The sequence below is a fragment of the Heptranchias perlo genome, chromosome 30 (assembly GCF_035084215.1).
Source record: "Heptranchias perlo isolate sHepPer1 chromosome 30, sHepPer1.hap1, whole genome shotgun sequence".
NCBI classification, from domain to species: Eukaryota; Metazoa; Chordata; class Chondrichthyes; order Hexanchiformes; family Hexanchidae; genus Heptranchias; species Heptranchias perlo.
Window position 1 is genome coordinate 20,923,676 of NC_090354.1, and position 72,089 is coordinate 20,995,764.

General features: G+C 42.8%; 2 long non-coding RNA genes across 2 annotated transcripts in view; both read left to right on the forward strand.

The window, feature by feature from the left end:
- The first annotated feature begins 2,333 nt into the window (after window positions 1-2,333).
- On the forward strand, window positions 2,334-58,233 carry LOC137300162 (uncharacterized). Its single transcript, XR_010958038.1, has 2 exons — window positions 2,334-2,465; window positions 57,753-58,233. It is a non-coding gene; the product is annotated as an uncharacterized lncRNA (long non-coding RNA).
- A 4,525-nt stretch (window positions 58,234-62,758) lies between these two features.
- LOC137300163 (uncharacterized) overlaps window positions 62,759-72,089 on the forward strand; it is a 13,372-nt gene continuing 4,041 nt past the window's right edge. The window contains exons 1-3 of the long non-coding RNA XR_010958039.1: window positions 62,759-62,806; window positions 66,324-66,421; window positions 66,540-66,683. This is a non-coding gene — a long non-coding RNA (uncharacterized lncRNA). The remainder of the gene's footprint in view (window positions 62,807-66,323; window positions 66,422-66,539; window positions 66,684-72,089) is intronic.

The following is a 72,089-nucleotide window of genomic DNA, read 5'->3' on the forward strand; positions in this document are numbered from 1 at the left end:
TGTCTGTTTTGTGCAATAATGCCCGCTCCTGGGTATCCCTATGAGGACCCACCACTGATGCCACCCATTGTGCCACTGCAGAGTAGGTGCAGGTGTATTTGCAGGGCTCTTCCGCGCAGACGACTGAGAGACATTGGCGATGTACCCGGCTGCACCCTGGAAGGATGCGGAGGAGAAGTTGTGGAGGGCAGTGGTGACTTTGGCAGCGACAGGGAAGCAGTTGGTGCTGGGGCCAGCCAGGAGCAGCTCGGCATGAAAGAGGCTGCAGATGTCCACGACTACATGTCGAGTGAATCTGCGCCTCCGTGTGCACTGCTGCTCGGAGAGGTCCGGGGAGCTGCGCCTCGGTCTGTGGACCCTGTGGCGAGGGTAGTGCCCTCTGTGACGCGTCTCTCTCTGTGGTAGCCCTCCCTCCTGCTGTACAGGTGGATGTGTCACAGCACTCTGTTGTGGAGCTCCACGTGTCTGAGGTGGACGGCGTGGATGGCGAGGCTGGTGATGCTGTTCGCCCTCCGAGGGGGTCATGACTGCAGCTACGGCGGCCCCCATCCGCAAGATGTACATCTGAGGGGGTCCGCAATGTAGGTACATGTCTCCGGACCCCGGCGTAAGTGTGCAGGTTGGTGACTTCGACCATCAGGAGGAGGGTGGTGGAGGCCAAACTTTGTCCCAAGTGACAGAGCGGCCTCCTGCAATGGCTGAGGGTCTCCCCCTACCCCACCTGTCAAATGGACCTTTGCAGCTGCCACAGGCTGACGGCTGCAACACGTCCATTTCAACTGGGACTGTTACCCCCAGTGTGTGAAACAGTCCCATGTTTATCCAAAATCACACACAGTCTCTTAATCAAGTCAGTTAATGACCTGAACTACCAAAGTAAATACACTCAAGTGGCATCCCGTTGGCTTTAATTGCCTGTGGGATTCCCACCAGCGGGGGCTGCGCACGCACCCCCGCACGTCAGCGCGGAACCCGGACGTGGGCGGGATCGAGGCGCGATCCGGTCCCGCTCCGGGATTTCGGGATTTTCGGGGGCCCCCCGCCGAGAACGCACCCGGTAGCGGGTGCTAAAATCGGGCCCATAGAGTACAAAAGCAAGGAATTTATGCAATACTTTTATAAATCACTGGTTAGGCCCCAGCTGGAGTATTAAGACCAATTCTGGGCACCACACTTTAGGAAGGATATCAAGGCCTCAGAGAGGGTGCAGAGGAGATTTGCTAGAATGGTACCAGTGATATGGGACTTCAGTTGTGTGGAGAAACTAGAGAAGCTGAAATTGCTCTCCTTAGAGCAGAGAAGGTTAAGGGGAAATTTAATTGAGGTATTCAAAATCATGAAGGGTTTTGAATAAGGAGAATAAGGAGAAGTGAATAAGGAGAAACTGTTTCCAGTGGCAGAAGGGTCAGTAGCCAGGAGGCACAGATTTAAGGTAATTGGCAAAAGAACCAGAGGTGAGATGAGGAGAATTTTTTTTATGCAGCGAGTTGTTATGATTTTGAATACACTGCCTGAAAGGGTGGTGGAAGCAGATTCAATAATAACTTTCAAAAGAGAATTGGATAAATATTTGAAAGGGAAACAAATGCAGGGCAATGGGGAAAGAGCAGGGGAATGGGACTAATTGGATAGCTCTTTCAAAGAGCCAGCACAGGCACAATGGACCGAATGGCCTCCTTCTGTGCTGTATCATTCTATGATTCTATGTGTGAATCCTGTGGAATGTATTTTTCTGTTTTCTCCCTGCGGCCAGCATCCCTGTACGATTAGCTACTAGCCATTTTGGAATTGGCAAGAAAAGGACAACAATACGCCCTTCAGAAATTGGAGACTTTAAAACACATTTTTGTGAATAAAATTGGGACCTATGTTGAAGGCACAAATTATACAAAAAGACAATAGCCAATTTAAAATCCCTAAAATCCCTAAAACTGCATTAAGACTAGTCATATCAAATTTAGCCTCTAGAGTATTAGGCTGTGGCTCTTTTATTAGGATGTACCTATGAACTACCTAAGGCACAGCTTGATAGGGTCTGTTCCATTAGGGAATGAACACAATGAGAGAAAGAACCTGACAATCTCTTCAGATGACCTAAAGTAGTCTTCGAGGTTACTGTGCAACATACAACATTCCGAACTTAATGCATTCTTTGGGATCTTATCAATGAGAAAATCAAGTGAGTTGGTGGTTGTCTGCAGACATTGGCTCTTATCCTTTACTTATCATTGTACTCACTTCCTGTAAATGATTTCCAAGAGATTAAGTTAACATGCAAAGCTGCAATTTACTTTTGCCAGCCAATCTACGCTATCAGCTCAGCTTCGTGACTTCAAAATGAATAAATCATTCATCTCCACTTGGTGTCTTGAGTCTAAATAGTTTGATTATCCTGCTGTAACTGACTGAGAATCCAGCCCTCCCACCGACGGGGAAGCAGAATACCCTTTTAAGGGGTTTTGAAGGTTTGATTTTTTTTCCTCCTTATTATGCCTAGCTGCAGGCTCTGGGCTTAGAGATTTTAGAAATCGTCATGTTTTCCGTGGGCAGCTGTTAGCAATTCGCTCGCATTAGTATCTTGTGTTTACTCTCGGTCAGATCTCACTTAGATAACTGCCCAATATCTGGCAATGTGATGTACAGGTGGTGGAACTTGTTGTAGCAGTGAGCTGCGCAATACAGTAGAAAATGGAAATCGATAGATTTTTGCTAGGAAGGGTGTTTAGGGATATGGAGCAAAGATGGGTAAATGGAGTTAAGATACAGATCAGTCACAATCTAATTGAATAGCAGAACAGGCTTGAGGGGTTGAATGGCCTACTCCTGTTCCTTTCTGTGTTCCTAGAAGACCACAGATTTGTTCCCATCACATGGGGGGTATTTCACCATTTTTCAATATAGGTGTATTTTAGTAGATTTCAACAGCCATAGTCGACAGTTAAAATAGTGGCAGGGTGTGATTTCCCTGTGGCCAGTTATGTGAAATAAGATTTTATTAATGGGAATGACAGGAGAACGGCCGGTTATGATATGCCTATAAAAACACTCCTTTCACATTTCCAAAGCAGCTGAGTTGCCACTTAAGCAGTAGGGCCAATAAAGCTCGGTAATCCAGCTGTGGAATTCTTAGCACTTGTGTGTGGCAGCTCCAAGAAAATGGAGGAGATTATGGTTTACTTACAAGGCCAGATAATTCCAGCTTAGGCTGCCACAATGTATTATTGGAGGAATAGTTCGGCTTTTTTCTCCAAGGAATTTAGGTTAAACGGAATGAAAGTTAACAAACAACTTCAGAAGCAGACACTTCAAATTACTTCTACATCTTTGAAGTCAGAAGCTACAAGTGACACAAAAGCTCCACCTACACCAAACAAGGCAATCAACATAGGTAGGACCAGAGCCGGGGATGCATACTCCCAGTGCCAGGAGTTCATACGTCCACTGGGTCTCAAAGGAATCAATCGTAGGGTCGGTGGCGGGACACCTAGTGAGACCAGGTATACCAACCCGCTAAGTAGCAGTACTTGGCCCCACCTCTAGGGCAGATTGTGGCCTGGACCACCCAAGAATATTAAATTAATTAAACGTGGCCCCCTTGCACAGAGGGTGCTGGCAGCAGTTACCTGTTCTTTCCGAGGTTGCTCCAACAACCCCCCTTCCTGGCTGGCACATTTTTGTTGCAATTTGCAGTCTCTTCGGTGGGTGGGCAGCCTAGATGTGCCCCTGGAGGTGTGGGCACCCATCATTCGCCTGCAAATCAAGAGACCGATCTCTGATCCCACAAATTTAGCGGGGTCAATGGAGGAGGCCCTGGGCAGGAGCATCCCGGCATTTACTCCAGGGTACCACATTCCCTTATCTTCCCCCTCCACTGCCCATGGATTTTTGTCCCCAATATATTTTTGTCAACATGTTTTTAAAAATAAGTTCTCATGCACTTCTACATTTTATTTGTCTTAATTATCTGTATTGTTTATTTAATTTTCCAGGTATACGCAATAATTATAAATTATCAGACAGAATTGTTATTCAAAGAGGATAAGTATTTACTGATATAATTTTTATGAACAATATAATTTAACAAAGATACAAAATGCAACCATGCATACTCACTAGTTTGTATCTTTTTAAATTTAGAAAATAAAAACAATCTATTGAAATTATTGGTAGAATATATCTCAATTCTATTTTTCTACAAAGTTACGATAATGCCCCGGCTGCAGTTGCCCTGTAATAGAAATATTAATGCTAAGTGGAAGGAGAGGGACTGAACTACACCTGATGCTGACTCCATGCCACCAATAGAGAGACATTAATTTGCAAAGGGCAATGATTCGCACACAGCAAAGGACAATTAACCTCTGGCACAATGGACCTTTTGCAGTGATAGTGCTGGCGAGCTCCATTATTTGCATGGGGATCAACTCTACGACGTGACACACTCAGACTCTTTTTGGGATTGTGTTTCATTATTTTGTACCATCGGCATCATGTTTTTTTTTTATTCGTTCATGGGATGTGGGCGTCGCTGGCGAGGCGGGCATTTATTGCCCATCCCTAATTGCCCTTGAGAATGTGGTGGTGAGCATATATCATAGAACAGTGAAAATGTGATATCAGTCACCCTCAGGCACCTGAAAGTAGGAGTGTGCGGGTGAACTTCCACTGGGGTTCTCCGAATCGGCAGCCGTAACTTCAAGGGAAGAGCTATAGAACCCTGGGAAAAAATAGGAATTGTTCTTCTGGAGTTTCCCAGACTCTTCTGTCAAAGTTACAGCAGATGATCAGGAGAACTCCCACAGAAATTCAGCCCCTAGCTGTGTGCAAAAAGGCGGTCACTGGGCTCCATACAGTGGATTTCACTTAATAATTTATTGATTAACTGTCTGCCAACAATGGCTACACATTGCAGTTATTAATATTGATAGGGAAGAGCTTCACTGCAGCAATGAACTTTAAGTAGCCAACTGGCTTTTCTCATCCTTACTTTTCTTATAGTTCCTCACCTACCCCACTATACATCTAAAAACAAAACTCACCACATCGCAAACACAGAAAAATAATCACAAGTTTACACATAAATTTGGCTTCAAAACTCCCCACCTTTTACAAACAACATTTTGCACCCTACTGGGCTTCTGAACAGTCTGGACTCTGAGTACACGCTTAGCTATTTGCTTCACAATCATAGAATCATAGTAAGGTTACAGCACGGAAGGAGGCCATTTGGCCCGTCAAGTCCGCGCCGACTCTATGCAAGAGCAATCCAGCTAGTCCCACTCCCCCGCCCTATCCCCGTAGCCCTGCAAATTTTTTACTTTCAACTACTTATCCAGCTCCCTTTTGAATCCCACCCAGTTAACTCCCCATAAGCAAAACGTGCATCCATCTCTAAAGTAAGAAAGCTACAATTCCCAGGAGCCACTGTGAGGTGCTGGCAAAGGAAGTCATGCTTTTCTTTGTATAACAGTGTGTGCTCTTGAGGTCCAGCCTCTCTCCTACTTTTTGTGCTGCACCATCAGTCCCACCCTATTCCCTCCCACTATCTGTGCTCCATTATTGGCCCCAGCCCACTCCCTGAGCTCTTTCAGACACCCAGCCTATGCTGTACCCGGCCAATGTGATACTGTCTGTGTTGCCCTTCTGCCCTTCCGATGAATTTCTACCCCATTATTTTACAGATTTGCCAGTCCCAGGATCCGTAACAAGAGGGATTGTGGGACCACGGGAACTTTTTAGTGGCGCCCAGATCAAAAATGAATTGGTCCTGCCCGCCTGAGCTTGAGCTCCACTTATACGATTAATGAGGGGCTGAGCTTAAGTAGAACCATTTATAAGAATTCAAAAATCTCTAAAGAGGTATCAGAGTTTAGGTTAATGGTTCTATACATTTTAATGCACATGTATACTATTTTATATCTGAATTCCACATTTTGTGGTAAGTTATTTAAATATTTTAGATTGATGAAAATTACACAGTTCTTCACCTATTCTTCTAATTCCTTTAAGGGATATTGGGTGCTAAATTGGGCCGTGTAGCACCCGTTGTTTCGGCACTATGCGGCCTCTCGAACATCCAAGATGGCGTCTTGGCTGTGTATGCACATTTCCAGCGTGATGTGCGCCGGACGCCATCTTGGTATAGGAATTAGCGCTTGCTTAAATACCGAACGCTGGCTGCATGCAAAGTAAGGAGTAAAATGGATGCAATCAGTGTACAACGCTGATTTAAAGTGATAGATGCCATTTTGGCACTTAATGCTCAACACAACGCACAGTCTTAACCACAACCATCTGAACGTGTCTTAGAGTGCTTGGAGGACCCTGCCAGCGTTATTTAAAGGGACCATGCAGGATTTACAGGTTAGTGGCTGGATTATTGCTTCTGGCTGCCGAGACATTTGTAACTGTTTTTGGAGGTCTCCTATACTTGAATACTAGGATGCAGGGACATAGCCTAACATTTAGAGTCAGGACATGCAGGAGTGAAGTTAGGAAAGGCTGCTACCTGCAAAGGGTGGTAGAAGTTTGGAACGCTCTTCTGCAAACAGCAGTTGATGCTAGCTCAATTTGAATTCTAAATCTGAGATTGATAGATTTTTGTGAACCAAGGGTATTAAGGGATATGGCGCTAAGGTGGGTATGTGGAGTTAGGTCACAGGTCCGCCATGATCTCATTGAATGGTGGAACAGGCTCGAAGGATTAAATGTCACTGCCACTTGCTGCCTCCTGATATGCGCCACCTTTTCCTGCAAGAAAGCGAGACATGTGTCTGGGTGATGTGCCTGACATGGTTGAATAGTTGCCAGTGTGTGTGTCCTGTGAGTTGTGGGTGGACGGCTTGCAACAGTGGTAATGTGTGAGGGTGAGAGGGAGCATCTGATTGGCAGAATTGAGTACTGATGGAAAGAGTTTGTTGGTATGTGGGTGATGGGGGGTGCAGTGCAGTGGATGCGGCTAATGGTGCAGTTGGTAGGAGACGCCACTTGACAGTTGACCTCATTCACCTTGGCCACTCGTGTCAAAACATTGAACCTCTTCCTGCACTGTATCTATGTTCATGATGCTGTGTGCCTGGCATTGACTTCGTCCGCCACTGCCTCCCACTGCCTTTTGGGCCTATGTTTGGAGGGCCATCTTGCCATCCCCCCACAGATATAGGATGTCCCTCCTTCTGTCCACCTCTTGCACCAAGGCCTCTAGTGCATCATCAGAGAACCTTGCTGCACATATTCTCGAAGACCTGGTACAAATTCAGATCGGCAGAAATGGTGAGGTCTGGCATGCAGATTGGAGGATGTGGGATTTAGTAGTGCACAACTTTTATTCAATGTTTTAACATAAATCATCAGTGTGTAAACATAGGGACGGGACCTGCATCTGTGTTTTATATGTGTGATATATGATCTCCGTTCAGACTCCGTGCAGACAGCAGACTGTTATTTTAGCAAATAGCACGTACCAGCTACCTTTAAGAGATTTTAAGAGACATTCTCCCTTTAAGAGATTGGGGCTTCCCCTACTGGTGGAAAGTGCGAATTGCATTGATTCGACATGCAAGGCCTGGATTTCAATGCAGCTTGACAAAGTTCTCGTCCTGCCTGTGCAGGGGGCACTGGACACAGGTTAATTGCGGATCATGCTACCTACGCCCAATAATAGGCCCTATCGAATTTTTTCCCCCTCTGTTACCCTGATGATAATCATGGTTGGGTTATAAGATACTGGGTCCCAATTCAATTTGTGAAGTGACCAATCTACCAAATAATCTGAGCAAAATCAGTAAATGTTGAAAACATTTTCAATTTCCCCCCAGATCAGGGATATCGCACATGGGTGATTCTGCTCCTGGTTGAGTCACATTTTCCTATCTTTCCCCCAAGATAAATTGCACATCCAATATAGATTAATGCATACCCGGCCTCGATTATTGTTGGTAAGCCAGGTTTTTAGAAATAAACTTTTAAACAAAGCTTCTTTTTTTAGTAAAAGCTGCTTAGTAGGCTCATGCCAGCTTCTCTGCTCATTTTATTTAACGGGACAAATAATTAATTGCTTGTACTTGTCAAGGCAAGACATTAATCAAAGTCTTAGTTTTAATCACTAAGGATAATCCACCCATAGGAAAATATTTTGGAGCCAAAGTGCTATGGTTATATGTTCATTTTGCTAATGTTGCTAATGTTGTTCTATGTTCCTTTTTAAATATAGGAATAAGTCCAGGGAACTATAGACCAGTTAGCTTAACATTGGTGATAGGAATGATAATTAAATCTTTACTCAAAGATATCTAGTAAAGGAAAATACAATAAAGAATAGTCAGCATGGATTTCAGAATGGAAAGACATGCTTGACCAACCTTTTTGAATTCTTTGAAGAAGTAATAGAAAGAGTAGATGAGGATAATGCAGTAGATGTAATATATTTGGATTTTCAAAAGGCCTTCGATAAGATACCGCATTATAGACTCATGACTAAGGTCAGGAAGCAGAATGGATAGCCAGCTGGCTACAAAACAGAAAACAGAGAGTAGGGATTAAGGGTAGCTACTCAGACTGGCAAAAGTTGGGAAGTGGTGTTCCACAGGGATCGGTGCTGGGACCACTGTTGTTCACAATTTACATTAACAATTTGGACTCAGGAATCGGAAATACAATTTCAAAATTTGCAAACGACACCAAATTGGGGGGTGTAGTTAATACAAAGGAAGAATGTGTCAAAATGCAAATGAACATTAATAAACTTGCAGAATGGACGTGTAACTGGCAAATGAATTTCAATATAGATATGCATGATGTGGTGCATTTTGGTAATAAAAATAAGGAGGCCACACAGTGCTTGGATAATAAGAGTCTAAATGGGTTAGAGAGGCATAGAGGTCTGGGGGTACACATTCACAAATCACTAAAAGTAGCGACATAGGTTAATAAGGCCATAAAGAGGCAAACCAAGAAGTGGGATTCATTTCTAGAGGGATAGAATTGAAAAGCAGAGAAGTTATGTTAAACTTGTATAGAACCTTGGTTAGGCCACACTTGGAGTACTGTGCACAGTTCTGGTCTCCATGTTATAAAAAGGATATGGAGGCACTGGAGAAGGTGCAAAAAAGATTCACAAGGATAATACCAGAACTGAGAGGAAATATTTAACAGGAAAGGCTGTTAGAAAAGAGAAGGCTGAGGGGTGGCCTGATAAAGGTCTTTAAGATAATGAAAGGGTTTGATCGGGTAGATGTAGGGAAAATGTTTCCACTTGTGGGGAGTCCAAAACTAGAGGCCATAAATATAAGATATTCACTAAATAAATCCAATAGGGAATTCTGGAGAAACTTCTTTATTCAAAGAATGGTAAGAATGTGGAACGCGTTACCACAAGGAATAGTTAAGGCAAATAGCATAGATGCATTTAAAGGAAATCTAGATAAGCACACAAAGGAGAAAGGAATAGAAGGATATGCTGATCGGGTTAGATGAAGTAGGGAGGGAGGAGGCTCGTGTGGAGCATAAACGCCAGCATAGACCAGTTGGGCCGAATATCCTGTTTCTGTGCTGTAGACTCGATGAAACTCGATGTAAAGCACAGTTACCAACATAAGAAGGGGTGATTTGGCCCATCTAGCTTGTTCCTTCTATGCACCGTGCAAAATCTACTCCCTGATGGATTCTCTTCAACCTAATTAATCTTCTGAAGGAACTTTCTACAAGCTATTTCTTTGCCCCCAAAAGTAATTCAAACAAACTCCAAATACCTATACGGCCTTACCTCTTACATTTTACATTTCAGCTAAGTTTACTTCCTTGCTATGGCATTCACATAGTGCCAGCAGATGAGGAACTATCATGTGCTACCCAGTATTCAATTACTCTGACCCGTACTTTTGATCATCAATTTTGTTCCTAATTATGTACTGAGGTTTATTTGCGGGCTTCAAACTACTTCTATAGCAGTTTTGTGAAGAAATACATCAGTATACCATGGTATGGGTTGGGATCAATTTTTGCCTCATATAATTTATGCTGACACTTCAGTGCAGTACTGAGGAGGTGCTGCATTGTCGGAGATGCTGGGGTAGATTTTCAACTTGCCATCTGGAAGTAAAGCTGACATTGTAGAGCAGCTGCCCATTATAAAAACTGCCCAAGTTTCATTTCCATTGACTTCAGTCAGGCAGTTTCTATAATGGCCGGCCCATTGGCAGCGCCAGTTCTTCGCCCGGGCAGTAAGTTGAAAATCTACAGCACCGGCTCTATGATAAGACCTTAGAGCCTGTTTAGGTGGGCATAAAAGATCCATGGCACTATTCAAAGGAGTTCAAGGGTGTTCTCCTCGTGTGCTGGCGAAAACATATCCTTCAGCCAACACCATCAAAACAGGTTAGCTGATCGTTTATCTCTCTGTGGGAGCTTGCTGTGGGCAAATTCACTGCCATGTTTGACTGCAAAACAACAGTGACTGCAGTTCAAAAGTAATTAATTGGCTGTGAAGGGATTTGGGATTTCCTAAGGACATAGTTTGGGATGTCTTAAGGACATAGAAGGCACTATATAAACACAAGTTCTCTCTTCTTTCTTTCTTACAGACGTACAAAGAAAGAAAAAAACTTGCATTTATGTAGCATTTTTTATGACCTCAGGTCGTCCCAAAGCACGTCACAGTCAATGAATTACTTTTCAAGTGTTGTCACTGTTGAAATGTAAGGAAATACGGTATCAAATTTGCGCATAGCAAGGTCCCACAAACAGCAATAAGATAAATGACCAGATAATCTGTTTTAGTGATGTTGGTTGATTTAGACTTCTTGGAGCCAAAAAATAACCTTTCCAATGACAGTCGGCAATCTTAAATGTTTGTAGTAATGAAATTTGAATGTTTTTTTATTTTGTTTGAAGCTTTTTGAATTGAATCTGTTCTGTATCCTCTTTACTCACAGAATCCCATAAAGAGTACCATGTGGAATCTTAATGAGTATACAAGTATGGGCTGTGTTGTTTCATCGCAAAGATACTTTATTAATCATCCAATGTTTTATGCATACCACACAATTGAAAACGTATGGAACTGTGCACAGGCTATAAATGATATTGTCACCCTGGACAAGTGGCATAGCTGTAAATTCCTTGCTTGCAAGCCAGAAACTCCCGTGTAAACAAATAAGTTGTCTGCTGATCCAATATGGCAGAGATTGAAATCAATGGAAATGAAAATGGACCAGTTTATATAATGGGCGGCTGATCCTCAATAGCACTTTTATACCCAGGTGGCAAGTTAAAAATTTACCCCTATTAGGTCCTAGCTGGATTTCCTGTAATACTCCAAAAACACGGGTAGCACTCGGAGAACAGAGCATTCTTGAAAATATTATAAAAATCCATTGTTATTTAGTCAACACTAAATGCTACACAGACAGTTTCCATTTTAAATGTGGACTTAGGAATGGGGCAAGTGGACACTAGCAGCAGACAAAAGGTTAATTTAAAGGAGGGTATTCCTGGAATGACTGTATCATTATTCAAGTAAGAAGGAGAGGTCTGTATAAAAAAATGTAAAGATATGTTATATGAACAAGAGCTCTTTGATACCTATAAACTCTGCTGTAGAAATGTTGGTGGTGAAGAAACAATTTCAGTTAGCTTGGTACTTGCCTGAGTTTTGGGTTAATAATTTCTAGTATAAAAAAAAATCACCCTCTAGCCTGATGCATCAGATTTTTTTGTTTAAATGTACTAGAATTTGTATTAATTTGTTCCGAACATATCCCAGGAATTTCCCTGGCGGTCCTCCCAATCTGTTTCAGTAACTTCGGCAGAAGATCGGCGCAAATCCCGTTTATGCGTTATATCCAGGATTTCTGTCGGCCTTCCGCCAAAGTTACCGTGGCTGATTGAGAGAACCTCCCAGGAAATTCCCAGCGATTATATCTTATTCATCTAAACGTATGGAAATAATTCTGAGATTATTTAATATCTGCAACTTTTAATATGCTGAGAAAATTATTACTTTGTATGATTCTTCTTGTCCAATTTTTGTAGTGTGACCAACTTAATGAAAATAGTAATAGATTTTAAATCACTGACTCCTGTGCCTAATTAAGAGTGAGTGAGTGAGAGAGAGAAAGAGAGTGACCATTAAGAAAGGAAGGTCATGAATGCTGAAACACTACACAGAATATCAACTGGAACTGGAAAGTCAAAGTGACCAATTGCCCTTGTGACACGTACAATGGTCAGATAACTTCACTCGCCCTAAAACTATTTGCTCCATGATTTATAAGTTCTCTCGGGTTTATCTCAATCCGTGGCACCTTATACTGGCCTATGCTGACTACTGTTGCCCTTGAATTTCTCCTTCTTCTGTAGTTTCTTGCTACTGGTCTATAATAAAATGTTCACCATTTGCCCCCATCTAATACAGTGGTTTCTTGCAATGGGCATGTTCTTTTCCGCCATGGTTTCACACTAAAGCTGCACACTTGACAGCATAACTGGTAGGAAAAATAGAGGACAAGAGCGACCAGTAAGGGATTAGTAGTTAGAAACCGTCGAGAGTGATTGGTGAGGTCAAAAATAATCAGCAAGACCTTGAAAGTCAGAATCCATGGGACAAGCGTAGGGCAGAAGCTGTCTGTTTAGGACTGGTTACTAGGAAAAAAAACGAGATAAACCTGACAGTCTTCACATCGATCACAGAGCAAATGGCTTGAAATCCATTAAAATGATATGAACTTCATTCACATGGTAGGCACACATTTATACTGGGAGCAATCAAACACGTTACGAACATCACTTCCTGCTTCTACAGAAATTGTGCTGTTTGGAAATGGATTGTCGCAAATTCTTTAATACTTTTAACTAAATAATAACAGATTTTATGTTATACTTTCAAATTGGGGCTAGATTTCCTTTGTGCATTGAATAGAACAAAATTGTAAACCCAGTCTTTATAAATGGGCTGTGACTTCATTATATGTAACACAGAGGAACGCTCATGTTTTAAAGGTTGTTCTCTCGTATTCTGATATTAAACTGTGATCAAATGTGATAATGGGTTTCTTATGTACCACCATATACTGGTTGTGACCAATTGCTACAGTTAATAGATTCTGTTGTTCTTAGCTATTACTATAGTCATTCACATCTCTATCCCCATCAGAGGGATGATGATGCTCCTTTAGCTTGTTAAGTTTAAATTGCAATTTAAATAATTAATCAGGTTGGCTACTTACCGATGACCAATGTGATAATTCATTTCTAAACTTCCCATTTAAATTTCAGATCTAAATTACATCCTATGTTTCCTTTCAACTGAGTCAGTGCTTTGCAGTCTGCAGCCTCCATTACCTGTTGGGGAGTCACACTGCATCTGGCCAGTTTCTCTAGGTCTGGCTTCCTTTCTCAGGAATTTTATACAGATCCGTTTCCTATTGCAAGCACCCAGTGCTTGCATCAAGGACTCCCAGATCAGATGTACAACGTCTGATGTAGAGTGAAGCTCTTTCCACTCTGCCCGAACACCAACTTCAGAAGAACATGCCTGACTCCGGCGGGGTGGGGGGTGGGGGGCGATTTTTTACTTCTGCCTGAAATGGATCCGCACCTTCTGCCTAAAGCTGGAGTCCTGCGGATAACGCTGCTGCAGCTTGCTGGGGAACATTGGGAAATCAGCCAGTTGTCACCCTGAGCTGACCTGCAGATCAGGTGAGTCGACTGGGGGAAGGGGAACAGAAGTGCCAATCCTGGTCAAACACAGGCCACCCATGGTCCGCAGTATTTTATGGAGGACTTCTGCTGCTCCTAGTGTCACAAAAATTCTCCGAAAGAAATTTTTTGGGCCTTTTCTTGAACAGCTACCAGTGGTCCCTTTAAGATTAAGCTGCTCAACGACTGGTGAAATGGGCGGAGTGTGCACAGCATCATTTGTACCTGAACATTGCAAATAGGGGCCTACAACACTGATTTGCATATTTAAGCAGCATCCTATTGGTAATAGGTAGGCGTGCTGCTTCGTCCATTTACAGGCCCACCTGAAAATTGCATCAGGTGGGCCTTGGGCATCCACTGGGCTGCTGAGGTGCCCCCCACCACCCCAAGGTGAGCCCCTCGACTTTCAAGCAAGAATTTGTGCGCATTGATATTCATCACTTGCCACTGCACCCAATTTGGTATTGTCTGCAAATTTGGACATTTTGGACATAATTACTTCCTCTAAATCATTTATAGAAACTATAGACAACAATCGCCCCAACACTGTATCTTGTGGCGCTCCATTGGTAACTGTCTGCCAACCAGATACCTGCTCATGCACTACCATTTTAATCCATTCCCATATATCCCATGGGCTTTGACATTATGCAGTAGCCTGTTAAACCTATTTTGTGGGACAGTGTCAAATGCTTTCTTGAAATCCAGGTAGATCACATCCACTGTCTCTCTGCTATCTACTAGATCTGTCACCTCCTCAAAGAAATCCAATAAATTAGGCAAGCCTCCCACTTCGAAAACCATCCTGGCTGTCTCGGATTAGCTCATATCCCTCAACATGCTTTCTTATATTATCCTTCATAATATTTTCAAAACACATGATGGTAGTTTTGAAAGGGAGGAAGACAGTACCTGAGCAGAGGGAACAGCTACAATGGCAGCTAGTATGGGGGCCAGGAAGGGAAGTTGGATGAACAGCAGTTTAGTGGGAATGGGGTCAAGGGAGTAGGAGGTGGGTCTAATGGACAAGATAAGCTTGGAGATGTCATTAAAGGAGATAGAAGAGCAACTAGAGAAAGGCACGGGTTCAGGGCTAGGACAAGGGGGAGCCAGGTTTGTCTGGGTGGGCAAGAATACCTGTTTACAATGTGGAGTATAGCAATGACCCACTGTTTCATGTAATCTTCATAGCACACCACACATTAGATTGTCTGAACCGTAGCACCTGAGGCATTGGCACCACAGAACAAAGATGCTAACACCTGAAAATGTTCAAAGAAACTTTTAATGTATCTGACACATTGGAAATTAAAGTGTCTTTACCAGCAGCTGCTTGGGATGTGTTAGGGAAGCAAAGATTACAGGAGTTTTCTCGCATTCAACAACATTATCTATTAGTTTAATAGACGCCCTCTGGAATGTTTACCCAGACAGCTGAATAAATGGGTATCACAAGTACTGTACAAACACTCTGATTTCTAAAATGAAAATCAGACAGAAGATAATCAAGTTATCCCAGAGGGAGCACAGGACCGTAGTCCCACAGGGCATCATTTATCAACCTGTGCTGAAAGGATAGAATTAGTGCCCGTGCTTGGGGCTTTTCATAGTCCTGGCAATGAAGTATATCTCTGGTCGTTGTCCTTGCTCCTGCTGCTTATCTCAGGGGTAATGTTCAATGTTGGGATGTTGTGATTAAAACAGGTCAGTTTTGAGGTATGGATTCCAGAGAGTGCTGGGGGCTGTTCTTCTTTCCTTCATATTTAACCCTGAAGGTTATTAACTGTGATATGCCTGTTAAAATCAGGCTTTTTCTTTCATCACAGTACAAGATTTATTTTTGCTTTCCTTTCCTCTCTCCTTCCCTTCCCTTCCCCTCTTCCCCCCTCCACCCCAAACTCCAGAAACATTGGTGCTCCCCTATCTCCTGATTGCTAAGATTTTGACCTTTTAGTTTGAAGAGTTTTGGAAATGACTTTATTTTCAGTGGAGTTTGTCACTCTGTTTCTCGTCTGATTTAAATTGTGTTAGTATTTAACAGATTGTGACAAGGTTTAGTTATTAGGACTGTGAGCAGATCTTGCGTAAGGACTGAATGCGATGGGGCCCTTTCTCAATCTGCTGGAGGTAATAAAATGATATATTGACGAGTAACATTTTATAACATTAGTAGCTGGCAGCAGCTGGACTTTAGACTGCAACTGAGAGGAAGTGGGGCTGAGTGGAGAGGCAGCAGATACCAAGGGGGAGTGGGCCCATCAGCATGACGCCTGAGGAATAAGGTATTGGCGTGTTAGCACGGGAGCAGTGAGGATCCAGTAAGAGTGAGCAGGAGAGCCTTCTTTGTCAGAACAGCAAGGTGTGAAATGCTGGGGCAGGAGGGCGGGGGGCGGCAGAGAGAAGAGTGGAGGGCCAATAGTCAGATCACAAAGTAAAAAATTGAATGTGAGAGTCAGTTAATGGAGTGCAGTGCAGAAAGCAATCAGGTGAGGGAAGAATCGGTTTCCTCTCACCTGACAATTGGGAATGGAAAAAGTTGGGATCTGGTTTGGTTCGGAGCAATGGCTGTTGTAGGTTCTTTTTCTTTGTGTCGCTTGTTTTTTATTCCCATGTGTTTGATTGCTTCCACCTTTGTTTCTCATTGGTTTTAAATCCTTCTACTATGAAGGTGTGACCAACATAACTGACTTCTTATATTTTGAACATTATTCATATTCAACTGTACATTGTGTTCCCTCACTCATTGTGGAGCTCTGTTCAGCCTTTTGTCATGTTTCTGTTTGCTCTTTCCCCAAATTAGGATATCATTGACAATGATTCTGCCCCTTCAATGTTATCTAGCCAACTGTGACATTGGAAAATTTCTGATCCCAGAGGGTATATCTGCCAAAAGGAGGATTAAATGTGCACAACCTTTAGGAGTCTTCATCCAACTATCTTGCCAGTAGCATCCCCAAGCATGCCAAAGATTTTGGTGTTTAATAATGGGACATTATTTCCTCTATGGTTTGTGTTGGTTAATGTACTCTTTTTCTGTGGCTTTATTTAAACCTTCAATACCAAGGCATAGTCTCACTCATCACTGTTTGGCTTGACTACTCTCACCTTACTCCTGACCCACTGGCTTGGTTCTTCAACTGTCCCCATTCTATCTAGCTCATCACAAACTTTATCACAAAGTATGAGTGCCACTTTCCTTCATGGTCATATGATTAGTTCAGCATCTGGCTTTTGTTGTGCGCTCCGCTTTCCTGCTAGGCATCTTAAGCCTTAAATACGTCAGTATACTTCCCTGCTACCTTTTGCCATTCATTGTTAGTGACTACTTCAATTCTAACTGTTGTCATGCTCATAGTTCAAGGACTGGCTGTACTTGTTACAGAATTTGAAATTCTTGACTTTGGTATTTGTCTTTATATTCATACACCATGTTATAATCCTAATGGTTTGATGTATTGGCCAGAGTACATTACCAATTGTGCACCAGTCTTTTTCAATTTTGTATTTAGCTTCCTGTGGCACGACATTACACTGAGCTTCCACGTCTAGTTTAAAACAAATAGTTTTGTCATTTATCTTGAGACTGTTCAACGTCATCTCCTTTCTGAATCACATCCATAAAAACATGTATTCCTACTCTCAGACTGCTCTTCCACTCCATGAACTTTCTTTTTATTATTTACCTGTCTGAAGAGAATGGTTTTGCTTTGACTTTGAAAACCTTAGCAAAATGGTTGCATTGTTTTATACCTCGTCCATTTTTGGTCACTCGCTGGACACTTTTTCCTCATATGGTCTTGCACAATAGTTACAATCCACGATGTGTTGTTGAACTGCTTGATCAGATTTTTTATTTCATGTGTGGTGATGTCTTTGGTCCACTCATGCTATTTATGGCAAAGGTCTATTTATGGCATATGGCCATAGGTCTTGTCACCATGTTTTACTGGCCTGTGTTGCTCTGCAAGTATCAATTGCTTTCTGTGGATTGAGATTTTCTCTGTTAGCAACCCGGCTCTGACTTGATCTTCTATTACATGAACTACAATTCTGTCTCTAATGAGGTTGTCTATGAACGATCCATACACAGGTCTTGACTTTTGTTTATAAATCTATTACACATTGATCAATGTTTTCTGCTTCATTTTAAAACCTGGTACCACATGTCTTTTGCATATAATATTCTTCTGAGGTGTGGTTTATTCCTCAAATTTGTCCAATAATATCTATTTATCCTTTCCATCAGCATATGTAAATGGATTCTACACCCTCATCTATCGCATAGAGTAGAATACTTACCTCTGAAGTCTTTTGTTGTTGCATACAAATCCAAGCACTCTTTCCCTTTTCACCATGCTTCCATGACATTTCCTTCTAGTGTCAAACGATCTGTGAGCTTTACACCTTCTATTTCTATTCCAGTTCCAACACCATGTGAAGCTTGTAGCCCATTTGAATCAATAGGTATTTAGGTAGATAGATAAGATAGATGCTTTCTATTTTTTCTCAACCACATAGTTCAAAAAATAATCAAATAAAGTTGGGAATTCAGTTGGCCAATTTACCCATGCATCAGTGGCATCAAGAGGTCTCCAAATGCCACTCCCTTATGCATTCAAGTGCCAGGCAATGACCATCTCCAACAAGAGAGAGTCTAACCACCTCCCCTTGACATTCAATGGCATTACCATTGCCGATTCCCCCACCATCAACATCCTGGGGGTCACCATTGATCAGAAACTTAACTGGACCAGTCACATAAATACTGTGGCTACAAGAGCAGATCAGAGGCTGGGTGTTCTACGCCAAGTGACTCACCTCCTGACTCCCCAAAGCCTTTCCACCATCTACAAGGCACAAGTCAGGAGTGTGATGGAATACTCTCCACTTGCCTGGATGAGTGCAGCTCCAACAACACTCAAGAAGCTTGACACCATCCAGGACAAAGCAGCCCGCTTGACTGGCGCCCCATCCATCACCCTAAACATTCACTCCCTTCACCACCGGTGCACTGTGGCTGCGATGTGTACCATCCACAGGATGCACTGCAGCAACTCGCCAAGGCTTCTTCGACAGCACCTTCCAAACCCACGACCTCTACCACCTAGAAGGACAAGGGCAGCAGGCACATGGGAACAAAACCACATGCACATTCCCCTCCAAGTCACACACCATCCCGACTTGGAAATATATCACCGTTCCTTCATTGTCACTGAGTCAAAATCCTGGAACTCCCTACCTAACAGCACTGTGGGAGAACCTTCACCACACGGACTGCAGCGGTTCAAGAAGGCGGCTCACCACCACCTTCTCAAGGGCAATTAGGGATGGGCATTAAATGCTGGCCTTGACAGCGACGCCCACATCCGATGAACGAATAAAAAAAAAGCTCCAACTATATTGTGGCCCCTGGGAATTGTAGTCTTGTCAGGAATCAGTTGGCTGATTGACACATGGGGCAGGTTCTGGGAGGCCTCCAAATATCAGGATTCATCTTTATTCGGGATCTCAGACATTATTTTTCTGGATTGCTAGTCATTTTGGTTCGAAGTGATTGGTAGATTTTTTTTTGGTGGAACGTGATTGGGAACAAACTTGAAATTGGGGAGAAAGGTTTTGTGCAATATGTTTGGTGAATAATGACCAAAATAACCAATTAGAAAGGAGAGAATAATAGGGACTTAGCCAATAAGGAGGACGTAAAGTCAACAGTCACAACAGACACATGAAATGTTGCCGAATTTCATCATTGCTTGTCTGTTGATATTTATGTGACAGAAATCATCTCGAAGATGTTTTACGTCATTTGGAACCTTCATCCCCAGATTTTCCGACATGAACAAGATTCAGCTGCACCCACTCTGCCAATCATGGAGATAATTATTTTTTGATGTATAAATATTGTGACTTAGTAATACTTACTAAACAGAACCAGTCTGCCAAAAGCTGCTTTGACGTTCCCTTCAGTTTGGGAATCACTCGTGGGTAAGTGAAACTTCCTGCAGGCTGTAAACAAATGTTAAGATATCTTCCACAATATTTCTTTCCGGAAAACCAGTTGTGCTGCACGATATCTTTAAACCCATCGCTTGAAAGAGCAGTTTAACCCTATGTGCATTGATGCATCGATCATGTAGGAGCAAGTTTGGATTAACCTGTATAGGCACAAAGGGCCGAATGGCCTCGTTCTGTGCTGTATGATTCTAAGAGGGCAAATGGGCATATAAGAACATAAAAAATAGGAGCAGCAGTAGGCCATGCGTCCCCTCAAGCCTGCTCCGCCATTCAATAAGATTATGGCTGATCTTTGGACTCAACTCCACTTTCCCGCCTGATCCACATATCCCTTGATTCCCCTAGAATCCAAAACTCTATCCATCTCATCCTTGAATATATTGGGGTAGAGAATTCCAAAGATTCACAACCCTCTGAGTGAAGAAATTCCTCCTTATCTCAATCCTAAATGGCCGGCCCCTTATCCTGAGACTATGCCCCCTAGTTCTAGACTCTCCAGCCAGGGGAGACAACCTCTCAGCATCTACCCTGTCAAGCCCCCATAGAATCTTATATGTTTCAATGAGATCACCTCTCATTCTTCTAAACTCCAGAGAGGCCCATTTTACTCAATCTCTCATCATAGGACAACCCTCTCATTCCAGCAATCAATCTTGTGAACCTTCGTTGCACCGCCTCTAAGGCAAGTATATCCTTCCTTAGATAAGGAGACAAAAACTGTACACAGTACTCCAGGTGAGGTCTCACCAAACAACTGTAGTAAGACTTCCTTACTCTTGCACTCCAACCCCCTTGCAATAAAGGCCAACATACCATTTGCCTTCCTAATTGCTTGCAGTACCTGCATGCTAACTTTTTGTGTTTCTTGTGACTAAATGGGATTTGTTTCACTGAGTTAAGAAGGAACTAAGGGTAATAATGTCATAATTTTTTTTGGTCAGCTAGGTGTCTTACACTCAGGGAAACCCATCGCTGTGTTCCAGAGTCTACAAACCAAATTAAAGCAGACTTTCCATTTTCCTGATGCACTCTCTTCCTGTAGGGACGCATCCCACTTACTTAAGCTGACAGAACATGAATGCATATTAGCAAGAGCCAAGGCTTAGCGACCCCCAAGTGGGTGCAGGGGTAAAATTGGAATTTACGCAGATAAAACTGTGCATTGGTCACTGGTACGCTTGCCATTGCTTGTCCAGTAAGGATGAACCTATCCATTGGACTATTAGCACGTGTTCCAGCCCCCATTAACAGCTCTTTTATCAGATAATGTCCCACCACACAGAATGAGCATGTTGCACTGTGTAGTGCATGGTGCTGAATTGCTGAAGTTGAATAAGTTAAGATTATTGCAGAATACAAATTAAATTGAAGTATTAAATATAGAATAATTGAACTCTGGGAGCAAGATACAGTAAAAGAGTTCCAATAATAGAAACTGGTCTAGACAATGTTCCCCACTTTTATTTAGCTGGGATATAATTCTGCAGGCACCTTGCCATTCTTTATCTGGGAGCTTGCTGTTACACTATTTGACTATGGGGGCATCACTGCCAAACCCAACCCTATGTTCCTTCAACATCCACACACACACCCCTTCATTTTGCAGCCGCAACAGGCATAGTGATCAGGAATGAGAAGCCTTTCTGATGTTCCCCTCCTAGCCCAGGGTCTCAGGTCAATTGTAACACCCTCTGTACCCTAAGATAAGGTGACTCAGATTGAATGTGAAATAAAAGCACCACTTCTCATTATTCGGAGCATTATTCTGACAGATCACTACTCATTAACTATGTAAGCACCGAGCCTCACTTGGTGTTTCCATGCTTGCACTATTTTAATACATCACAAAGTAGTTCCACCCAGATGCCCGGATAACTGTTCAATGCAGCAGCACCACAGAAAAACACAAAGGCATTCAACTGCCTTGTATTTATACCATGGTGTAAAACAGCACTCCAGCTCAAGGTATTATTCTGCCAATTGAGCAATTTGAAGCTTCAAAAGAAACAATGCATGCTGGGCAATTTTACACTGAATATACCTGAAGAGATTATAAGCAGCATTTAAATGGTTAATATCATTTTTAGGCACGGGGAGCATTGTGGTTTGTGAGTCTGCTGAATAATTAATGGCGTAGTCCTGTCTAATTTAAGTTGCAGCCTGGGCCTTTTGATCTAGATTCATAAAGTCATTAATCATACAATTATTTGGTGACTGTCTAGTGCACCCCTCTCAGAACGTCAACTTCTGTTTTAGTACCTTCATCATTGTTATCTATCAGACCAAAGACCCGTCATCAGTACAAAGTGCTTGTCTGAGGCTGGCATTGGTGAGCACCTCCCATTCTACTGTCATTCTATAAGTGTTCACTAGGAGGTGTGAGAGAGCACCCAGTGACCCTGGGAAGAATTGTGTGCTTCCCACTTTTCTCGAAGAATTGAGCCACTGTGAATATTATATGACTGTCACAAATGTTACTCTTGGATGGTTTAAGTATCCAGTGTTGTGCTGTGTTGGGGTGTGTTGTGTTGGGGTGTGGGGATGTGGGGATGTGTGGTGTGTATTAGGTGAGGACAGGATCAGAGTCAGCTGTGCTGCCCTCAATAGTCAAATAGGCTCCTGACGCTTACTGCCTAGACTCACACATGATGAATAGCCAATTGTGCAAGGATTAGGGAAAACCAGGCATACGCATAACTCTACCCTATTATAAGTCACCACCTTTAGGAGAGCAGGGGAAGGGGAAGGGACGGGGTTAGACTTCTTAGCCCTGTAAAATCGTGCCTATGTTCACAGCACAAATTTAAGCTTACCCTTGTGTTGGCACTTCCAATTGTCACACTGAGGGAGATCAACTGGTACTTCTTATAGATTAAATAAAAAAATACCAGAAGACAAAGAATTTTTCACTAAAATATTCTCCATGCTCGTCAGCCAATGGCAGTTCAGTTCCATATTTGTTTCACTACAAAAGCAGAACTTTGCCATAAACTAACAGCGCAGCATAATCTTTCACTTATATTCAACAAATCAATAGTGGGAGGCTAATCGAAGAGTAGTTCCCTGTTCGTATTACAGTGCGGCCTGTATGCAGGCCTTGTTTCAATATGCAGGTTTTCCTGTGTTGCTTTCCACATTCACCTTGCAGTCACTTCAGAACACTTTCATCCATCATGTGCTTGTAGTTCACACATCAGGTAAAGTACCTCACAATAGCTATGCACCTTTGGCTAAATCGACCGTGTACCATTTTAAACTGTGTATTTTGCTTCTTTCCTTGAAGGAGAAAATCTATAATGAGATGCTTCCATATAACATAAGTGCAAGTCTTTTATTTTCTTTGGTGGGTATTCGGTTACTAGACATCACCAGCACATTTAGTAACTGGGATATACAGTTTTATTCATAAAGGAAGATGAAAACAATTAGAGTCACAGCAGCAATCTTGCAGCAGATTTTTATCCATCTTTGACTGGTTTGACTCCATTGAAGTCAATAGAAATAAAAATCGGGAGAGATGGATTCGCTATTGCCCGTCATACACTATCGCACAAAATCAAAATGACCCCCCTTGAATTCATTACTGCATTCCTGAAAATTGAACAAGGGAGTCCATAATCCTTGGTTGAGACTGCGTCGTACTGTAATAGGAAAGAACCTGCAGACATTTGTGCAGAAATGTGAAAAAATACATCCAGGGCTCAGTCAGGAATTGCCCTTCTTGCATGGAACTGGGCCATACAGAGCAGGAAGCTCCCAGATTCAATGCTCAGTCTGTTCAAAGTTCTCTGATCTCTGCCAGGTTTGGCAACAGTGGTGCTACAATGGGCCTACGGAAGGAAACAATACAAGCAGGGCCCCTGCTCTTGTCACTATCCAATGACTCCTGCTGGAAAAATGCACGTTGAGTGAGGACGGGATTGGGTTCAACTCTGATGTGGCCCATTGGTAAATTGCTTGCCCACAATCACTGTCGGGACTTGCATGGGGAGATTAGCCACTTGGGTGAGGTTATGCACTAATGGACTCGGGAGAAAAGAAAGCCAGAGTGGAATCCGAAAAATACTGGCAGCTAATTGTCAGGAAAACAATACTAGAGAAGGCTAAGGACAAATGGACAATATCAACACAGAAAGTGGGTATATTTTGCTGTGATTATAAAGTTAAAGAAAAGTTTTTTCTACTAAATGGAGGAGGTTCAAAGTGACAGTTTAAGATTTTTCTTTAACTTTACACACACAGTAAAGTATACCCAGTGTGTGGTTTTAATATCCACATTTTGCTTTGTGCATTACAACATTCAGTCAAAATCCCATTAATCATTACTGTCATCCTATCCTTTAACTCTCTGCCCCAGAGATCAAATGATTCTCCCCATGTACATGGGAAATAGAACAAGAACAAGCATAAAACATGTCTTCATGTCCCACTGAAAAGATAGCATCTAAAGCATTCAGGATTGTTTGCCAGCTTTTAATCTGATTAAGATAAATGGGGCTGCTGAGAAAAACTGCAAGTCAGCTGGGGTAAAATTAGCAAAATTTGGGAGAATACCCATTTCTTCTCCACAGAATTAATGGCCCGCTAACAAAATTGCATTCTCAGAAAGCGGCCATTCCAAATCGTTGGCATGATTTCATTAGCAGATCTTTAATTGCAGAAGAAAAACAGGCATGCTCTCGGGCTTCATTGAAAGGGAAATCTCAGCCCTCAAGTTTCGAGGAGCCCATGTATTTTCCCAGTTCTCTGTTTAAAAGATGAAACGCAGCAGCCACTAGTGCAACGATAATGTTCTGTGTGGAATGTTAGCTGGGATGTTTCCATGGGCCAATATGTATAGATAATTAGTTGAGGTTTAATGTTACTGTTCCTTATCCCCCCGAGGCACTTTGAATGATAAGACAGTAATGAAATGGGATGACGGCAGTTCTGGAATTTCGAAGGCACTGAATTCTTCAATGCAGATAGATATATAGATAGTTAACCCGCAGGCCAAGTGAGACAGTTAAAGATAAAAGGCAATAAGGTATTGTGTGCAGTACAAGCAGAGAATTAAAAAGAAAACAGAATCGCTTGAAGCTTGAATAATGCATGCTTTGAACTGTGTAGTTTTGGGGATAACGGTCATTGTGTTCTGGTCCTTTATTGCTGAATAAACCATCAATGTTTGCAGCAAGGGATTAAAATGCTGCAAGCCGTCTGACTGAAGGGGAAAAAAAGAAATCTAACTTAAAAAGGAGCATCAATCATTCAAAGTGCTTCCAATTGTCTGCCACTAAATAAAGAGCCAGAAGCAAAGCGTGAGGTCTGTGAGCTGCAAAACTGAATGTAACAAGTCTTACAGGATGGCTGTAAAGGGAGTATGGACAAGGCTGAGAGGTACGAGCAGATACTTAAATCTGGTTTCCTTTGACTTTTTCTTTCTCACCAGTTTTCCTCACCCCCCTCTTCTGATCTTTTATCGGGGTACAGGTGAGGTTGCCGACTCTGGTTGGATGTAACCCTGGAAGTTTCATCACATGTGCTCCTCCGTCCAACAGCCCCGCCCCCAAATGTCCCCCCCACCCCCCCATTTGTCGTCCAACATGTCCATTCTCATGGCACAACAACTTCCAATTGGAAAGCGAACAGACTCTTCCTTACCTGAATGGATGATTCTTGACTGTCAGTCAAACAGCCTTTTCTTTCCCAACACCAAATTTTTTATAAATAATAAACAAAAGTGTTGAAAGAAAATTTTGTTTTTTAATGCCCCTATGATTTTTCTCCTGTGTTGCTCCCAGCAGTCCCTGGAGATTACTCTTCAATTCCTGGAGATTCTAGGACAATCCTGGAGGGATGGCAACCCTAGATACAGTTCTACACATGCTGGTCACCATCTATTGCCTCGCCCAACAGCCCATTTGGACAGTGAGTCTTGACAGGCTATTTGATGATGTGGGACATCACAGCCAAACCCAATCTCGTCCTCAATCAATGTTCACATCTACGCACTTTCAGCAGGGGTCACTGGATAATAATCAGGAGCAAGAAACCTATCTGACTTTCCCTCCTAACCCAGTCATGATGAGGGCAATTGTAACTCCCCTACTACTGATGCTGAGGATGGCAAGCTCAGTGCAGACTGGGGATCAAACATGGGACCTTCCTGGTCTGTATGACTCAGTTCCTTATTATATACATTTACTGAGGTATCAAGGAGTTAGAGCGTTTGCTAATTTTTAAACCATTCCTGAGTTTTTCCGTTTGAGTTTTAACTGAACTTGTGTCTTCCGTTACTGCTGCTGAGTCGTAGTTACCTGTGCACGTCACTGCCTTTGGGTAGGATTGTCATCCCTCCAGGATTGTCTTGGACTATCCAGGAATTAAAGATTAATCTCCTGGACACAGCTGCAAGCCACCCAGGAGAAAAATCATAGAGGCATTAAAGAACAATTTTGTTTTTTTCCACTTTCTTTAAACGCTTTCGTTTATTAGTTCTAAAAATATTGGAGTTGGGGCAAAAAGGCTGTTTGACTGGGCGAAGAAGTTGAAGGCAGGAGATGATGTGATGAAACCTCCAGGACTATGTCCAACCAGAGTTGGTAACCCTACCTTTGGGGCTGCCGAGTTTTGCCTAGTGTTTCCTCCTTACGTGAGGGGAAGAGGAATTGTGTTAGGACATTACGATGCCAATCAATGCTTCAAGTAGGATCAGATGACAAGAGGAAACAATACATTTTGTTATCCAGGGACAGAAGGGTACATTTTACATCGTTCACTCCTGACATGGAGACTTGCAACCAGAAGACATATCATGCTCACTGCCCATGACTTTTCTGTCCATTAATCATGAGCAGTGGCATACCGATATGTGCTCCTGGTGGGTGAGGCTCCGTGTCAGCAGCACTCTCTCATAAATTGGCCCTATACTTCTCCTATATAGGAACATAGGAACAGGCCATTCAGCCCCTCATACCTGCTCCGCCATTTGATAAGATCATGGCTGATCTGTGATCTAGCTCCATATACCTGCCTTTGGCCCATATCCCTTAATACCTTTGGTTGCCAAAAAGCTATCTATCTCACATTTAAATTTAGCAATTGAGCTAGTATCAATTGCCATTTGCGGAAGAGAGTTCCAAACTTCTACCACCCTTTGTGTGTAGAAATGTTTTCTAATCTCACTCCTGAAAGGTCTGGCTCTAATTTTTAGACTGTGCCCCCTACTCCTAGAATCCCCAACCAGTGGAAATATTTCTCTCTATCCACCCTATCTGTTCCCCTTAATATCTTATAAACTTCGATCAGATCACCCCTTAACCTTCGAAACTCAAGAGAATACAACCCCAATTTGTGTAATCTCTCCTCGTAACTTAACCCTTGAAGTCCGGGTTTCATTCTAGTAAACCAACACTGCACTCCCTCCAAGGCCAATATGTCCTTCCGAAGGTGCGGTGCCCAGAACTGCTCACAGTACTCCAGTTGCGGTCTAACCAGGGTTTTGTATAGCTGCAGCATAACTTCTGCCCCCTTGTGCTCTCGTCCTCCAGATATAAAGGCCAGCATTCCATTAGCCTTATTGATTATTTTCTGCACCTATTCATGACACTTCAATGATCTATATACCTGAACCCCTAAGTCCCTTTGGACATCCACTGTTTTTAACTTTTTACCATTTAGAAAGTACCCTGTTCTATCCTTTTTTGATCCAAAGTGGATGACCTCACATTTGTCTACATTGATTTCCATCTGCCACAGTTTTGCCCATTCACCTAATCTATCAATATCGCTTTGTAATTTTATGTTTTCATCTACACTGCTTACAATGCCACCAATCTTTGTGTCATCGGCAAACTTAGATATGAGACTTTCTATGCCTTCATCTAAGTCGTTAATAAATATTGTGAATAATTGAGGCCCCAAGACAGATCCCTGCGGGACTCCACTAGTCACATCATACAATGTGAGTACCTAACCATTATCCCTACTCTCTGTTGCCTTTCGCTCAGCCAATTTCCTAACCAAGTCCGTACTTTTCCTTCGATTCCATGGGCTTCTAACTTAGCTAACAGTCTCTTATGTGGGACCTTATCAAATGCCTTCTGGAAGTCCATATAAATAACATCCATTGACATTCCCCTGTCCACTACTTTAGTCACCTCTTCAAAAAATTCAATCAGGTTTGTCAGGCACGACCTACCTTTCACAAATTCATGCTGGCTCTCCCTGATTAACTGAAAATTCTCGGGTGTTCAGTCACTCTATCCTTAATTATAGACTCCAGCAATTTCCCCACAAAATGCAGTTTTGTTCTTCCACCAACAGCAGTTTTGTTCTTCCACCAGCAAACTGCACTATTTCGATTTAAAGTCAAAGTAAAGTTATCCCCACGGTGAGTAAATGTGCAACCAAGTGGGGCTGAGCCATGCAGAACAAGAAGGCCCCATCTTTGAACACTGCTCTGTGTGAGCTAACTGTTTTTAGCCAGGATGGCAGTGGGGAGCTGTGTAATTGACCTCAGTGTATCTGGGCTAGGGAAGGGGGTAAAAACTTAGCCAAGTTTTCTGCTCCTGATCAGAGAAAGTGTGTGGGTATGAGCGTTGAGTGTGGACAGGCCTGGTGTTTGGATTTGATGTCTCCCATGGTTCAGTAGGCTCTCAACACTCATTGTCCGGACTCACACATGGATAAGGCCACTTGAATAATGGCCATTTTGGTCAGGTAGCTCGGGTCTGCTGGAGCTGTACCCATGGTAACGGTTAGTGGCATCAGGAGAGACGGGGATAGCATTGAGAAATGAAAAGTCAAAATAAAATGAAGTCACTTATATTCATTAAAAAAAACACTAGACTCAAATAATTTTATTATAAAGTTAGGATTAAAATATCAGTTTTTCATTGGCTGCCACTGTGTTTATTAATTTCTAAAAATGTAATCCCTTTAACTGAAAATTTGTCAAGTTTTCAGTTTTCAGCCTTTCCACTGGGTGTATATTTTAACCAAGTGTGCCACAGAAGCAAAGGGAAGGGTTTGATGGCTCCTGAATCATAACACTGCTACAGAAGCGAAGGAGGGCATCTCCATTATATCTGTTCAATTGCCAGTGTTTTGTTTCTGGATGATTAAAGCTTCAGGCTTGGCTCAGTGGTAGCACTCTCACCTCTGAGTCAGAAGATCGTGGAATAAAGCCCTACTTCATAAAAGTGAGCACATAACCTAGGCTGATACTTCAGTGCAGTACTAAGGGAGTGCTGCATTATCGAGATGGTGTCCTCCATAGGAGACATTAAACTGTCCTGTCTATTTGGATGGATGCTATAGATAACATTGGACTTTTCAAAAAACATGAAGGTGTCCTGGCCAACATACCTCCCTCAACCAATATCAATATTTAACTCATTCTTGTTTCTGGGATGATGCGGCACTCCTGTAAGAATTCATTCTCTGAGGGGTAGTGAGATGCTTTAACATGATAAAGCTCAATATAAATGACAGTGTTTTTATTATAGAGAAAATCAATAGGCCAATGCATTCCAGGTCTTGCGTCTGGGTTTCCTAGTAACTTCTCACTGATTAATATTAGCAGATGTCTTGGAACAGCTCCTCGTTCTCTTATCCAGGATGGGACATGACTCAGGAGGGTGTGACAAAAGGGGGAACATAATTTAAAATAATTTGTGAAAGATGCACTATGTCCTCATGGCTATTTATTAAATCATCAGTGCCAATAAATTCTACAAAGTCTCACACACACACACATTCTCCTGTAACAATTCTTGCTAACATTGCAGACGGAAATTCTCTTAGTCTTACAGACTGTAGCAGCGCCTAAGTGTCTGAGCAATTAGCCAGTAAACAAAACAAGCTCTTAAATATTGCTGGTTTAATCCCCTCTCTAATATATTACAACAATATTTTAATATAACCGAAATTAAGCTCATCGCACACAATAAACATTATATTCTTTTGGGGGAACTAGATGCTGCAATGGGTTAGAACATTGTCTTTCTACCTCGGGGGTGGGGGGTGATTTTAAACCACAAGAACGGGTGCGTTGAGAGCGGGTGGAAGTTGAAAATAGATGTTTTTTGGGTGACAACCTCAAAATTTTCAGACTTTGCATTCCCAGTGGGAAGCCTGTACTTATACGCGCTGACGTTAAACCCGGAAATAAAGCCGGGTTGCGGTCGCGACCCAAAAAACAACTATTTTCAACTCCCACCCGGCCCCAACCCATCCGTTCTTGCGGTTTAAAATCACCCCCCTGGTGTCTTGGTTTCAATCCAGATCAGACAACGAGATAAAAGACTCCTCTCTCTGCTGACCTCAAGGGTCCTAGTGGAATAGAATGGAATCCGTTGCGTCAGTCAAGAAGAAAGTAGACAGAATGCGCCCATGCAGAACATTTTTATATCCGTTGCCATGGTGTTTTTACTGCACTAGCTGTAAGCATTTACTACTGAGTAAACCCATATCAGAAAATGTGATGTTGCATTAGTACCACAAGTAGGTAGTAATGGAAAATCAGCCATTTGCGGATTGGCACTAACTCTATAGACAGTTCCTAGGATTACCATATGGCAGCGTAAAGATGCTCAACATGTTCATATGTCCTTACTTTTCCCACTATTTTAAACATGGCGGTAAACCGATTACACACAGTAATTTCCAGGCTAACAAGGATATAAAAATGTTCTGCATGGGCCTAGTCTCACTCCTTACTTCTTATCTGCTGACTGACACATGGATGTATCTATTGAACGTAACTTGTACTTTTCTGAGCTATATCTGTATGGTATTTTATATTTTAAGAAATTCTGTATTTGGGGAGTTTCTAAGGGATGCTGGGAATTTTTTTAACAAGCTCCTATAGAAAACCCTATCTTGGGGTTTGAGAATGTTGTGTATGTGAGGATATGGAGGAGGGAAGAAGTGTCAATTATGTGTTATCTATATCAAGTTACATCAGGGTAACAGGGGTAGGAAAACAATGCATGAAATGCAATATAAATTTACAAAAATGAGAACTGCATAGAATAATGTAGATTTTATATTCCATTCAGTCCTCTCTTCTGGTTCTGATTCTAGCTCCAGCCACTCTGTTATTGGAATTCTAAGACACTCTCGTCTTCTACGTGTATCTGACTTTCCTTATCTAAGTCTCTGATCCTTCTATCAGATACAATTATTAAGCGCTATTGGCTGCTTCACTTGATACCTTCATCAGATTGTTTTAATGACGTCATATAAAATACTTTCTTCGGCTCATTTCTTTGCATGAATATCAATCACTTACATATGTGAGCAATGCCACAGGGGATCTGCTAGTTCTTAATAAGAACATAAGAAAACACCATTCAGCTCATCAAAATGTTTGTACCTAACTCTCCCATTATTAGCATCCAGCCTTGTCTTGAATGGCCTTTAAAAGTTTAGCTTCTATACCATGTTTTGCAAATTATTCTATTAATTTATCACTCTCTGAGTAAAGACATTCTAATATCTGTTTTAAAACTATTTCTCACTAATTGAAATTTATATCTTATGGTGATATTTTCTTGGCTGAATTTAAAGTAATAGTCCAGGTTCATCTAGTCTACTCTACTTAATATTTTAAATACCTCCATATGGTCCACCCTTAACCATCTACTTTTTACACTGTAGAGCTTAAGCTTTTTTCATAGTTCATCCCCCTTTACAACTCACGATACTGTGTTTTGTGGCAGTACTTTTTTTTTAACCAAGTGGCACTTCCATGCCAGTTCATGTTTTTATGTGTTGAGTATCAGGAGAAGGAGCTCACAAGCAGAGAAAGCAATCCAGGTTTGAGTCTTTCCTCACCGGCTAAGTGATTCCCAGCCCTTTGGGTTAATGGCATGTTTCCTGAGTAACTAACGGGGCAGTTTTTCCAGTAACTGGAACGGGTGTGAGGAGCTGTCTCAGAGGTACCACATCAGCCAAGAATTATTAATGACCAATTCAAGGTCTCAGAAAGGACACAGTAATAAAACAAAATTCAAATATTTGAGGCCACTTCTCCCTTATAAATATCTTATGCTTTATATATTTTTTATTAAAGCTTGATTTTTTGTAAATTGCATCATAAAATTGTCAGTAACAAATTTTAGTAAAACTACTTTGTATTCCAATGATGGTTATATAATATTTGCTATGCCATATTCTTATAGGTTTTCTTTTTTGTTATTTTTAGTTTCTAGCATCAGTACGAAACACCTCCAGGAGAGGTACAGCCTTGGCCAATACAGAATGGTCAAAGAATTGCTTTGCTTGCTATCTGTAGCTCAAATGATAAATATATTCTTTATACTTACGTTTATAATTTTGCTATGCGACAAGTGGACAAAACCATTCCCTCCATGTGTGTTTTAGCACCGAAAGCAGAACTACTGCACCAGTGATGAATTCCTATTCTCCACATCAGCCATCTTTGTTGCCCCTCTGAGACAGCTATTTTTAGTCCCGATTAATGTTCAATTATAGGCGGAATTACGCTGTGGATTGGTATGCACTCGATTGACATTTCTCAAACTCAGTGCACTTAGGATTGTCACAGGCGGTTCAGAGAGATGACTTTCATCCCACCAGCCTGGGCTAGATTCAAACTTAGGACCTAGCAATCAGAGCCTATTGTTCCAACCCTCTGCACTAACTCGTCCTCACAATTGGATTTTCTTAAAAAAATAATGGCCCGGAATTTCCAGGAAGCTGCTCCTGCACCACCGCTGCGACTTTGCTGGATGTTTGCGAGGATGGAAACGAGGTTTCCGTCGCACTTTCAGCAAAGTTACGGCAGCAGAGTGGGACCAGGTTCAAGGAAATTCCCAGCCATTAACCTTTAAGCATTGAGGCAGCTTCAGTGTGAGATTGGGAATTCCTTTGTAACATGTTTACATAATAGATATACTTACTACAGGAAAAATCTTACTTTAAAATAAAGGTAATTATTGGTGGAGTTAAAGCTGGACGTAAGCAGAAGGTTGAATTTGTGAAGTGATGGTGACCTAATTACAGGATGTGGAGATGCCAGTGATGGACTGGGGTTGACAAATGTAAGGAATCTTACAACACCAGGTTATAGTCCAACTGTTTTATTTGAAAATCACAAGCTTTCGGAGGCTTGCTCCTTCGTCAGGTGAGTGTCGAAGGAGAAAGCCTTCGATTTGACGAAGGAGAAAGCCTCCGAAAGCTTGTGATTTTCAAATAAAACAGTTGGACTATAACCTGGTGTTGTAAGATTCCTTACACTAATTACAGGAGACATTGAGTGAGGTTGACACAGTCATCACACTAACACACTATGGCTCTCTGGGGGCTGATGGCAAGTCCATATGCGGCCTTATGCACAATCCAATTGTGGGGACTGCTAATTGCGGGTCTCTACCTGGGTCTGCTGCTTTTGCTATTAACTGGTAATGACCAGTTGCTGAGACAGTAACTTTGGCCCCAATTCCAGTCTCTGTCCTGCATTTTGGCTGCTGGGATGTTCTCCCAGACAATTGGAGGATGGTCGCAAAAATCTCAGTTGCTAAATTAGAAATCACTCCCATAAGAAGCTCTGCATGACCTACTAGACTTTCACCAAACCTTCTAGGCCCTTAACCAAAATTAGGGAGAATGCTCCAACAAGTTTGGGAGTCAAGCATCTCTATGGAAATCCATCTGTAACTAGAAGTCATGCAGAGAAGGTTAGCAGAGCACCTTGTATAACCCTCCCCACTGCAGAAGTATCCATAAAAACTGACTTCTTCTTTGGTGAAATAGGATATGCCTTTCTGTGGGATTTTCAAGGACAACACAGCAGAGCGTTCCTCTCACTCCAGTGATCTGACAGCCCTGGGGACTATAGCGCAAGGTACAGGTTGAAACAGAGTAGGGAAAGAGGGAGGCCACAGAGGAGGGAAAAGTTGCAGTGTCAGGCAGTTCAGCCAATAGAAGTACTCTGCATTTTTATGATTTTCTTCAGTCAGCTAATAACCTATTTGCATTATATCATAGTAGGCTACAGAACATTACATAATGTTAAGCTGATATGTGGCTGGAGGGATGAACCAATGGATTGAGGTGTGTGTGATTATGTGACATTATTTGTACAATCACAGGATTAATGGGAGAAATGGAAGATAGTGTGGTATTGGCCACCACAGTTACCTCATTGTGTGTAGAAGAAAACCGATTGTGATACTAGGACCCTAAGTTCTGTTTGTGTATTAACATCACTCCAACTCCAGCAGGCTTTTGAACATAGCCCCACTTCGTTGCCATACTGTCCAGAGGGTCATGTTGTTGCATCATCCAACATTTATACAAGAGAGATACCGATTTAAACAGGAGAGATGACATTTCCATCGGACAAGTAAAAAAATGAACATTAGGCCCTTCTGTAGCACTGCAGTTTGTCCTGCCTTTCTGGACATACTCAGTTCACAGCACTCTATCGATGTACAGGAGTTGACACTGAGATATGAACAGTATCAGCTGAGCAGAAATCCTCAGCTTTTATATTCCATGTAAAATCTCCTCTCTACCTATCAATGTGTCAGTAATGTTTTGCACTTATAATAGACCTGTGCTCTTACTAATATTTGCTGAGACACATTGACCTTGTGAAAATTTGTGCCTGATCTGTAGATAGTTGACTGTCCATTGATTTCAATGAATTTGCGGTTACACTGCTCTCTCGTTCTTGGCCAACGTTTATCCTTGGCAATGGCGCTGTGACGATAGAAGAAGGCTGAAAGCTTAAACTCACCCAAACTTGGCCGATTTGCCTTTGCTGAGTTTAGATTTGCATTTCATATAAAATAGGGAGTTTATGGTTTACACCCAAATTGACAAGCAGCTCCGAGCTGAGCCACATTTTACTCGTACATGGCTTCAGAGCTGGGCTCAGGTTCAGTGGGTTTGACCCAATGGATCAGACCAAATAGATAGTTTAGAATGGGGTTGCTTCACTCACCCCGACTTCAGCTGTTCCTCTTCAGAGCAAGGGCAGTTTTCCAACAACTTATTTCCACTATTGCAAACTGATCCCAAACACACCTAACAAGACACAATATGGCTTGGCACGGCTCGGCACGACACAACATGGCATGTAACTTAATTTCAAAAGTAATTCACTGTGCAAAACACTGTTTATTGTTATTATTTACATAAGGGTCTTATTTACTTGGTGCCTGGAGGGCACATTAAATAAGACATAACTGTAAATCCCACTTTTTTAACTTACTGTCAGTTCTGTGCAACTTCACTAGTGACTTATTTTTGAACTCTGATGCATCAGTATTATCAGTACAGGTCAGCCAGCCTGATCAGGCCCCTGTAAAGTTGTTTGTTGGGAGTTGTTCTGCTTGGCGCTCCCCTTTAATCACTGTTTAACTGCCACAGTACTCACATAAGGGTTTCAAATCGTGCACAATGAGTGAATACAGCACTGGACTAAGCACATTTGAAGTGACGTCCTAGATTATAGTCAACAGTGTGAGGGAGAAAAGCAATATCCTTGATGGGTCTGAAGGGCATCCAAAAAATAAGCAGCAGATCCAGTAGGCATGAGAATCAACCACCACCAGGGTCAATTCTAGGTCTCATACCTGCTGTATGTGGGAAGAGATAAGAAAGGTGGTATCTGATTTAAAGAAAAATGCCAAAGTAAGAATGATTACTATCAATTATCTCACAATACTTTATATGTGTCAATGTCACAGCAATTGTACCTGGCAATATGTATGTCCAATTTTCAATTATCTTACATGGCTATATAGGGATATTACATAAATTGTCCTTACATTGAGGTCAATGGCTAACTGATGAGGTAATAGGTGTCAGTCATGGTTAAAGACTGGTTTCATTAAACAGCTTTGTTAATCTAACTTTAAGGACATAGCTGCTAGACTGGGCCTGCGGCAGGTGGTGAGCGAACCAACACGAGGGAAAAACTTACTTGACCTCGTCCTCACCAATCTACCTGTCGCAAATGCATCTGAGTATTGGTAGGAGTGACCACCGCACAGTCCTCGTGGAGATGAAATCCCGTCTTCGCACTGAGGACAACATCCAACGTGTTGTGTGGCACTACCACCGTGCTAAATGGGATAGATTCAGAACAGATCTAGCAGCTCAAAACTGGGCATCCATGAGGCGCTGTGGGCCATCAGCAGCAGCAGAATTGTATTCCAGCACAATCTGTAACCTCATGGCCCGGCATATTCCTCACTCTACCATTACCAACAAGCCAGGGGATCAACCCTGGTTCAATGAGGAGTGTAGAAGAGCATGCCAGGAGCAGCACCAGGCGAACCTAAAAATGAGGTGCCAACCTGGTGAAGCTACAACTCAGGATTACATGCATGCTAAACAGCGGAAGCAACATGCTATAGACAGAGCTAAGCGATTCCACAACCAACGGATCAGATCAAAGCTCTGCAGTCCTGCCACATCCAGTCGTGAATGGTGGTGGACAATTAAACAACTAACGGGAGGAGGAGGCTCTGCAAACATCCCCATTCTCAATGATGGTGAAGTCCAGCACGTGAGTGCAAAAGACAAGGCTGAAGCGTTTGCAACCATCTTCAGCCAGAAGTGCCGAGTGGATAATCCATCTCAGCCTCCTCCCGATATCCCCACCATCACGGAAGCCAGTCTTCGGCCAATTCGATTCACTCCACGTGATATCAAGAAACGGCTGAATGCACTGGATACAGCAAAGGCTATAGGCCCCGACAACATCCCAGCTGTAGTGCTGAAGACTTGTGCTCCAGAACTAGCTGCGCCTCTAGCCAAGCTGTTCCAGTACAGCTACAACACTGGCATCCACCCGACAATGTGGAAAATTGCCCAGGTATGTCCTGTCCACAAAAAGCAGGACAAATCCAATCCGGCCAATTACCGCCCCATCAGTCTACTCTCAATCATCAGCAAAGTGATGGAAGGTGTCGTCGACAGTGCTATCAAGCGGCACTTACTCACCAATAACCTGCTCACCGATGCTCAGTTTGGGTTCCGCCAGGACCACTCGGCTCCAGACCTCATTACAGCCTTGGTCCAAACATGGACAAAAGAGCTGAATTCCAGAGGTGAGGTGAGAGTGACTGCCCTTGACATCAAGGCAGCATTTGACCGAGTGTGGCACCAAGGAGCCCTAGTAAAATTGAAGTCAATGGGAATCAGGGGGAAAACTCTCCAGTGGCTGGAGTCATACCTAGCACAAAGGAAGATGGTAGTGGTTGTTGGAGGCCAATCACCTCAGCCCCAGGGCATTGCTGCAGGAGTTCCTCAGGGCAGTGTCCTCGGCCCAACCATCCTCAGCTGCTTCATCAATGACCTTCCCTCCATCATAAGGTCAGAAATGGGGATGTTCGCTGATGATTGCACAGTGTTCAGTTCCATTCGCAACCCCTCAGATAATGAAGCAGTCCGAGCCCACATGCAGCAGGACCTGGACAACATCCAGGCTTGGGCTCATAAGTGGCAAGTAACATTCGCGCCAGATAAGTGCCAGGCAATGACCATCTCCAACAAGAGAGAGTCTAACCACCTCCCCTTGACATTCAACGGCATTACCATCGCCGAATTCCCCACCATCAACCTCCTGGGGGTCACCATTGACCAGAAACTTAACTGGACCAGCCATATAAATACTGTGGCTACGAGAGCAGGTCAGAGGCTGGGTATTCTGCGGTGAGTGACTCACCTCCTGACTCCCCAAAGCCTTTCCACCATCTACAAGGCACAAGTCAAGAGTGTGATGGAATACTCTCCACTTGCCTGGATGAGTGCAGCTCCAACAACACTCAAGAAGCTCGACACCATCCAAGATAAAGCAGCCCGCTTGATTGGCACCCCATCCACCACCCTAAACATTCACTCCCTTCACCACCGGCGCACTGTGGCTGCAGTGTGTACCATCCACAGGATGCACTGCAGCAACTCGCCAAGGCTTCTTCGACAGCACCTCCCAAACCCGCGACCTCTACCACCTAGAAGGACAAGGGCAGCAGGCGCATGGGAACAACACCACCTGCACGTTCCCCTCCAAGTCACACACCATCCCGACTTGGAAATATATCGCCGTTCCTTCATTGTCGCTGGGTCAAAATCCTGGAACTCCCTTCCTAACAGCACTGTGGGAGAACCGTCACCACATGGACTGCAGCGGTTCAAGAAGGCGGCTCACCACCACCTTCTCGAGGGCAATTAGGGATGGGCAATAAATGCCGGCCTTGCCAGCGACGCCCACATCCCCTGAACGAATAAAAAAAAACCAAACTTAACTTTTGGTTGAGGGATGAATGTTGGCCAAGACATCAGGAGAACTCCCTGCTTTCCTTTGAATAATGCAATAGAACCTTTTATGTCCACGTGAACAGATAGATGGGCCTAGGTTTAATGTCTCATCCAATAGACAGTATTTCACCTCGCTACTGTGCCTAGCAATGCATATAGCCGTCCCATCTCTCTGGAAGGTTTCATCTCATGCAATGCATTCTGATCTTTTCTTTCTCACAGAGCACCAAACCCCTCACCTCTGACAAGGACACCATAATGCAGCACACGTCCTGTTTGATGCTGAGTTTTGAGTAGATCCTAATGTTCAGTGTTTGTACCATGTTAATCACATATATTTATTGCATGAATGATTGTCATTTGAATTGTCTTAAAAATAAAATGTTTCTGCCCCTCGTAGAAATGCGGTGTATACTTTGTTTGCAACAACAAATGTATTAAATCCCATAAGTGTGAATCATGTTTATATTTTTCTTCCTTAGAGAAAGGCAAGTAGAACCAAAATGTCAGCCAGTCCCTCAGGATTGTAAACTGCACCATAACGCACTGCACCATCCGTATCACTCGAAGCAGCCACCCTCCCAGTGAGGGTACACAGAGTGAGTGACTGGTCACAGATGAGGAAGGGGCAGTGGTAATGGGTGCCCAAAGGCCTGCTCCTGCTGAGTAGGAATTAAGCATGGCTAAGGACATTACTTGTGGCAACAAGTTGCTTAAGCAACAAGTCTTGCTTCAGTGCTTGAGGACATACAATGTGAGAAGAGATGTGGATTCTATCACTTCATTCATCACTTCAGTATAGAAAAAAATTGACCATTGATGGCTTCTTCAGAGGGGACATCAGGTGTACAGGATAAGAACGAAGTAGCAGCATCGCTCAGGAATGCCCTTGCTACAGGAGTGACCAAGACTTTTGTCTTTGTTGGCTGCACACCATGGAGTCTCGGGAGCCCATATAAACTTTAAATCCATATTCCTAATAATTTACATACATCTCAAGCTGCTGAATGCAAACAAGTCTGAGTTACCTGGGCTTTGAAGATGGACTGTCAGACTCATAGAATTACATAGAGTCTACAGCACAGAAACAGGCCATTCGGTCCAACTGGTCTATGCTGGCGTTTATGCTCCACATGAGCCACCTCCCACGCCTCTTCATCTAACCCTATAACTCAGGGCCATAGGTTGTATATTCCTGCCTTACTAATCTTGGCCAAGTGTTGGCGTGCACACTCCATGAAATGCTAACTACTAGTATTTTCGAGCTTGGGCACAAAAGACAGATAATTATGAGTGGTGGATTAACAGAGTATATTGAAGTGCATCTATCTATGCATACCAGTATCAGTGGGCCAAACTGAGGCATGGCCTCCATTAGCAGCATGCTTGCTGAAACAGAGGAAGGCAGGTGGCTCTGAGGTTGCTGCCAGTCCTTTGCTGGCACCAACATTTAGGCAAGTGATTGGAAGAGCTGCAGCAAGCTTAGGGTCTTTCAATCTGTCTGTTAGTGCCTTATAATATTGTATCATCAAAATATCCCGAAGAGCTTCATACAATAAATTACTTTGCAGTGCTTGTTAACTGTCAACTTATTTCAACCCTTCCCCCCAAAGTGGTATTTCTAGAAACTCAATTTTTCAGGCAGTAAATTCTTTGACGTTGGTTTAGTTTGAGATTTGTACTTGTACTGTTCTACAATACTATTAACATGGCACAGTTCTGATATTTTCAGTAAAACAGCATTGTGTTGTTGGATTATATCAACCTTGATGTAGTGCTTGGCAATGTGACAGTGCATTGTCCAGTCAATGTGGTCCTATCATCAGATGGATTCATGAGAAGCTGCCAGCTGCCAATGATGGTTCTCAGGCTGTTCCTGCCAAACATTGTCACATATATGCCTCACTGAATCCATCAGACAACTTCATAAGCATCTTATTTTTTTAACCTCTTCTCCTGCCCTTCAGCTATCACCAGCCACATTTACAATACATTTGAATTGCTCTAGTTTAGTACTGAGGAAGTGCTGCACTGTCGGAGGTGCCGTCTTTTGGATGAGACGTTAAACCTCTCAGGTGGACATAAAAGATCCCTTGGCATGACAGGGGAGTTCTCCTGGTGTTCTGGCCAATATTTATTCCTCAACCAACATTACTAAAGCAGATTATCCAGTCATAATCTCATTTCTGTTTGTGGGGCCTTGCTGTGTGCAAATTGGCTGCTGCGTTTCCTACATTACAACAGTGACTACACTTCAAAAGTACTTAATTGGCTGTAAAGTGCTTTGGGACGTCCTGAGGTCATGAACGGCGTTATAAAAATGCAAGTCTTTCTTTCTTTTTGGACCCTGAGGCGCTTTATCAGCTCTCCCCCAGGATCTGGCAAACACTTGAACTGTTCATTTTAACAATGGTCTGTGAATGGTCTGCCTGCTCTGACTGCACAGGCTTGTACCTGAAGAAGAGTCACTTGGGCAAAGCACAAGGACTTGGCAGTGCCCCTGGAACTGGCATGGGCCACACCTCCAGCACAGCAAGTGAGAAAATGGGGAGGGGGTGGAAATGAGTGCAGTAATTAACTTACTGTGTGACTAGGGATTGAGAGATGGAGATAGAGAGAGGAAGTTATCAATCCACCTGTTCAATGCAGCTTTCATTTCTACAATTTCCAGTTTTTTCTTTACCACCAAGATCAGAAGGCATCCAAATCAGCTTCCAAAATGAGTTTTAAAACACTGTATAGAATGCTTTCTTTTATCACAGGCACATCAGCACAGTTCTATCTAATCTAGTGGGTTTGCAATCTCATTGGTTATTCCATTTATTGCATACTGAAAATTAAAATAATTATTTTTGGGAATTGTAGAATTAACTATTACAAACCAATGTATGACATCGATAAGACACAGTGCTGTGCCTATTGGTTAGAATGCAATGGAATGGACCATTAATAGATTCAAGTGGTGTCCAGTACCTAACAGTTATAACATTGGACCAGCAACCCAGAGGTTCTAAGTTCAAATCCCACCACAGCAAGTTGTGAAATTGAATTCACTAAATCTGGTAATTTTAACAACAGCTTAAGTAGACCAAGAAAATAAAAGGATTAAAAAATCTTAGCACCAGGAAATGACCATGAAGGCTGCTGGTTTGTTGTAAAAACCCAACTGGTTCAACTAATGTCCTTCAGGGAAGGGAACCTGCCACCTCTACCCAGTCTGACCTACAAATTAGATCAGTTCCACACTATGGGATAATTTTGACTTTGTGTGATGGTGTGAAACGGGTGATAGCGAATTGGCAGCCTGTTTTTACATCTCTCCTGATCTTTATTTCCATTGAAGTCAACGTGGTTGACTCTTAATGCTCTCAGGGAACTAGAGATGGGCAATAAATACTGCCTCGCCTGGGTTGCCTACAGCTGAAGGACAAATGAAAAAAAAAGCCTTTAGGTGGACCAACAAATAGGAAATAAGGATTAAGTGGACCTTTGGTTTCTCACTGGAGGACCAGTTTCACTGTTGTATGAAATCTTTGTCTATGACTGAATCCCTCGCTGTAGGTCCTTAAGGTCAAAGTGTGGGTGTTAACAATAGAATCATCTCGGGAATGTCAGACAGTAGGTTAGATCCTCACAATGGGAGTGTCCATTGGTTAATGTTTCCATTTGAAGCTCCACACCCGGAGTTGCATTTGACTTACAGTGAGTATAAAGTGGGTTTTGTTGTAGTGCCAGGATAATATTGATACCCCATGCACTGGTAGCCTTTTAACAAAAATTGAAAAATATAACATTAAGATTTGTTTAGTCTGTGGATAGACTGCTGAAAAATGTGAAATTTCCCATTATTTAATAATATACAGACAGTGGCATTGCCTTTCAGTGGAGTTCCAACCAATGAGCTAGATGTAAAGATAGCCAGACTATCATGTAAAGGGGTAGAGGGACCATCTCTGTAATTGAACAGGGACATGGGAAAAACTCACACACATCAGAGATTAGTCTTTTCGCCCCTAATTTTCTCCCCTTCTCTTCCACCTTCCATGAAGGCACTGCCTTTCCCTGGCCAAAAGGTGCTTCATCTGACTGGCTATTCTTCCTATGTGAGCCCGGACAGCTGGTACTGGCTGGTTATTTGACTGTGGAAAGCATCACAGCTGAAACCAATCCTATCCTCAGCTGACATCTACACAACCACACTTTCCACCGAGGTGAGGAGATAGGCTATATAACAGGCATTGTGCAGAGAGACTGTAGATCAAAAAGAGTAATATAAAATATGGGCTGCTGAATCTTGGGTGAGAATCCAAAGTTAAATATTCCCCAAAAATATTGGACCATTGTTCAGATGAACTAAGATGCTGAGCAGCACCTGGAGCTCTGTAACACCTTAGTAAATAACACTGTGCAGCTTGCTGCAGCCATTGTTTCCAGTTCCAGCATAATTTCTGAAAAGAATACCGATCTAGTTCAGTGGAACTGGTTGCTTTAATGTAGCATCCTTGCTCTATCTGGCAGGCTGAACCCAAGCAGCCTTGGAATGAACCCAAAGTGGAATGGGGATTATTAGAAGAGGCAATCATCTAATCAAGGCATAATAGCCAATTCATAGCAGCAGCTTTTTGATGTGCAGTCAGTTAATATCAGTTCAGCTACAGGCTGCAAAAAGCTTTTCATACTTTCAGGTCAAGAGTGACAATGTGACTGCCCCACACTTGGCTGAGCTACCAGAGGGTTTGCCCATGATTTGAAATGCTGAGAGCTAAGAAGTGCAGTGCATTTAAACAAACTAGAGAAGAAAGGACTCGTTGAATGGCAATCTGTCTTCTGTCTTTATCACTCCGTTAAAAGGACATTTTTATAAGACGAAGAAGATTGTGCTTTGAGGTGGGTCCATTTAATTACTTAAATTGCAATGAGCTTTCATAATAAAGAGAGAGAGAGGACATTCACTGGTATCCTGAGCCTTGGGCCGAGAACTAGAGCCAACAATTTATGTCCTTCAGCCAACAGGCAGTTTTCACTTTCTTCAGGTCTGTTTGTTCAATGAACAAAGGGAATATTATTCTGTGCAAACAATTCACTGAACCTCAAAAAGGAATCCCATAGAAAGAAAAATGGACCTTTTTGTATAGTGAGACTTGAGCCAAGTACTTGTTTTAGGACAAAGGTGGGCTTTGAGGAACTAGGCCTACAGAGAAGCCTGCTGACCACGTTTACATGCTGCACTGAGTTTTAAATAAAAGGCTCTTTTGAATTTCTTTTTACACATTTTTAAAATCAGTAGCTCATACTCTGTCTGTTATCGCTATTCAGGTAGTCTTTAAAGACTAGTAACATTATATCTTGGCAACAAAATATTGTGACTGCATTTCCTATTTAACCCAAGACAAACCTATAATAACATTGACTGTCCTGTATTACCCAGTCATTCCCTTACCTCTGGAAACAAATCCTAGCTTTTGAGTTTTTGCTGGATAATTATGATTATACCAATTGTAGAAAATAATTTATTGCCTTAAAGGAAGGAGCTTTGAGGAAAATTGAAGTTTTCAGCTTAGAACAGGATTTCCTGATTCTTTGAACGTCTATGAATTAAGTTATCCAGGAAGAACAGATAGAATGACTTTTGCAATCTTCAAATGATAGTAATCCCCACACAGTGCAGGAGTGAAACCTTGTTTGATTGTTTCTGTGGAAATGCATAGAGCTTGATGGTGGTGATGTGGTAAGTGGGGAGTTGGGAAATTGTTTGGAAGACCCGACTACTCGGTCTCCAACCATGTGCATAATTTTGGGGTGGGAGGGAGGGCTAGACTGGACAGAAGAAGCTGTCACCGAAAATAGACGAGAGCTTCATTACAACATTGAACTGTAGTATAATGATATGACAGTCAACAATTTCCCGTGAATCATGCTTGGAAGGTGCTGTGTGTTGGTGTTGCCCTTATAAAGCAGCCCTTGCAAGGAGGCCAGTTCTACACTGAAAGGAAATGAACATTTAAAGGGAGGTTGCAGCTGCAATTTAAAGGGCAAATTTTCTGATAGAGCTCTCCTGGCACAGAACTTTGCCCATGAGGAGCACATATTGAGAAATTGTGTGTAAAGCCCAGTATTTTCCATCTATTTTTTAATTGTATGCTCTCGAGGCTCCATGCCAAAACTGTACAATTGAAAAATGTACTCTTAAATGTAGAATTTGTACAACAGGATAATTTTGCTGCTTTTTTTTTGCCACATGATTTTAGGCCAACAGTTTTGGCCGAGATATTTTTAGTTGTGAAAATACTAGCTCAGAAAATCAGGATGTAGAATCAGTATGGGTGGAGCTAAGACATAACAAGGGGCTGAAAACATTGGTGGGAATAGTTTATAGGCCCCCTAACAATACTTACAGTGTTGGACAGAGTATAAATAAGGAAATTAGAGAAGCATGTAACAAGGGTAATGCAATTATCGCAGGGGACTTTAATCTTCATATAGACTGGGCAAACCAAATTGGTAAAAGTAGTTTGGAGGACGAGTTCATTAGAGACAGTTTTCTAGAACGGTATGTCGAGAAACCAACTAGGGAACGGGCTATTTTAGATCTAGTATTGTGAATTGAGACAGAGTTAATTAGTAATTTTATAGTTAAGGATCCTCTGGGGCAGAGTGATCATAATATGATAGAATTTCACACTGAGTTTGAGAATTATGTAGTTAAGTCCGAAACTAGGGTCTTAAATTTAAACAAAGCCAATTACGTAGGTATGAGGTATGAGTTGGCTAAGGTAGATTGGGAAATTAGATTAAAAGATATGACAGTAGATAACATGGTGAACATTTAAAGAAATAATTCATAATTCTCAACCAATATACATTCCCTTGAGGAATAAAAACTCATTGGGAAAAATGATCCAATCGTGGCTAACTAGAGAAGTTAAGGATAGTATTAGATTAAAAGAAGAGGCTTACAATGTTGCCAAAAAGAATAGTAAACCTAAGGATTGGGAGGGTTTTAGAAATCAGCAAAGGAAGCCTGAGAAATTGATAATGAGGGAGAAAATTGAATATGAGAATAAACTAGTAAGAAATATAAAAACAGATTGTAAGAGCTTCTACAAGTATACAAAAAAGAAGAGATTAGCAACAGGAAATGGGGGCCCCTTAGAGGCAGAGACAGTACAAATTATAAGGGAGAAGAAGGAAATGGCAGACATTAAACAAATATTTTGTATCTGTCTTCACAGTAGAAGACACAAAAAACAGACCAGAACTAATGGGGGAGTGAAGGGTCTAATGAGAGTGAGGAACTTAAAATAATTAGGATTAGTAAAGAAAAAGTACTGGAGAAATTAATGGGATTAAAAGCCAACAAATCCCCTGGACTTGATGGCCTACATCCTAGGGTTCTAGAAGAGGTGGCTGCAGGTAATGGATGCATTGGTTTTGATCCTCCAGAATTCCCTAGATTCTAGAACGGTCCTCGTGGATTGAAGGGTAGCAAATATAACCCTGCTATTCAAGAAAGGAGGGAGAGAGAAAACACGGAACTATAGGCCAGTAGTAGTGAAAATGCTAAAACCTATTATTAAGGATGTAGTAACAGGGTACTTAGAAAATCAAAATATGATTAGGCAGAGTCAACACGGTTTTACGAAAGGGAAATCGTGTTTGACAAATCTATTAGAGTTTTTTGAGGGTGTAACCAGCAGGGTAGATAAGGGGGAACCGGTGGATTATCAAATGGTGGAGCGGGCTCGAGGGGCTGAATGGCCTACTCCTGTTCCTATGTGCAGAGAAGCTGTTGTGATTTTCCTGCTATGCGCAGATAAGCTGCACAGATGTAGCATATTTGAATTTTCAAAAGGCATTCAATAAGGTGCCACAAAAGAGGTTGTTACACAAGATTAGGACTCATGGGATTGGGGGTAATATATTAGCATGGATCAAGGATGGTTAAGGGACAGAAAACAGAGAGTTGGCTGGTTGTAACTAGTGGGGTGCTGCAAGTATCAGTGCTTGGGCCTCAGCTGTTTACAATCTATATCAATGATTTAAATGAGTGTAATGTATCCAAGTTTGCTGACGATACAAAGCTAGGTGGGAAAGTAAACTGTAAGGAGGACACAAAGAGGCTGCGAAGGGATATAGACAGGTTAAGTGAGTGGACGAGGAGTTGGCAGATGGAGTATAATGTGGGGAAATGTGAAATTATCCACTTTGGTAGGAAGAATAGAAAAGTAGAATATTTTTTAAAAGGTGAGAGACTAAGAAATGGTGGTATTCAGATGGATTTGGGTGTGCTTATACATGAATCACAGAAAGTTAACATGTAGATACAGCAAGCAGTTAGGAAGGCAAATGGTATGTTAGCCTTTATTGCAAGGGGATTGGAGTATAAGAGTAAGGAGGTCTTAATGCAATTATATAGGGCTCTGGTGAGACCACACCTGGAGTACTGTGTACAGTTTTAGTCTCCTTACCTAAGGAAGGATTTACTTCCCTTAGAGGGGGTGCAACGAAGGTTCACTAGATTGATACCTGGGATGAGAGGGTTGTCCTATGAGGAGAGATTGAGAAGAATGAACCTATATTCTCTGGAGTTTAGATGTATGAGAGGTGATCTCCTTGAAATGTATAAAATTCTTAGAGGGCTTGACGGTAGATGCTGAGAGGTTGTTTCCCTAGGCTGGAGAGTCTAGAACTAGAGGTCATAATCTCAAGATAAGGGGTCACCCATTTGGGACAGAGATGAGTAAAAATATCTTCAATAAGAGGGTTGTGAATCTTTGGAATTCTCTATCCCATAGATCTGTAGATGCTCAGTCGTTGAGTATATTCAAGGCCGAGATCAATGGATATTTGGACACTAACGGAATCAAGGGATATCGGGATAGGGCGGGAAAGTGGAGTTGAGGTAGAAGATCAGCCATGATCTTATTGAATGGTGGAGCAGGCTCAAGGGGCCGTATGGCCTACTCCTACTCCTATTTCTTATGTTCTTATGTTGCTGCAAGTATCAATTGCAACATAGGCATTCCATTGAGAATCCTATTATTTGTTATTTGGAGACAGAAGATTAGGAGAAGAGGAACGCTGGGCAGGTGAGATTAAACCTGAGATGGACTGCCCATACCTGTCATCCACATCTACAGGTAGGTCTGAGGAACGTTGTTACTGCCTCACCAGTGAAGTGCTGCCTTCAGAAAACTGACTCCCAGCCAACCTTTACCACAAGGACAGTGCTGCAAATAGCTGTTATGTTTAATACAGCCCTAGACTTTATACTACTGACTCATTCCAAGCTGCCACAGGGGCCATCATTAACTTCAGTCAATCCGCAGTGCACAAATGGACAACTGGCAGTAGAATGAGAGGGCACTGCATTTTTTTCACATGGTAGGATTCCTTAAAATCTAGGGGGTCATTGACAGCATCCAAGAACAGCAATGCGGTGGGAAGATCATCACCTCCAAGGTCCCCTCCAAGTTACAAACCATCCACCTGACTTGGACAAAAACCATCATGACTACATTGTCGGTGGATCTGTATCCTGGAATTCCATACTGATGTCCAATGTGGCAACAGCATCAAGGACTGCAGCAGTTCAAGGAGAAGGCCCATCGCCACCTTTTCAGGTTAAGTAGGGATGGGCAAAACATGTAGCAATGCCAGTGTTGCCTAATTCCAGAGAACAAATGAAAAAGAGTGCATAAGAATGGACCATAAGAATGTAGGAACATCAGGAACAGAAGTAGGCCATCCAGCCCCTCGAACCTGGTCCACTATTCAATTAGATCATGACTGATCTGTACTCAACTTCATTTACCTGCCTTTGCTCAATATCCCTTGATAACCTTGTCATACAAAAAATGGAAAGCTCCATTTGTCCTAGCATTCACAGCCTTTTGCGGAGAGAATTCCAGATTTCTACTACACTTTTTGTGTAAAAGTATGTCCTGATTTCAATCCTAAATGGCCTAGCTCTAATTTTAAGATTATGTCCCCTTGTTCTTGATTCCCCCATCAGAGGAAATAGTTCCTCTGCATCTACCCCACCAAATCTTTTTAACATTTTAAACACCTGGACCAAATCATCCCTCAGTCTTCTATACTCAAGGGAATACAAGCCACGTTTATGCAACCTGTCCTCATAATGTAAGCCTCTAAGCCCCGCTATCATTCTGGTTAATCTGCGCTACATCCCCTCCATGACCAATATATCCTTCCTGAGGTGTGGCGCCCAAAACTGAACACAGTGCTCCAGATGTGGTCTGACCAAGGCTCTATACAACTGAAGCATAACTTCCTCCCCTTTGTATTCCAGCCCTCTTGAGATAAAAGCCAACATCCCATTAGCCTTTTTGATTGCTTTTTGTACCTGTCTACTAGTTTTAAATGATTTGTGTACTTAGACTCCCAAATCTCTTTGCTTCTCTACAGTACCTAGTTTCTGACCTTTTAGAAAATATTCCCATTTATCTTTCTTAAGTCCATAGCGGATGACCTCACACTTGCCCACATTGAACATCACCTGCCATAGTTTTACCCACTCACTTAATCCATATAGCCACCAGAATCATCATCGAGCAGCTGATAGGCATCTTGAAGCATCTTTCCAAAGTCAGGACGTCCCCTGTAAAATGATGCCCAGAATTCCACACAATACTCAAAAGTTAGGATAGACCAGTGTTTTGTCAAATTCATTATCACTTCCGAGGACTTGAGCTATATATTCCAAGATCTTATTTGCCTTTTTTTTTACCACCGCTGCATATGTGAGGACAGTTTAAGGGCGCTTTCCACTAAAACTTCCATGTCCTTTCTCTACATTCAATGACATCTCCCATTTTTTGACCCAGATTCCTCTGCAACTGGCCTGCTTGACCCTCTACTTGTTATGACTCCACACAATTTTGTATCATTGGCAAACTAGGACAGCTTTGTGATCTAACCTTCCTCCAAATCATTGATACATCAAAAAACAACAATGGCTTCTCTCTGGTACCTCACTCAAGTGCTGTTCTTCATGAATGAGCCAAATAGTGACTATTGGCAGGTTATTATTCTGTGGGACATCACAGCTGAGCTTGATCTGTGCTCCCCTGACTTACACAAATATAGGGGTCACTGGTTAGGGACTCCTGGTCCATGGGAAGAAAATCGTGTCTGATTTTTCTCATCCCCAGGCCAAGGCCAACCTTCACTGCGGCATGATTGAGATTGGAAACTCAGCACAGGCTATTGATAATGTCTGGGACCCTTCTCCTCTTTGTGGCTTAGTGTAAACAACTCACACTTAAACAGCATCTTTCATGTAACCAACAAAGAAAATTGGAGGTCACCAAGGAGGAAGGGAGAAACATAAGAAACTTAAGAGATAGGAGCAGGAGTGGGCCATATGGCCCCTTGAGCCTGCTCCACCACTTATTAAGATCATGGCTGATCTTCTACCTCAACTCCACTTTCCCGCCATATCCCTCAATTCCTTTAGAGTCCAAAAGTCTATCGAGAAAGAGCTTATGACAAGTGACCAAATAAATGATCGAAGAGCTAGGTTTCGAGGACGCTTTTGAAGAGGAGGAGATAAGTGACGAGGTGCAGGAAGGGAATTACAGAGCACAGGGATGTGATGGCTGAAGTATGCGTCACCGACATTCTGGATATTAAGGAAATGCAGTGTCCTTCTAGCCTGCTACAGGTTGTCCATGGGGAAAGTACTAAAATTGCTTGTCTGGAACAACAACACATCAGTCAGCTACTTGATACATCTATGGACCTCAGATTGACTGTTTCTGATGTCATCAGCATGTTGAAGCCATTGAAGTTCATCAAGACAAAAGAACTGACTGCTGCAGTGGCTGCATAAAGGACATGTCACAGCTAGTTATAGCACAAAGAGGTCAAGGGCCATGTTAATCTGAAGAAGCTCGCACTTAGATCCAAGATCCTGTAGAGTCACTTGGATGTCATCAGTGACATCATGGATTTTGAAGAATCCTGCTATCTGAAAAACCCATGACCTCCCAGTCTGCTGCAGGTTGTCCATGGGGAAAGTACTAAAATTACTCATCCTGAAGGGAAACACATCAGTCAACTACTTGATACACCTATGAACCTCGGATTGACTGATGTTGCTGATGCCTCCAGAATCAGAGCCATAAGACTTCAGGACTGTGCTGATCTTGAGTGACACGGTCAGTGCCATCCCTGTCGAGCGGAGGGTAGGAGGTCAGTTATATTGTGGACCAAAGTCAGAGCAGCGGAGGTTACCACCCCAGTCAGCAGTCTTGTGTGAGTGGGAAGAAAAATGAGATCAAGCACCACACTGAATAAAGCCGGGGAGACGAGGAGTCGAGGGAGGCATTTTTATTAATGTGGGACAGAGACAGGGCTGTTTTCACATCAAGTTACAAATTATAAGTGCAGATGAAATTGAAAGTACTGATAGTACAGGCCAGTGCCAAAACACACAGATATTAATGTTTCTATAAATATTTAGCAATACAAACAGTGAACCTCCGCAGAAGCCAGGATTTGGAACCAGCTCTCACTCTGAGAAGAATTCTTTGGCATGCATTTGCAAAAAGAGCTTCTAATGAACACCCTGTGGGGACCAGTGCAGATAACAGACATGTTTACATCAAGGTTTTACGAACAGAATCGAGATATATAGGATAACGGACAGATGGCAGCAAGTTACAAGGCTGTAATTCAATCGAGCAGCTCAGTCTCATGGTTCATGAACGTCAGTGAGATTTCCCCCTCCCCTCCACCCCTGGCCAAGCAGAGATTGAATTTCTGCCATAGAATCATTGGCTGGACATTTACTGATTATTCTTTATAGTTCATCCACCCTACAGTTTATTTTTCAAAACTATCTTTAAAATGTTTTAGGTTTTATTTTACACTGCTATCTGTTGCATTCCTCTCAGCTGTCCTGTTTTAATTGGGGGCGTCTGATTTTAAGGGGCTTTGCTAAGGAAAAACATCCGTGGAGAGTGAAACCAACAAAATTGGACAGTTTGAGAATCGCACAAAGAACCCAAGCACTGACTTGAGTTCCACCCTTTCAACATTCTGCACGTTAAGAGGTTTGATCCGATAGACAAACTGACTGGGAGTCACGTGGCACAAATGAAAGGTTAATGGAGATGATAGTAGTGTAGGGACTGGAGGCATCAAGTGGGTAAGTGTTCTGGTTACAGCAGTGCTTAGAGATTATGCTAGTTGATATTAGTAAAGAACATGTTACTGCTTTAGTCGGAAATTCCTTTGCCCACTATTTTAATAATGACGTTAACAGGTTTAAGATGGATGAATTAAAGGACTGGTAAATTTTAACCCCGAGAATGGGTGGGTTGGGGGCAGGTGGGAAGGTGAAAATTGTAAAAATATAAAACCCAACCCGACCTGCTCCTTACGGTTTTAACAGAGGCGGGTTGAGGGACAGACGACCAACCCGCTTTCAGTTGGCGGGTCGGTAAGTAAAATCTTTTAAGGAAGATCCGGGCCTCCATTTTAACTGCATTTTTATTTTCAACTCCTGGGGGCTGGGATTCCCGGGCCTTCTTCTTCACGCCATGTAAGAGGAGGCGAGAAGGCCCGGATCAACAGGTAAGTACCTTCACTGCACTGCTTGTGGGTCAGAAGGAGCAGGAGAGTATCCTCCTGGCCCATCAAGCCTACCTGCTACAATCCCACACAAGCGATCGGCTGACACCGCCCCCCCACCAATGTCTGACCCACCCCCCATGACCTCCGACCCGCTCCACGATCACCGACCCCCCGATGACTGACCCCTCCTGACGTCCGAGCCGCCGATGACCGACTACCCCCCCCCCCACCTGATGACCGGCCCCAAGCCCCCCGATGTCAGACATTTTTGCTGGCATCTGTTGCCTGGCTGCTCTCTCGTCCGACTGACAGCCAAGCTGTTAATCTGGTTGGCTGTCACGTGGGAAACCTACAGAAAAAATTTGAAAGACACTCTTAGGTCAAAATTGTAAGGACATCCTGGAAACCCATACTTCTGGGTTTTCCGTCTGGAAATCCCCTGAGCCCCTGCTCTCTTCACAGCCCCAAGTAAATATCAGGGCTAGGACTCTGTTGCTTCATTAATGGCCACTTGAGGCATTTTTACATTGAGAGAAGTGCAGTGAGTGGTAGATGGGTGGATGCCCCATCAATGGCACTCTCTAGTACCGGGATGAGATGTTAAACCAAGATGTCTGACTATTTTGGTGGCTCAGGAGGGATTTTAGAGATTCCCCCAACCATTACCACCAAAGATAGATTAACTGATCATTTATTTATTTACTGTTTGTGGGAAGTTGCCAGCAGAGAATGGCTGCTGAGTTGCCTGTAGAATATTCACCACACTTAAAAAGTAACTCCCTGATTTGCTTTGAGATATGTTCATGTGATGAGGCGTTATATAAATGCAGTTAGTTATATTACAGTGTGAAGCTGACATCTCCTGGACACGCAGTGGCTTCAGAGAGTGAATGGGCCCGATCTTACTTTTCAATGGAAGGTTCTTTTTAAAACAAGAAGCGACCCACTCATTAAAACGTAAACAAAGGCGACTGATGCACAGAGGTTATGTTTGAACAGCACTCTTCCAGAATCGCTTATTAAATATAATATTGCCTTTGGGGACGTGTAAACCTGTCATAGGCCACCTCCCCCGATGGGTTACCCCTCCACTCCATGATGCAGAACAATAATAACGAACCACGGGTCTGTCCTGGTCAGTGGATTTTGACACAAGAAAATTAAAGGACATTTTCACCAATCATCGCTGTGCTTGCTGACCGACATTGGCTCCCGGTCCACCAATGCCTCGATTTTAAAAATCTCATCAAGATGTTCAAATCCATCCATGGCTTCGCCTCCCCCGACCTCTCTAACCTCCTCCAGCCCTACAACCCTCAGAGATCTCTGCCTTCTTCCAATTCCACTTCCTTCGCTCCACTATTGGCGGCCGTGCCTTCAGCCATCTAGGCCCTAAGCTCTGGAATTCCCTCCCTAAACCTCTCCACCTCTCCTCCTTTAAAACCCTACATAAAATCTACCTCTTTGGCCATGTTTTTGGTCACATGTCCCAATGTCTCCTTCTTTGGTTTGGTGTCAATTTTTGTCTGATTAAACACCTGTGAAGCACCTTAGGACATTTTATTACTTTAAAGGTGCTATATAAATGCAAGTTGGTGTATTATTGTTGTTTTAGTCCTAATTATATTGCATTGTGACAGGTGTAAAGGCACATTACCACTGTCTGAGACTCTGCACCACAAATATACATTCATTTGGATCTCAAGGAGGAGACGACAGCTGAAATATTAGCCTGCTTTCACTTTTCAGATGCTGACTGATCTTGCATTTTTATTTCAAATGGTTCCCTCCGTAAGAGTACAAGAAACTAGCACCTTCAAGAGAACATGTGGAGCATTTCCAGAATAGGGCAGAGACAGGCTGACTGCTACTCCAGCCTGGTACCGTCTCAAAACTCTTATCAGGATAATTTACTTTGAAGACAAAGCCCCTTTAAATAACTATTCATTGTTACCAACTGCAGACATTGGCAGATGACATTGCTCAACTTTGGTGAACACTGCCTCGGATTTAAATCAGGCTGTGCTTTTTATACAATTGTCAACTTCTTCGTAATTGCTAATTTCTTTGCACTAACTATTACATATTCCCATTATTTACTGTAAGAATTGGGTGTGTGCGCTCTGCAGAAAATCAGTGCAACGGTGACACCAAATGGGTATGGGTGGTGTTGCAGTGAAATGTTTTATTCATAACTGAAGCACTCAAGAATAGGTGAGAGTAGGAACAGAGGAACAGGAGTAGGCCATTCAGCCCCTCAAGCCCGTTCGGCTATTCAATGAGATCATGGCTGATCTATGCACTGAAGCTATTGTGACAGATATTCATATCGCCCTCCGACAGCTCAGTAAGTGTCCCGCGTGATATGGTATTGAGTGGTACTGACCAGCAAGATCCCAGATTCAACACTTGATCTGTGCTGAATTCGATGATCTGGGAAGGATACTGCTACTACATTAAATGGGGTCGATTTTAATTTCAGGTGAATACCAGGCGGTTGGCAGGTGGAGCACTTTGTCACCTGCCCGCTGTTACTGTTGTGAGACCTGAGCCATTTTGAGTCCCAGGCCTGATTTTCATGCTGCCGTCGAGCTTCGGGCACCATTCCTGCCCCTAGTGAGCCCACAAAAATAAAAGTTACAAATATATGAGCAGACTGTGCTGGTTTACCTGGAATGGCAGTCGAATTGGGATTGCAACACAACTAAAATGATGACATACAGCATGGCAGTAAAGCAGGAGGTGCTTGTGCCTTTTGTGTTAGTTTAGTAACTCACTCCAATCCAGTGCTTACCCTACCTGATACACTGTAACACTTGTATCTTGTTTCTGCACCTAATAACTATGATATTTCAAGTGTTTCAGGGTCCACCATTGTCCATTAATGTTGGAAATGGTGGTCCTCAGACGAGTAATGGCAGCTGTCGTCACATGACAGGATGGGGGTACAACAACACTTCTGATCATGGCCCTCAGGTGTATGTCACATGATATGAAGGGCCACTGATAAGATTGACAGTCATACTGCTATGATGGGAAGCGACATTAGACATGCTACCTACAGTGCCATTCCTCACTACATTTACTTACGTAGGGTAGACAAGACTTTGAAATAAGGTCTAAAATAGTTTCTTCTTGATTTGTGATAATACAGATGCACAGATAACCTTTATCACAATCCAATCATCTTAATGGTACATCAGCAGGCACCAGTTCCCAGGAACATATGTCAGAATGTTTATAACTGTAGGCGGCAGCCAGCACTGGTTTTGGGAATTCACTGCAAATTCAAACATACCGCACCTGCATTCTGGCTTCTCTGATAAGGGTTGTGGAGCCTGGGCATGCAGGTTTCGGTCAAAGAATAGGGGACTTTAAGTTGACTCACACCCACAGTGTTTGTCTTGTGGTTTAATCAGCTCATTGCCTCCATACCTGTGTGATCAGGCACTAGAGCCACTTTGAGACATTCAGGACACATTTAACAAATATCACTTCTTGCAACAAGATTAGGACATGTATTCAGAGTTTAGGGATCATGGCATATGATTTTTGTCAGCATTAGTTCAATCCTAAATAAGGGGATGTCTTCACAAAACTAATGACCTGTCAGATACGCCAAAGGACAGTCTAGTTCAGCATATCAAGCTCAGAATTTCCCCCATGTACTTCCATGGCAACAACACTTAAGCTCATTGTGTATCCATAACACTGGAACATTGCACAAGTCCACCCAGCTCAGTGGTAGCACTTCAGCCTCTGAGTCAGAAGGTTGTGGGTTCAGGTCCCACTCCAGAGACCTGAGCATATAATCTAAGATGACACTCCAGTGCAGTACTGAGGGAGTGCTGCACTGTTGGAGGTGCTATCTTTCGGATGAGACATTAAACCGAGGCCCCGTCTATCCTCTCAGGTGGACGTTAAAGATCCCATGACATCCCATCCCTGGCCGATATTCATTCCTCAATCAACATCACTGAAATAGATTATCTGGTCATTTATCTCATTGCTGTTTGTGGGACCTTGCTGTGCACAATTGGCTGCTGCATTTCCTACATTACAACAGTGACTACACTTCAAAAGTACTTCATTGGCTACAAAGTGCTTTGGGACATCCTAAGGTTGTGAAAGGTGCTATATAAATGCAAGTTCTTTCTTTCTTTACCCCACCGCCAGCCCAACATCCAGTCCCTGCAACACAACAATCAATGCACAAATGTACAACTTAGGCCTACTGCGAATAATAATGAACTCAATGAATTTGAGTTACATCACCATAAGTAGCATACAACAACAACAACAACTTAAATTTCAAAAGTGTCTTTAATGTAGAAACAAACAACCCCAGGCATTTCACAGATGCACAAGGAAAACGGTTGGCAAGTCAAAGATGGAGATATTAGGAAGGGTGACCAAAAGCTTTGTCAAAAAGAAGTGGGCTTTAAGGAGGGTCTTAAAGGTGGAGAGGGCGATGGAGAGGTGGAGGGGTTTAGGGAGGGAATTTCAGAGAGTGGGAACTGAGTGGCTGAAAGCATGGCCACTAATAGTGGGGCAAATGGAAGGGGGGTGCACAAGAGGCCGGAGTCAGAGGAATGGAGAGTACGAGGGCAGGTTGTAGCACTGGTGGAGATTACAGAGGTAGGGAGGGGCAAGGGCAAGGAAGAATTTAAACACAAGGATAAGAATTTTAGATTTGAGGAGTTGGGTGACTGGGAACCAAAGTAAGCCAATAAGGATGGGAGTGATGTGTGAGCAGAACTTGGAGAGAGATAGGATACAAGCATGGAATGATAGCTGGACTTCAAGGATTAAGTTACAAGGAGAGATTACACAAATTGGGGTTGTATTCTCTTGAGTTTAGAAGGTTAAGGGGTGATCTGATCAAAGTTTATAAGATATTAAGGGGAACAGATAGGGTGGATAGAGAGAAACTATTTCCACTGGTTGGGGATTCTAGGAGTATGGGGCACAGTCTAAAAATTAGAGCCAGACCTTTCAGGAGTGAGATTAGAAAACATTTCTACACACAAAGGGTGGTAGAAGTTTGGAACTCTCTTCTGCAAACGGCAATTGATACTAGCTCAATTGCTAAATTTAAATCTGAGATAGATAGCTTTTTGGCAACCAAAGGTGTTAAGGGATATGGGCCAAAGGCAGGTATATGGAGCTAGATCACAGATCAGCCATGATCTTATCAAATGGCGGTGCAGGCACGAGGGGCTGAATGGCCTACTCCTGATCCTATGTTCCTATTAGAGTTTTGGATGAGCTGAAGTTTATGGAGGGTGGAAGATGGGAGGCCAAATAATACGATACAATGAAAACAGTGCTTGAATTTAAGTATCCTTTTGTGGGCTGTACTCATGGTGGAAAAGCAATTTATATTAATTGAACCATCAAATAGTTTGGTGCCTTCAGTAAATTTTATATTATTAGATTGGCAGTACCCTCCTCTATGCTTTTTATGAATGGTGGGACTAGCAAGGAACAGAGAACAGCCCCGGTGGAACTTCAGTAGTCAGAGCTCCTCTCTTATTCGGCATGACCTGCTTTCCATTCCCAAGCCAGGCTAGAATAATAGAATCTTACAGCACAAAAGGAGGCCATTCAGCCCATCGTGCCTGTGCTGGCTCTTTGAAAGAGCTATCCACTTAGTCTCACTCCCCTGCTCGTTCCCCTGCAATTTTTTCCCCTTCAAGTATTTATCCAATTCCCTTCTGAAAGTTACTATTGAATCTGCTTCCACCGCCCTTTCAGGCAGCGCGTTCCAGTTGCAGTGCAGCCAACCATTCTGCACTTGCACTCACAGCCGTGCCTTCCAAGCATACACTTGCTCGGAGCAGACCTGGGACCACTGCCCATCTGCCCATCATCTCCAGAAACCTTAGCATTGCATGGAGAGCAAGGATGGTGGCAGCGATCATAGCAAAATAATCCCTTGGAGGGATTTACGTAATAGCAGAAGATTTTGCATTTTGTCATCTGAAACACGAGATGAAAAAAGAAGAGAATATTTTTTGAAGGACCTGATCAAAGGAATTGTTAAAATCCAAACTGGGAATTAGGAATAAAACATGAATGAAGATTAATCAGAATGTGTGGGTTTACCTGAAGCCTGGGTGGCTCTGACTAACAATAAAATATTTTTACAGGTGCACCGAAAGTACGGAACACACATTATGAATGATAGAAAAACAAAATATGAACTATTGGGGCAGAACTTACTCATTCTGGACGCTGTTCCTCAATGGCGTCCTCTTCAACTGCCATCGAATCCACCGGAGCGAGGTCATGAATGCGCAGTAAAACCCCGAAATCACAAACTTGCTCTGATTGGTTCACCAGCGTTTTGACAGTTCCGAATTAAAGGGCCACCTACGCTACAATCAATGCAATCATCAAACAATCGTAAACTTACCCGTCTGCTGGAATGAAGATACTTACGCCACGAGAAGGTGTGCTTGAAAACACCAGCCGTATACTACTTTTTAAAAGCGCGGAGACTTATAATGACTGCAAAACAACAAAAAATTAAATTTTAAAAATGTGGAATGTCTAATTATTCCTATTTTAATAGTTTTTGATCATTAAAAAAATTAAAAAATAAAAATTTTAATTTTTTTAAACTTTTAATTTCCGTATGTTTCAGTACATTATAAATAATTTCCTTGCCTTTTTATAATAAGGTATGTTATTATGTTAAATTTTTATTTAGACTAACATAGGGAATGTCACTTTAAATGAATATTACTTGCCTGCTTGTGGGCGGGGCTTCCATTCTCACAGTCTTTGTACACACACGTGGCCTGCGCTGATCTCGGAGCGGGCATGGCCTGCGCTGATCTCGGAGCGGGCATGGCCTGCGCTGATCTCGGAGCGGGCATGGCCTGCGCTGATCTCGGAGCGGGCATGGCCTGCGCTGATCTCGGAGCGGGCATGGCCTGCGCTGATCTCGGAGCGGGCATGGCCTGCGCTGATCTCGGAGCGGGCATGGCCTGCGCTGATCTCGGAGCATGCTACTGAAGAAGATTTCAAAATTAAGCAAATAGACGTGGCCGATGCAGTGAGTATATTTGTAATTTTTATCCGCAGGATGTGCGGAGAGCCTTGCCACGCCGGTCGGAGCAAGTTCCAGCCCATTGTGTTATCCATACATGATAATAATTTCCATTCTCCCCCTGATCATTTGCAAGATCTGTTCCATATTTTCACTGCATCTGTAAAAATATTTCATTGCAAGTCACTGGACAAGATTATTTTCACTTTAATTATTCCCACTTGCCCGTTGTTTTTTATCATGACAAACAGCAGTGTTAGTAATAACATTTACATATTATTTATGGCATCCTCGGTGAAGGGTTATTCTTGTGACATAAGGAATTAATCAACAGATTAGAGGGAAATGACCCACTCCATATATTACAAGAGTTTAACTTCAACTCACTGTAACCTCTGCGCCATACATATCAGTTTACCCACCCAGGTGCTGTCTGGTTATGGAGACTATGACAATTTTCACACTCTAGCCTTTTCACTGATATTGGGCGTGGCAGTCTCGTGGTTGTGAGTTCAAGTCCTACTATGTTGTGAAATTGAGTTTAATAATTCTGCTAATTTTTGGCTTAGCGCTAGAAAATTTAGCATTAAAGCTGTTGGATTGTTGTAAAAACCCAACTGGTTCACTCATGTTGGTCAGGACGGGAACCTGCCACTCCTATCTGGTTTGGCCTAAAGGCGACTGTAGTCCCACTACAGAATTGAATCTAATCCCCTCTGGAGTGGCCCAGCAAGCCACACTGTAGTTAAAAAGACTTCCTTAATTTTAAAAATGTAGTTCTCGGGATAAGGGTGTTGCTAGCAAGGTTGGCATTTATCGAGTCCCTAGTTGCCCTTGAGAAGGTGGTGGTGGGTCGTCTTCTTGAACCGCTGTAGTCCATGTGGTGAAGGTGCTCCCACAATACTGTTGGGTAAGGAGTTCCAGGATTCTGACCCAGCAATGGTGAAGGTTGCTAAAAGCTTGCTATGGAGAAGAAGGCAGCCCATCACCACCCTCTCAGGGCAACTAGGGATGGGCAATAAACATGGCCTTGTTAGCATTGCCCACAGGAACAAACAAATTAGAGAGTAAAATAATCGCTCTTTAAAGCTGGTTTTCAGCCAATTACAGTCTATATTTTTTTTAAATTGCTTCCATCTCAAAAATAGACAACGGAAGCAGGAAGACAGAAACAAATGTTTAAGTTAAAATAAGACAAGGATCGAGAGAATAGCATAAAAGTGAAGTTATGGTTTTAAAAAAGGATAAGGGAAAAGGATAAGAGATAAAAGGAAAAAGGGGCATTTATATTACAATAGCAAAACTATTCCTGATCTTTGAGTAACTTTATTACTGTAATATTAGCTTTTGTTCCAGTGTTACAGTGCGCGAGCTTGAAACGAACATAATCGGTTGGCCCAAGGAAACAGAAGTTTCTCTGAACCCGTTGGCAATCTAATGGTTATGGTATTTAATTCAGGTTCAACTTGGTACATTTGAGGCAAGTCTTGAACTCGTCTCGATAGTGAAATTTAAAACCTTGCCACGGAGATACTGATTTGAGCGATATAAACTGAGTGTAAAAGCTCACCATGTGTATCAACAGATATCGGTAGAAAAGTGCTTTACAGCAAGAATCCATATAAAGTCTAAAATATAAAATGGAGTCTGTGACATAGCCCACAGAAAGGAAATTACCTGTAAACAATGGAAAATGGCCAATTCAGTGAAGGTCCTTTGCGTGGGGCTGGGGTGTTGGGGAGGTGGGGGTAGGGTTGCCAACTCCAGTTGGATGTATGACAGGAGGTTTCATCCCGTGACCTCCCAACTCCAACCGTCCCGCCCGGCCACACAGACATTTTTCCCCCATCTCCAATATTTTTATAACTAATAAATGGAAGTGTTCAAAGAAAATGAAAAAAAAAGTTTTTTTAATGCCCTTATGATTCTTCTCCCGAGTTTGCATTTTAATTCCTGGAGACTCCAGGACAATCCTGGAGGGTTGGCAACCCAATCAGGGGAGCGGATGGGGGGAGGGGAATTAAGTTCTCAGGATGCTGCATTAATTAAGGATTTAGTGATTTCCTGGTAAAATTCTTGACAACAGTTGAACCATGAATTTTTTTTGCTTTTTAAGCAAAAAACAGGCAGGCAATTCTTACACTGCTCCTCACGCACAGGCCATGGGCACTACAGCTGTTAAAGCAAGAGGCTGCTTCCTGGCAAATTTATTTTCCAATCGTTTCAGTGCGGTTAATTTGTTTTAATGTAAATATTCAGATTTTGAATTTCAAGTCGGGGGAAAAGGGTGTCACGGGCTCTTGAGCGGGGAAGCAAATGGGACGTGTCGTCGATCAGGATCACTTGGTTTGAAGAAGCCGTGGAGCTGGAACGAAGTTAGACTCGAAACAGGGGAGAAGAGAACGGTTACATCGCATGCAGTCGGGCTGCAGCTCATGACTTGCGCGGCAGGCTGACCATTCTTGACTTGTCCTGACCCCTTACCTATATTGAATTGTAGCTGTAGCCTAGAAATTGCTGCCTGAGCTATGAAAGGGTTAACTGAGCATCGTTCAAGCTTCTTCTAGCGTGTTGGCTTCCCCCCCAGGTTTTGATTAAAAAGAAAAAGAGGACTTTATATACTGCCTTTCATGACCTCAGAACTTCCCAAAGCACTTTATAGCCAATTAAGTACTTTTGAAGTGTAGCCCACTATTGCAATGTAGGAAACGCGGCCGCCAAATTGGCGCACAGCAAGGTCCCACAAACAGCAATCTGATAATGACCAGATGATCTGTTGTAATAATGTTGGTTGAGGGATAAATATTGGCCAGGACACCAGGGAGAATGCCCCTGCTCTTCTTTGAATAGTGCCATAGAATCTTTTACAACCACCTGAGAGGGCAGATGGAACCTCAGTTTAACATCTCATCCAGAAGAAGACACCTCTGACAGTGCAGCACTCCCTCAGTACTGCACTGGAGTGTCAGCTTAGATTTTGTGCTCAGGTCTCTGGAGTGGGACTTGAACCCACAACCTCCTGACTCAGAGGCAGAAGTGCTATCACTGAGCTGGTGAAATTGTGCAATGTTCTAGTGTTATGGGTACACAATGAGCAAAAGTGCTGTTGCCATGGAAGTACATGGAAGAAATTCTGAACTTGATATGCTGAACTAAACTGTCCTTTGGCATATCTGACAGATCATTAGTTTTGTGAACTCAGCCTTGATTGTGTGCTCAAGTCTTTGCAGTGAGACTTGAACCCACAACTTTCTGACTCAGTGGTGAAAGTGCTACCACTGAGCGTGTTATAGTTGTGTTATAATGCTTGCACGCCGATGGGATCAGTCGGCATGGCCAATGCCTATTAACTGTACTATGCCTCCATTTAAGTCCCTGCCGTAGTGCAGGGTAGTCCAGGGCAGTGTTTACTCTGCAAATTTGCAGAGAAAATTCAGGGTTGATGACGAGCTACTGGGAGTGTTTCTAGAGGGAGTGAGAGAAAGGGAGGAAAGAATTCATGGTCAAGCTGGCCAATCTTCTTCCAGAATCACCCGGTGCAGCGGGCAAGGGGGTAACTCACCAGAAGAGTCGTCTCTCAACCTCACAGCACCTGGCAGGAGGCTCAGAAGATGCCAGGCTCTGAAGATAAACTAACAGGCCTGTTCTGCACAACGTGAACCTGCCAGAAGGGGACATGCAAGAAAGTCCGTCCTGAGAAATGTTTAATCCTTTCCTGTTGAATGATTCTAAGCAATAAGAGGAGCCTGGCATGAGAGCAATGAATGCTTAAAGAAAGAAATAACTTTCATTTATATAGCGCCTTTCACAATCTCAAGACGATCCAAAGCGCTTCAAAGCCAATGAATTACTTTTGAAATGTAGTCACTGCTGTAATGTAGTGAAATGCTGGAGGTAATTTGCACACAGCAAGATCTCACGCTCAACAATGAGATAAATGACCAAATAATCAATTTTTGGTGGAGTTGATTGAGGGATAAATGTTGGCCAGGACATGAGGAGCACTCCTTCAGTTTTGCACTGAAGAGTCAGCCTAGATTATGTGCTCTAGTCCCTGGAGTGGGGCTTGAAATCCATGAGTCAGAGGTGAGAGTGCTACCACTGAGCCGGGGCTAACACCTTAGCAGGAACAGGGATACATAAACATTGGTGAGTTACAATGAGCAAGTTCATATACCAATCTGTGTGCACAGCAACAATTCCTCATGGTTTATACAAGGAATGCTTGCAAGTCAATCTCGCAGGATGATGTCTGTTCAATTTGTAATTGGTCTTTGATAGATTAAAATCCTTATGGTTTGAAAAGGGCATAGCTTTGTGCACAGAGTCCCAAATGGCTGGATGGGTGCAACCAGCAACCCCATGACTCTTGGAAAGCTAACAGAATTGTCCTGCCCCATCCTGCTGCTGTTAGCATTGTAGAATAGAATCATAGAATTGTTACAGCACAGAAGGAGGCCATTCGGCCCATCGAGCCTGTGCCGGCTCTTTGTGCGAGCAATCCAGTTAGTCCCTTTCACCCGCTCTTTCCCCATTGCTGATCAGCGATGAAGTTGTTGGCCCTGCCAATGATATACCTTTGGCCTCTGTGGGCAGCAAACTGGCTGAGACAGCAGCTGACCCCAGCAGCACCCTCAAAGGATCCCAATGCAACAAATTGAAGTCCATGGTGACAGCCACCGCCTAATTGTGTCTGGTGTTCTTTATTAAAGAGATTGCTTTGCTTGTCAGACTTTTTGCCTAGTCTTAGCCTCCAAAGGTACTGTTCATCAGTCATTCTCAGGGGGACAGTAGATGCTTTGTTATGTACCAGTGGGACACCACAGTGTGCCTTGTGTGTACATTTGCTGCTCTTGTTGGTTCTCCTCTGCCAACTGCAGTGCTAGTGGAGTATTGAGTCCAATACCCATTGTTGCCAAAGTACTCAGGGCAGTAGCCCACCTTTCAGTACTGTGAAGCAGCCTGGATCTTCTGCTGCTTTGCTTGTTTCATATTAGACGAGGCACACTGCTCGTGCAAAGTGAGAGCCTCGGAAAATGGGGCATTTTGGATTTAAAGTTCAATAATGCCGACAGTAATTACCTTAAGAAGCCTAATGCATGATTGCAGCACTATTGCACTGACAAGCCACTCCCTCCAGACAGCAATTTGGCAGTGAATGGAAGCTATGCATTAACTGGGCGCTGCTCTACATTCCTGATGTTACTGTTCTTTAAAACAAATGCACAGCTGTTCATTGTAATCATTACAGTCATTTTCAGGCTGATGCTTTTTCTCCTTTCCTCTCCCTGCTCTTGCTGGTGTGAGGTTTCATGCATACATCTACCAGGCAATGACCTCAATAGGCTATGGGTGTGGCAGTTCCAGACCTGTGCCATCTGCTGCAAGGGCACCTAAAGTCAAACTCTAGAGACAGCATTGTTAGTACAGTCAATGTTACCTGTTCCCTCAACCGTTTTGCCACTGTTTCCTTGCAAGTTAGCCTTCGCACCGGACAAGTGCCGGGCAATGACCATCTCCAACAAGAGAGAGTCTAACCACCTCCCCTTGACATTCAAAGGCATTACCATCGCTGAATCCCCCACCATCAACATCCTGGAGGTCGCCATTGACCAGAAACTTAACTGGACCTACCACATAAATACTGTGGCTACAAGAGCAGGTCAGAGGCTGGGTATTCTGTGATGAGTGACTCAGCTCCTGACTCCCCAAAGCCTTTCCACTATCTACAAGGCATAAGGTAGGAGTGTGATGGAATACTCTCCACTTGCCTGGATGGGTGTAGCTCCAACAAGAAGCTCGACACCATCCAGGACAAAGCAGCCCGCTTGATTGGCACCCCATCCACCACCCTAAACATTCACTTCCTTCACCACCGGCGCACTGTGGCTGCAGTGTGTACCATCCACAGGATGCAGCACCTCCCAAACCCGCGACCTCTACCTCTAGAAGGACAAGTGCAGCAGGCACGTGGGAACAACACCATCCCGACTTGGAAATATATCGCCGTTCCTTCATCGTCGCTGGGTCAAAATCCTGGAACTCCCTTCCTAACAGCACTGTGGGAGAACCTTCACCACACGGACTGCAGCGGTTCAAGAAGGTGGCTCACCATCACCTTCTCAAGGGCAATTAGGGATGGGCAATAAATGCTTGCCTTGCCAGCGACGCCCACATCCCATGAAAGAATAAAAAAATAGGAATCAGTCAATTTGCTCCCACTGATGTATCAAACAATTGCCTGATGCATTGATCAGTAAGGCCAGGACTTGTATCTCCTCTGTTTCTCCTCTACCTCTCTACCTCTGTTTTTTTTTGTTTGTTGTTTTTTTTGGTGATTTGTATATTCTGAGACCTGGCAGGTAACACCTGTCTGTCTGCACACTGATTGCCTTGGCAACGGGCAGTTGAAAAAACTGTCTGTAATCACCAAGCATTGTTCTGTGAATTATAAATGCGATTTCATTTTGAGGATTTCATTTTCACATCGTTCACCTGACGAAGGAGGAAGCCTCCGAAAGCTTGTGAATTTAAAATAAAATTGCTGGACTATAACTTGGTGTTGTAAAATTGTTTACAACTGTTTCTGAATAGCAATGGCGGCATGATATGGCTTCCCAATAACACCTCCTTTCTGCATTAAACAAAGAGCAGGGGGATATTGATAGCATCCATGTAGCCGCCCTAAAGCCCATTTCCTGTGTCAGTAACTGAAAAAGCATCATACAGCTAAAATGTTTTGGAAGGAATTGTTGTGTGACACACATGGAGATTTCAGTTTCAAATGTAAATTGCATCTTGTATATATGCCATGTTGCTCTAAGGTCATCCTTGCTAAACATTCAAAGACCTGTAAGATTGCATGACAGTTTTGAAGGGACAAGCAGCAAAACAGTATCCGGGACAGAGGCACATTTTGTGCTTCACATTCTTCCCACAGATATTTGCTATAGGAATCTACTGGGTAGGTCTGCTATCTTCCACATTTATAGCCAAGTCCAATGGACATCGCAGAGTGCAAGCATTCTGTCAGCTATCTATTGCCGGGTATATAGGATAACATAGGAGTTATAGCACAGAAACACGTCATTCGGCCCAACTGGTCCATGCCGGAGTTTATGCTCCACACGAGCCTCCTCCCACCCAACTTCATCTAATCCTATCTGTATACCCATCTATTCCTTTCTCCCTCATGTACTTATCTAGCTTCCTCTTAAATACATCTGTAGTATTCGCCTCAGCAATTCCATGTGGTGACAAGTTCCACATTCTAATCACTCTCTGGTTAAAGAAGTTTCTCCTGAATTCCTTATTGGATTTATTAGTGACTATCTTATATTTATGACCCCTAATTTTGAACTCCCCCACAAGTGGAAACATCTTCTCTATAACTACCATATCAGACCACTTCATGATTTTAAAGATCTCTATTAGGTCATCCCTCAGCCTTCTCTTTTCTAGAGAAAAGAATCCCAGCCTGTTCAATCTTTCCTGATAGATATAACCTCTCAGTTCTGGTATCATCCCAGTAAATCCTTTTTGCACCTTTGCCAGTCCCACTATATCCTTTTTGTAATATGAAGACCAGAGCTGAACACAGTACTCCAAGTGTAGTCTAATCAAGATTCTATACAAGTTTAACATAACTTCTCTGCTTTTTGAATAGCTTATCAGCGGACAGTGCCATAAAGTGCCAACTGGAACTGCTCTCCTTTGCCTAACTGATGCAGCAGCACCTCGTGTATTTTCAGGAACCCTCCATTGGTGAGAAACAGTGTGCAACTTTAAACCTTCAGTTCATGTTCAATGGGAGCTTGACTCAGAGGATTTATTGACTGGAATTTCACCAATGATTCATTCCTTTAATTTATTTTATTTGTAGGTCATGACGGAAAACTTCAAGTAAGACTTTTGCTGCAGTTTGATCAGTTCTGCCTTGGCAACTACCCAAGGCTGCTTTGGAGTGAAATCTCACCACTATACAAATTTCAGACGTCAACAGATTCTGGCTTTTAGCGATTTTAAAGTAAGTGAAATGTGCTGAACATTCAACATTATTAAAATACAAAATGTCCCAGTTCAGTGTGTTTGCAGCCTTGTGATTTGCCACAGTTTAATATTGGTAAATTGGGCACTCACTTTCCTTATTGTGCACTCTTTAAGTACAAATATGTCCTTTAAATTGCTGCAGACGTGCTCTGAAGTCCATTTTTCGTCTGTGCACCCAAAAGCTGCCCACCATGCAGATGGGATCTTGCCATGTATAATTAATTAGAGTCTAAATGAGAAGATCTGGTCGGATTGGTTGTGTTCTGGACTTGCAGTATATGTTTCAGAATCTCTACTCCATAATGCCAGAAGAACGATGTTTAACCAAAATTGTGTTTTTCTTTCACACTTCTATTATTTTTAAGGTACTTTTCTCTCATCCCCTTTTTTGGTCTCTCTGCCATGCTCCCTTTGCAACCTAGAATGCAGATATGATCCTGGGGCTCTCAAATGAGCTTTCAGGTGATGCATCAGAGTGATTTTGGGCGGCTCTAAAGTGCCTTCTGCCCTGCGCAACCTGTGACCTCCAGCAGGGGGCATGGGAATAAGCATGCCTATGCAACGTCTGAATATAAGAACATAAAGAACATAAGAAATAGGAGCAAGAGTAGCCCATACAGCCCCTCAAGCCTGCTCCACCATTCAATAAGATCATGGCTGATCTCCGAGCTCAACTCCACTTTCCTGACCGATCCCCATATCCCTTGATTCCCCTGCAATTGTATCTGAATTTATTTGTCAGGAGTAATCTAATATCACTGTCAGCAAATTGGCAGCAACATCAGGACCAGGCTATAGACTGCATCCAGGAGTGGGACCAAGCCCTGAGCAGCAATGGGGGGAGGGGCCAGGAACAAACCGCAGTCGTGTACAATCTTCAAATTGCTAGTTCCATCCCTGAGCTCCACTCGCCATGAGACGACTGCAGCACGACTGAGATAGGGAACTCAGCACAGGCAGACTGGAGGATGTGAATTTACATCTGGTCACCTCAAGTAATAACCCATCCACACTTCACTACATTGCATCACCTTACCTTCTACCTCTGAAAATACACTCAGATTTGATTCAGCAGAGTAAGACATTGAACTAATTCAGGAAAACCCAAATTGAAAACAACCTTAAAACTAAAGAAGAATGGGTGTAATTTTGATTTTGTGTGATAGTGTAAAATGGGCTATAGCGAATCGACAGGCTGCTTTACACAGAAATAAAAATCAGAGAGATGTAAAACAGGCTGCCGATTTGCTATCGCCCATTTTACACTATAGAACCATAGAAAAGATACAGCACAGAAGGGGGCCATTCAGCCCATCGTGTCCGCGCCGGCTCGAAGAACAACCAGGTGCCCATTCTAATCCCATATTCCAGCACCCGGTCTGTAGCCCTGCAGCTTATAGCACTTTAGGTGCAGGTCCAGGTACTTTTTAAAACAGTTGAGGGTCTCTGCCTCTACCACCAATTCGGGCAGTGAATTCCATACACCCACCACCCTCTGGGTAAAAAAGTTTTTCCTCATGTCCCCTCTAATCCTTCCGCCAATCGGCTTAAACCTATGTCCTCTAGTTCTTGAACTCTCCACTAGGGGAAACAGGTACTTCCTGTCTACTCTATCTAGGCCCCTCATAATTTTGTACACCTCAATCAAGTCTCCCCTCAGCCTCCTCTGCTCCAAGGAAAACAACCCCAGCCTATCGCACAAAATCAAAATTATTCCCAATATTCCAGCAAAACAAATCCAAATAAATTTTGTCACAAGTTAACAATCAGAATCAGTGATTGAGATTAAAGTTCTTTTAGTATTGAAGTACTGTCATTACATTTTGTTTTTAACGTAAATGAGGCTATGGAGTTAAATTCTGGCTTTTGGCCAACGTGAACCAGTTACAGGTTCAAATCCACAGGGCTGACAGCTCGAGTCCCCATTCAGCACTGTGCAGTACTCAAACTGACAGGTCGAGGTCTCCACAGTGGAGGATAGATTAGATGTGGAATACATATCAATCCCGCCATACATGCCAATGTGTCCTGAATCTAATTGGAAACTCCTGTAAACTTTCTGGGACAAACATTTATTTGTGTAGTCCAGAGATTAGGGTTAGATTTTCAACCAAGAGGTCACTGGGGTCCCTGATTTGGATACCCTCACAAGTAATCCCTTTGAGCGGGAGATCACTATAAGTGGGACCCAGCTGCTAAATGGCCACCAACATTTCTTGGAAATCATAGGACTCCTGAGTGGAAAAAGCAGCTCCCAGCCACAGGAAATGCACACTCCCGGCCCTGGGCCAATGTAAGAGAGATGGCACTCCCACTATATTCAGCCTTTGATTAAATGTTTGGCTGCTGGCAACTTTGACTTTGCTTTTCATGCAGGTTTAATTTCAATTCATCTTGTACAGTTCACAATCCGAGTAATTCTGAAGCTGATTACTGAACACAATAGCATTTCCCTTCATCATCGCAGCCTTCCAGTAACACTGTAAGGATATTAGTGTAATTTCCTTAGCCTGCTATTTTATCCAGGTGAAACCTGTCTAAAATAAGTTTCACAGTTTTAATGCATGATAAAAGCAAACTTAAGCAGTTGTACACTAATATTTTCATTGTGTAATTTCAAAACTATCTCTACCGTACCTTTCCAGGGATCAGATACACATTGCTCACCTCTGGAATATCAGCTTGCCAGGGACAATAGGCACAACTGGGTAGCCAGGCAACAAGCAATTTCCCCCTCGTCCATCCCAGCCATCTGGGAAAAGGGAATCACACTGGATCACCCAGCATCTCACTTACCAGACCAGAAGTAACCTGCATCAGATCAGGTAGCATTCTAAACTTAAATTTAGGAATACACTTCTTTTGGTGACGCTAAGATGCACCATTATTGTAGACAATTGCTCAAGTTTAGGTTGCAACAGGTTTTCAGTCCAGTTTTGGTGCCATTACTAGACTGTCCTCAAATGTTTTCAAATCTTCCAGAATTCAATAGATTCTGGAAAGGTCCCAGCGGATTGGAAAACCGCAAACGTAATACGCCTATTCAAGAAGGAAATGAGACAGAAAGCAAGTAATTATTGACCAGTTAGCCTAACATCTGTGTTGGGAAAATTCTAGAATCCGTTATTAAGGAAGTTGTAGCAGGACATTTGGAGACTCATAATACAATCAAGGAGAGTCAACATGGTTTTATGAAGGGGAAATCATGTCTGACAAATTTATTAGAGTTCTTTGAGGAAGTAATGGGCAGGGTGGATAAAGGGGAACCAATGGATGCAGTATATTTGGATTTCCAAAAGGCACTCGACAAGGTGCCACATAAAAGATTACTGCACAAGATAAGAGCTCATGGTGTTGGGGATAATATACAGGCATGAATAGAGGATTGGCTAACTAACAGAAAACAAAGAGTTGGGATAAAAGGGTCATTTTCAAAATGGCAATCTGTAACTAGTGGGGTGCTGCAGGGATCAGTGCTGGGGCTTCAACTATTTACAATATATATCAATGACTTGGATGAAGGAACAGAGTGTCTTGTGGCCAAATTTGCTGATGATACAAAGATAGGTGGAAAAGCAAGTTGTGATGAGGATACAAAGTGTCTGCAAAGGGATATTGACAGATTAAGCGAATGGGCAAAAATTTGGCAGATGGAATATAATGTGGGAAAATGTGAAGTCATCCACTTTGGGAGGAAAAATAAAAAAGCAAAATATTATTTGAATGGAGAAAACTACAAAATGCTGCGGTACAGAGGGATCTGAGTGTCTTCGTACATAAAACACAAAAGGTCAACATACAGGTGCAGCAGGTAATCCGGAAGGCAAACGGAATATTGGCCTTTATTTCAAGGGGGATGGAGTATAAAAGCAGGGAAGTCATGCTACAGTTGTACAGGGTGCTGGTGAGACCACACCTGGAGTACTGCGTACAGTTCTGGTGCCCTTATTTAAGGAAGGACATACTTGCATTGGAGACAGTTCAGAGAAGGTTCACTAGGTTGATTCCGGGTATGGAAGGGTTGTCTTATGAGGAAAGATTGAACAGGTTGGGTCTATACTCATTGGAATTTAGAAGAATGAGAGGAGATCTTATTGAAACATACAAGATTCTGAGGGGACTCGATAGGGTAGATGCTGAGAGGATGTTACCCCTCATGGGGAATCTAAAACTAGGGGACATAGTCTCAGAATAAGGGGTCGCCCGTTTAAGATGGAAATGAGGAGGAATTTCTTCTCCCAGAGGGTTGTGAATCTTTGGAATTCTTTACCCCAAAAAACTGTGGAGGCCGAGTCATTGAATACATTCAAGGCTGAGTTAGACAAATTTTTGATCAGCAAGGGAGTCAAAGGATATGGGGAACGGGCGGGAAAGTGGAGTTGAGGTAAAAATCAGATCAGCCATGATCTCGTTAAATGGCGGAGCAGGCTCGAGGGGCCGAATGGCCTACTCCTGCTCCTATCTCTTATGGTCTTATGGTCTTATCTCTCCATGGTCTCGCCCCTCCCTATCTCTGTAACCTCCTCCAGCCCTTTAAGCCTTCGAGATCTTTGCATTCTTCCAATTCTGGCTTCTTGCACATCCCTGATTTTCATCACTTCATCATTGGCGGCCCCAAGCCCTGGAATTCCCTCCCTAAACCTCTCCGCCTCTCTTTTCCCCTTTAAGGTGCTCCTTAAAACCTACCTCTTTGACCAAGCTTTTGGTCACCTGTCCTAATATCTCTTTATGTGGCTCGGTGTCAAGTTTTGTTTGATAACGCTCCTGTGAAGCGGCTTGGGACGGTTTACTACATTAAAGGCACTATATAAATGCAATTTGTTGTCCTACTCTATGGTGGCAAAACGTAGAAACCCACGCAGCATCTGTGCACAAAAAAATATCTTCCCTACTAGCTGCTGGGTGCAGTTGTCTTTTGCCAATAACGTTGAAGGTGTATTTGCAGGATTTTAAAATTTGTTTGAACCTCCAAGTGCTGACAACTGACCTATCAGCTTCTTTCACTTTAATCGCCATACAGTTAGCTCGGAATTGACTACAAAGTAAAACACTCAGCCCAGACTGGCTGTTTATTCTTAGAAGGTACAGAGTGCCACCTACAGCCCCCTTGCAATACAACTCGATCAGCGACAGATTCTGTTGACGATCCTACAATTCTAAAACAATTGCTAGTGAGCGCCATCATGTGACCACATTAGGTGAAGCAAAGTTTTTTGGAAAACTTTTGACCTCTATTTTCAAAGATTTTGTAATAAAGTATCTCTGTTTCTCCAGTGAAAGTCATTTATATTCCAAAATATAGGGCTGAATTTTAATCACAAGGTTGTTGGTGGGAAGAGTATTGCTGTTTTGTCTGTCTCCCGCTAGGAATTAACTGACCCAT